The sequence below is a fragment of the Pantherophis guttatus genome, chromosome 1, assembly GCF_059756535.1.
Source record: "Pantherophis guttatus breed Tessera chromosome 1, ASM5975653v1, whole genome shotgun sequence".
NCBI lineage: Eukaryota > Metazoa > Chordata > Lepidosauria > Squamata > Colubridae > Pantherophis > Pantherophis guttatus.
The window spans coordinates 74132422-74204510 of NC_142063.1; the positions used below are offsets into that span (position 1 = coordinate 74132422).

At 39.7% G+C, this 72089-nt stretch overlaps 1 protein-coding gene and 1 long non-coding RNA gene across 6 annotated transcripts; one reads left to right on the forward strand and one right to left on the reverse strand.

Moving 5' to 3' along the window:
- Nucleotides 1-825: 825 nt before the first annotated feature.
- TMEM229B (transmembrane protein 229B) lies at nt 826-48624 on the reverse strand. 5 transcript variants are annotated; one of them, XM_034417624.3, is made up of 3 exons: nt 46821-46867; nt 16910-16958; nt 826-4598 (listed from the first exon to the last, which is right to left on the reverse strand). In XM_034417624.3, exons 2-3 carry the CDS (start codon nt 16937-16939, stop codon nt 4068-4070), a joined length of 561 nt encoding a protein of 186 aa, XP_034273515.1. In that variant the 5' UTR covers nt 16940-16958; nt 46821-46867; the 3' UTR covers nt 826-4067. The 5 variants fall into 5 exon arrangements, with proteins under 5 accessions (XP_034273515.1, XP_034273513.1, XP_034273512.1 ...); XM_034417622.3 differs by lacking the exon at nt 46821-46867 and adding an exon at nt 43094-43179; XM_034417621.3 differs by lacking the exon at nt 46821-46867 and adding an exon at nt 48367-48624 and having other exon boundaries at nt 3929-4598.
- On the forward strand, nt 32608-35430 carry LOC117665572 (uncharacterized). Its single transcript, XR_004591406.1, has 3 exons — nt 32608-32744; nt 33142-33261; nt 35246-35430. It is a non-coding gene; the product is annotated as an uncharacterized LOC117665572 (long non-coding RNA).
- Nucleotides 48625-72089: the final 23465 nt, after the last annotated feature.

Here is a 72089-nt window from a genome sequence, read left to right on the forward strand (position 1 = left end):
CTGAATCATCTTCATGCTGATATATTCAGAAAAAACTTTTCCTATTTACAGTAAAAGTTATCTAAACGAAAAGTTAACTAAAAGTTAAGTCATGCTGGAACAACAAAATGTCTCCAAAATAGAATATCTCTAATTCAGAGCTACGGTATAAGAAGCTCCTGAAATCTTGGGTGGATCAAAAATTGTACTTTTTAATGTGATCAATGGGAAAGTTATTAAATTCAAGTTGCCATAGTCACTGTGTTCAAATATTTTAACTTAATTTTAATTAAATATAAATCTAATCTACCAACCAGATTCACTTTTTTTGAACACAGCATCTGGAACATCTGTCAGAGACTCACTGTGAGCTTTAGATTAGGAAACACTCTCGGGTTATGACATGGTAGAAGCATTTTTCACACTGCTAGAAGCCCCCGTGAGCGTGGGTCCAGGCCCAATACGTTTTAGACAAAATGTGCCTTTTTTATATGGTGCCCAATGCCAAACTAAAACAAGATGATGGAGCTTTTGTGTTTATTCCAGTTTTTTTAGAGCCTTCCGTGCTGACCAGGAATTTATAGGAGTTAAATTCAGGACATCTGAATGAAGCTCATTTGAGAAGATTGATCTGACAGGACGGGAGGAGGACAAGACAGCTGTCTAACAAAATATGGATACTAAATATCCAAGACTGTTGGGTTCTCTATCCTTTTAAAAGATGAATTGCTTTTGAATTTGGGGTGTGCATAAGAAAGTTCATCACCTACAGACATTCTCTGTCCATCTCAATTTTTCAGCGTTTAAATCACAAGCCATTTTATAAGTGACAGAGGGAAAAACGAACAAACCACAAGTTTTTTTTATTGCTGGTGAATTTAAACAGGCAATTTTAATTTATGGAGGAGGATACACATACAAGCAAAAATTTAAGTGAGTTATTTCATTATTATGCATTTCAGATGCCAGTGCATCCTCCACTGCCTTTTGGCGACTATTATCAATAATATAATAATTCAGTAATAAAACATAAGTAATTTGGTTCTTTTCCCACCACCCTCACAGCCATTTGAATTGAGGAAAAAAAAGAAAAGAAGCATAAATAGAATAAAAGTGAAAAATCTCCGGCTGACACTAAATTGATTTTCTCCAGGCCAGAAATGAGATTTGCACAGTCTGGCTAATAGGATAACCTGGAGAGAATTTGGCATTGAATGAAAGGAAATTTACCCAATCAATGAATTATCTGATGGATGTTGAATATTCCCTGACCTGGTACCTCCAGACATGCTGCCTGGGGATTTGTCCAATGCATCTCAAACACACCAGGTTCAAGAATATTTCTGCACCAACAATATTAATAATTATAGCTCAGCCTAGTTTCTGGCATACAGATTTTCTGTGTTTGTGCATGGATACACTTGTGCACAAAGAAAATGACATCAAGTAAGTTTTAGAAGGTGCTGATGTAACAGAGGAAAATGCAACACGTTTGCAGAATGTCATAATTATTGACCCACTATGAAACATCAGGTCATTTAGAATCAAATTATAGTCTCCAATCCCTAAAGAATACGGAATTGTATTACAGCATTGTCAAATGCAGGGAAATGGTATTACCAGCACAAAAATCCAACTCCTTTGTAGTCAGTAATTTTACCATCTTTAACCTTCATTTAGTGCACTTGTAATGCAAGAGTCAGACATGATGAATGGATAACATCATCCTCATCAACTTACTAACCCCTGTAGCATGATTTCATGGAGTTCAAGTGAACCAAGAATACATATCTTCAAGTAATGGCAAGACTGAAGGTCTTTTCCAAGGCGTCACAGATGATGATTACCAGAAAGTGCAAATGTAGCCCATTTCCTGAAATATGATTTACTCCTCCATCTTATTTTTTAGTATAGATCATCATATATATATCATATATAGCCATCATTGCAGGGCTAATAACAGAGGTTTCTCCTCTTCATGGTCCCTCCTTTTCCTGAAACATAGTTTGGATCAGAAGCTATTAAAAATTAAAAAAGCAAGAATTATAAGAAGGTGTATATAAATTACAAAGTTTAATCCTGTTAAATGTGTCAGGAGAATAAATACAATAGGGTAGACCTGGGAATACTTCCACTGCTAATATTCCTGCTCATCCACTACCAGCAATGGATATCAGGTCTGTGGGGAAATGTAAAGAAATAAAATAATCACTCTCTGAAAATGCCAATCAAGTTAATATTACCTTCGTTCTTAATCAGGACCACACAACTTTTACTCAGAGTAGCGGTTTCCCCATTTTGTTGCTCCTAGAACAGAACTCAACCTTTCCAAATCTATTGCAATCAGGCGGGTTATGAGTAGAAATCCCAGAGATCCCTGGCAGTGGAAACTGGGGGCAGAGAGTTCTTCAAACGGTGGTCCTAACCTATCAGGCAAGGAGATCCTCAATGCAATAACTGCCAGGTAGTTAAAAATTAACAGTTGTTTACCAAATAACAAGACAGTCTTATTTTAAATAAAAGAAGTGTTGCCATCACAAAAGTACAAGGCCATTCCATTGCTGGTGCAATTCCGTCTCAGTGCATTCCATTCTATGCAAATGATATCTGGACTTCTTTCTGGTCCAAGAAGTCCAGCGATAGCATATCTTCTTCTTAAAGCTATTGGATGTATTTAGTTCAAGTGACTCCCTTCCCTTTTTTTATTTCTCTTTCATTCTATGAACCTAAAGATCAGATTCTTTTGATGGCTGCCGAAAGAATCCGTTCTTGTTCGTTGCCATTTCGTCTTTAACCGCCCCTGCCTACCACATATTTCTCTTGGGACATTCACTTTGGTCCCAGACTTCAGAATATCTGCAGCCCTTTTGTGTTATTTTTCCACTCACTTGGACCATCTTGAAGGCTGATCCTTCAAAGTTCCTCCCCAGGCAACAGTGAGATACCATCAACAGTTGCTCATAAATAGCTTTATGAAGAGATACTGCCGCACTGCTAATTCTGCCATTTGTACATTGAGAACACCAGCGCTGAGAAGATCAATACAAAAAAGATTGACCACAGGCCTTTCAAGAGTCTGTCCTGCAGGATTCCAACTCCCAATGAATCCAGGCATCAAACAAAGATTTCAATGTGATGTCAGTAGTCCATATTTATAGACCCTTGGATTTCTGAGACTAGAAAATTCCCCACGGAGGAAGCCAGAGAATATTTGGATGTGTAAACAGTCACAATGAAAGTTAGCAAGAATCAGCTCTGAAGGAGCCCTCCTGTTGAGTTCCACCAGAAAGTGTGAAGAGGAGGAGGAGGTAGGGATGACTTTTAGCCATTTTTTTCCAACTTTTGCCTACATATCTATAATGCAGGTTGTACAGCAATGATTGATTTTATCCAGCAAAATAGTTTTTTATTTAAAAAATAGGTACATGAGAGTGGGAAACAAACTCTCTAGTGAGCATCAGAATGGATGATTCAAAAAGTAATATTTTTATAGAAATTCAGCAGGATGTCCAGCACCATAATACTATACACTGTGGTGCAACTTAAAAAAAGCCTTAAGGAAAGCACACAACAGGGCAAGTTCTATCTCCATAGTAGTCTGCCATTTTGTTGGGCTTTTTCAATAGGAACTGATTTTTCCTTGACTCTGCAGCATCTCAGGTCCCATGGGAGGTATTGGTTGCAAGCAAGCACCTGAATGGAATATAAGCCAATCACTAAGTCAATCACTGTGCCTATCTACTAATGTTATTTGAACAATTTGAGCCAGCCTTTTGTTTTTTTCTAACCCAGATATAATAAAGTACTGATCACAGACTGTTTTCTGAGTAAGTTATAAGTCAAACTATCTAGTCAACAGGTAGTTGACAATGATACTTGCAGTTTTTTTAAAAAAAGAAACCAAGAGAGAGAAAGAGAATAAAATTCATAGAAAACCTACTGATTCCACTTTTTCATGCACACCTCCAAACCAAGGAGGTTTGTTTATCATAAAGGAAACAGGGGTTTTGCTGTTGAGGCCATCATCCCATGTCTCTAATGAAGGGGCAGGAGAGATTGCTTAGTCTTAGTGTAGTCTAAAGTACAATTCAGTTAGTTTTCACATGACCATTGGCCAAGGTTGCAACAGATGTGGGTACACCTGGTTCAGCATTCTCATCAAAACGCAAACGCAGGGTGTTCCTGATGACTAGCTGTTCCATGATAAATGCTGCACAGAACCATGGGATGGCATACTCCAGGGTTATGAGGCCCATGAAGTTCAAGTCAAACTGCGAATAGTCCCATGGGCAGGCATTAAACTGGCGCAGAATGAAGCCAGTTGTGAACTCCCAAAGATACGTCCATAGGGTGTAAATCAGGCAGCGCACTAGTATGTTACACTTATCCTTCAGGTACAGATACATCTTTTCTACAATGAGGATGGATGTCCCATAGATGAAGAGTGCCCAAACACTGGTGACACCTGGGAACTTCCAGTTGAAGTTGACCACAAATTCCCAAGCAGCTGTGAACATCACCTCGCAGAAGTAGCCATGAATGGCATATAGGTACCAACGAGAGAAAGCAGTCAAAGGTTCTGCAGCTGCCATCCTTCCACACAGTCCCCAGCAGGAACTCTGCAAGGAAATATACACACACAGAGAGAAAGTCATTAATCTTACCAAAGCCAGATCTTGATGTATACAATATGTATCATTGCAATAGGTAGCCAAAATGTATCCAGAGCCTAAAACTGCTGGATAAAGTATAGAATAAAAATTGAAGGCAACCAGCAACAATTAGAAAATGGGAGAAGTACCTGCTTTGGGTTTAAATTTAGAAATGAAATACACTTGAGGTCTAAAAACTCAAAAGGACTTCTGAGTAGTCACTACAGGTACCGGTGCCTCCCTAGTAGGTAGACAACCCTAGAAAAATGTATGTTTTAAGTTAAGGAAGCACTAACACTCACACATGCCTGCTCCAGTTCCATAGCCAAATGTTTAATTTACATTTAGAACCAAAATATAATTGAATGCATTGCCAGTCTGTATGCAGTTCAGAGACTTTTATCCTCTGTGCAGGATACAGAATAACAGTTTTTGGGCTCATACAACACATAAGCCAAAACCAAACAAGCCATTTTAAGGTTTAGCATATTAATTAATCAGACTGCTTAGCCAAGAGATTTGTACAGCTTTAATCCAAATAGAAAGCTTAATGGAGGACTGGAAATGAAAGAAAGACAGGTAAAATACCAAAGAATAGAAAAGTAGTGAAAATGACATAAGTATCATACATGTTTTAAACGGTAAGAGAGGGCAACAAAAAATAATGGGTCAGCACAGATATATAATTTGGCTAGATAAATGAGGTCCATTTTTGCTCACCTTTTGCCCTTAAATACTCCTATTTCCTCTCTCATTTTTCAAATTCTTATTCCAATGCAATGTTTAAATTGATTTAATATCAAAAATGAGGAAGAATTTGCAGCAAATGAGACTGAAAAAACAAAACATAGTACAGGTAGGCCTCGACGTACAACCACAACTGAGCCTGACATGTCTGTTGCTAAGTGAGACATTTGTTAAGTGAGCTTTGCTCCATTTTACAACCTTCCTTGACACAGTTGTTAAGTGAATCACTGCAGATGTTAAGTTAGAAACCCAGTTGTTAAGTGAATCTGGCTTCCCCACTGATTTTGCTTGTCAGAAGGTCGCTAAAGGTGCTCACATGACCCCGGGACACCGCAACCTTCATAAATATGAGTCAGTTGACACGCGTCTGAATTTCAGTCATGTGACCATGGGGATGCTGCAACAGTTGTTAAGTGTGAAAAGTCATTAAGTCACTTTTTTCAGTACCATTGTATCTTTGAATGGTTATTAAACGAACTGTTGTAAGTCGAGGACTACCTGTAAACACTTGGCTTAAGTGATACTGTCTGCCTTGTAGATGGCCTGGTGGAAACATAGAATCTCAATGATAAAATGGATTTCAAGCAATTTCGATCAAATTAAATCCCACCCATCTATGCCTATGTTCATCAGCCACTATCCTCAACGTCAGCCCACAATCATATGCACATATATAGATACAGTGCAAAGATTCGTTTCAGGTCAAATATACTTTGTCCTGAGCATGTTCTTGCTCAAATCAAGATTTGTATTAACTCCAAAATAAAAATATCTAGAGAACCCTTCAGTAACACCGAAATACATGATGCTCTGCTATTGATGGAGCAACGGAGATAATCAGAGGGCTGGAAGCTAGGACACAAAGAACAATTTCAGGAATTGTGCATGTCTAGTCTAATGAAGAGAAGGACTGGGGGTGACATGGTAGCAGCCTTCCAATGTTTGAGGGGCTGTCACAGAGAAGAGGAGGTCAACCTGTTCTTCAAAGCACCTGAGGGCGGAGCGGGAAGTAATGGATGGAGACTAATCAGGGAGAGAAGCAATCTAGAACTAAGGAGAAATTTCCTGACGTGAGAAGAGTGGAGGCTTGCCTCCAGAAGCTGTGGGTGCTCCATCACTGGAGGCTTTTAAGAAGGGGTTAGACAACCATTTGTCTGAAATGGGATAGGGATTCCTGCTTGAGCAAGGTTGGACTAGAAGACCTCCAAGCAGTGGTGAAATCTGAACCGGTTTACTACTGGTTCGCTGGCTGCACATGCGCAGTGCGCACCACGCACCAAATACGAGGTACGCACGCGTAGTGCACGCCAAAAGGAGGCATGCGGTAAGTAGAACAGTGCGCGAGGGGGGGTGATCAGCTGTGGCCCGCAAACTTTTTTTTACCTTTTAAAAGCATTTGTTTCACAACCTCTTCAGCCTTTTAAAAATGCTTTTAAAAGGCTCTGACGATCCCATCTGAGTTGCCTGATCATCAGAGGCTTTTTTTTTCTTTTAAAAGCATTTTCAGAGCCTTTTAAAAGCATTTTTTTAACAACCTCTTTGGCAAAGAGGTTGTAGAAAAAATGCTTTTAAAAGTAAAAAAAAAAGCCTTTGATGATCACGCGGCTCAGCTGGGCATGAGGGGGCAGGGATTTTTGCTACCGGTTCTCCGAACCACTCGCCGCCATCACTACCAGATCGGGTGATCCGGTCTGAACCGGGAGCATTTCACCCCTGCCTCCAAGGTTCCTTCCAATTCTGTTATTCTGTTCTGTTCTGATGGTTGAAGTGGCGGTGTCTGTAACTGTTGATGCCAACAAGGAAAAGGAAGCATATGGGGGTAGAAGACATTCTACACAGTATAGTGAAAAATGCCATATTGTCAATGGCAGCTGGGGTGGTCTTCCTCGTTCCAACCCAGCCCTCTAGCTACTGCATCAAACCAACTAACTCCATCTGTGGGAGCCAAGCACTATCCCACCATCAATGACCTGCTGTGGCTTTTCATCAGGCTACAGAGCAGAGAGAGAGAGCTAGGAGGCAAGGCCATAGCATCAACATTGCTGAGGGACCAATGTTGTGGGCTTCTCCTCTACCTGGACTTTTTCCATCCCAGTGACTTTATTAGGATTTTGTAGTAGTTGCTGGGTCCAGGTTTACTGTTTACCTCTCTCGCACTTCTTTTTTCTTTTTTTTTCCATCTCTCAGATTATAAATTTCAGAGTGAGGATTTTTTTTTTTTAATTCATTCTGGAAAACCACTCGGAAAGCTTTTACAGCAAAGAACAGGGCTGAAATGTTTTGCCCAAATAGACTTGTGTTTTATGTCAGACGCTTCTGTGAGAGAAAACAGGGTTTCCATCCCCCAGGGAAACCTGTCCTTCCAGGAAGATGAGACATAGCAGGACTGGCTGCTGGGAAGAAAGAAGACAAACGGAGCCAGGAAGACAAGCTTAATGACCTGCTGAATCAAAATATTCACTTTTGTATTTATTTTTGTCAGTTGTGCTAGGACCTCTTCATTTTACAATCAGGGGAAGAACATTTGTTACATCTATGGGGCATGCTTACATAGAAAGGCAATGATAGTACCTACTTGGTATCAAAGGGTTCTCCATGTCAGATTAAGACAATGCTGTTGACATTCTGCCTTTGCCTGTTCTATAGTAGTAATAAAAAACAAAAAATCAACCCCCACAAAGAGACATTTTCAGGCCAGAAATACAACTTTAGGCCTCCTGAATGTGGCACATTATCCCCTGCTCCCTAGGCTGGATCTTACTCAGCCTTTTTGAGTGTTGTGAAGTTGTCATTGATGAAGTCATAAAAGAATTTTGCTGACTTGGGAATAAAATAAAGAGCATATTTAAAAAGTAAGAGTGCAGGAGGCGGTGTTTATATCTTCATGCCCAGCTGTGCCAAAAGGTATAAGTTCTTGGTGACTTTTATGACATTCAGGACAAGCCACGGCATGTTGCTCTACACCAGTAAGATTCTTTTTTTCCTCTGTTCCAGAGGTGGGTTTCAGCAGGTTCTGACCAGTTCTGGAGAACTGGTAGCAGAAATTTTGAGTAGTTCAGAGAACTGTTTTTAATGTTTGTATTGTATGTTTTTATCTGGCTGTACACCGCCCTGAGTCCCTCAGGAGAAGGTGCGGTATATAAATTCAAAATAAAATAAAAAATAAAATAAATAAATAAACTGGTAATTACCACCTCTGACTAGCCCCACTCCCATCTATTCTCTGCCTCCCAAGTCCCAGCTGATCGGGAGGAAATGGGGATTTTGCAGTAACCTTCTCCTGGAGTGGGGAGGGAATGGAGATTTTACAATATACTTCCCCTGGAGTGGGGTGGGAATGGAGATTTTACAGTATCCTTCTCCTGGAGTGGGGTGGGAATGGAGATTTTGCAGTATCCTTCCCCTGCCATGCCCACCAAGCCACACCCACCAAGCCACACCCACCAAGCCCTGCCACGCCCAAGCCACACCCGTAGAACCGGTAGTAAAAAAAAAATTGAAACCCACAACTGCTCTGTTCAACAGGCAGCTGCACAAATTTTGCAAAACTCTTCTTGAAAATATGCATGTTCAGCTGGAACAAATTATGTGTATAATACAAAAAAACAAAAACAAAATATGAACCAAAATAGAGATGGGAAAAATACCAAAGGCTATGCTAATTGGAATTATGGGATTAGATAGCCCAACACATCTAGAGAGTTCCATGTGAAAGAAGGATGTTATAGAATATGTTCAAAATGTTTTTCTACTTATCAAAACTCCACAGCAATATGTAGTTTAAAACAAGATTACCGTAATAGAATAACATCTCTGAAGCAAAATTAAAAAGGCATGGAACCTTCTTTGTAACTAGTGTTAAAGCAAGACTAATGCCATAAACAGCACAGCAAAATATTGCTGATTCTATTGCTTATTAAACATTCAGTCAATTGGTGCCAACCCAACCTCTTGCACAAGGCTTTCCACCTAGCACCTGCTACAAAAGTGAGGCAGAAGTAACCATGTCCCACAGGCAAATCAACTTATACTTTTTGTGTGATGGGATATATCACTGGTCCTTTGATGAAAAATGCAAATTGCTGAGGGAGGCACTTTATGTCCTAACTATATATATAAGAGCCATCTGGATGTAGTAGTTAAGATACCGAGCTAGAAACTGGGAGACCGTGAATTCTAGCCCCATCCTAGGCACTAAGCCAGCTGGGTGACCTTGACCCTGTCACACTCTCTCAGTCCTAGGAAGCAGATAGTGGCCAGCCACTTAGGAAATCTTGCCAAGAAAATGGCAGGAGTACTCCAGGCAGTTACCAGGAGTCAGCAATGACTCAAAGGCATAAAAAGAAAAAAAAACACTCAGTATCTGTGTGTGTGTGTGTGTATGCGCGTGCGTGCGCACGCGCGCCTGTTAAAGTAATCTAAGTAAGAGTCATGGTGGCGCAGTGGTTAGAACGCAGTACTGCAGGCTACTTATGCTGACTGCCAGCTGCCTGCAATTTGGCAGATTGAATCTCACCAGGCTCAAGGTTGACTCAGCTTTCCATCCTTCCAAGGTTGGTAAAATGAGGACCCAAATTGTAGGAGGCAATATGCTGACTCTGTAAACCTCTTAGAGAGGGCTGTAAAAGCACTGTGAAGCTGTATATAAGTCGAAGTGCTATTGCCATCGCTATTACTAATTAATGTACAAATCACTATGGCTGGATCCATTGCGTTAAGGGAAAGGACACAACTGGAGTATTAGCCATTTGGTCCTCCAAAAACAGAACTTGCAGAAACAATATCTTGATGCACCCAGTAAGTCTAAACCTCATTCAGTAGTGACCTATTCATATTAATAAACTCCTTTCTCATTCTCCTGCCAACAGAGCACCTGATTAAGCAAATACTACATTTTAATATATGTACAAAGACAAATATAAATTCATATTTGACCCAGAAACTATGAGATCCCAAGCTACTTCATATCTGAAGGTAATCTGAGATGCAAAATCTCCCAATGAAATTAATTGGAGGAAATTTAATGTTCAGTTCTGGGTCCAGCTTCGCTAGTTCAGGCAGGGAGACTGCTAGGGAAAGAATCGATAGTACATCAAAGGTATCTAACTATTCTATCACCAAATTCAAATTTGTTTTAAGTTTGTAAATGAGTTAAATTTATCAATGCAACTCAACTAGTTTACCAACAGGATTTGTTCTGCTCTGGTAGTAGGAAACTCGGAATAGTATAAACACAAGAGAATGTGTATGTAGATTTATCTGTACACCAAGTTAACCTTTCTCTTTAATTAGGATGCTTTTCTGCTCATTAGGGTTCTCCTCTCTAGTAGCGTCTTGCATCGCCTTTACCTTCCCCCCCTCCCCCATTCAATCATGCCCGAGAGACTGCCTGAAAAAAATCCTTGCAGGTTTCTTGACAAGGTTCTTCATAGAGGTGAGAGAAAGTGACTCTCCCAAGGTTCAGTTGGCTACATGCCTAAGGTGGGACTAGAACTCACTGTCTCCTGCTTTCTAGCCCAATTCCTTAATCACTACACAAACTGGCTAGTCATCTTCAAATCTTCCATTTCTCAGTGAAGTAGCAATAGCAATAGCACTTAGACTTATATACCGCTTCATAGTGCTTTACAGCTCTCTCTAAGCAGTTTGCAGAGTCAGCATATTTCCCCCAACAATCTGGGTCCTCATATTACCGACCTCGGAAGGATGGAAGGCTGAGTCAACCTTGAGCCTAGTGAGATTCGATCTGCCAAACTGCTGGCAGCCGGTGATCAGCAGAAGTAGCCTGCAGTACTGCATTCTAACCACTGCACCACTGTGAAGTAAGTCAAGAAACAATCTTCTCCATTCTTGGTCCCATCCCAGCCCCCTCTCCACACTTTAAATAAGTAACCAGGCCACTAGGTACTGCTTGCTTTGACTGAGGTCACTGCCCTTTTTTATTAGCACTTCCTGGAGATCATTTGGGCATGCCAAGATCCTACCTGGCCTACCGTCTCCTTTCCCTTATCTCACATTTCTAATCCCACCTAGAAAAGGCTGAGTGTTGAACATGTGGATGGGCAGAAGGCAACCTCTCATCTTTTATCAACTTCAGATTGAAGATTAGAGGATTTTCTCTCTTTAGAGAGACTTACTGAATGCTTGGCAAAGAAAAATAGGTCATTTCTGTGGGAGAAACGTTGCTTTCTATCCCTTTTTACTTAAAAAAAGATCTACCTGGGGATGGGTTTGAGGGACAGGCTTTCTTGTCGGGGATAGGCATGGCTGGCGAGGGAATTCTAGGCGTTGAAGCCCACACATCTTCAAACTGCCAAGATTTAGAAATGCTAGTTTATTGATATAGCTGCAAGGGTAGGAGGGAAGCGGGGGGGGGGACTCAGATTTAGATAGGCCACGGAGTGATAGAGGAAAAGCTGTAGAGTTCTTAGAATATATCTAGAGTGCTTCTCTAACAATAAGAATTGTTTGGATGTCTATTTGAGCCATTACTCTGCTTGCAACTTAGTTCATAGCTGTGCCTTCGATGGAGTTCCTAAGGGAGATGGCCTGATAGCTCCCTCCCTGAAACACTTTTCCTAGATAACTTCTGGCCTGCTGTGAAATAGGGAGAAGACTCTGGCTTTTGCCTCAGCGGAGTCTCCCAGCTCTGTTTTATGACTTTTTCCATCTAGTCTAACAAAGGCACATAGCACAAAAGAAAAAAAAGAAAGAAAGCTTTTTTCCTTACTGTTTGTAAAATGAGATTTGGACAAGAGTGACATATAATTATCACTTTCCACAAATCATTTGCAGTATTGTCATTCAGCTTACATGATATAATTAAGATGCAATCCAGACCCCACATAAATCGTAGCATGCAACTCCCCTACCAGTTTAATACAGCTATGCACTAGACATTAGTCTAGTGCATAGGTTTCTAATCAATTTGAAACTGACCCAATAACTCTGCTTTATTTGAACTGTAAAGATCAAGTTTGAGAAAACCTAGTGAGCTGTTTCCAGTTTGGAGTTTATTTTAAATTAGGATCTTTAAAGTAATATCTACAGACCTCAGTAGGTCCACAGACTTTTCCCTTTTCCACATTCCTTGTCCCATAACCTTTTTTTTCCCCAAGACCATTTCTTTTTCTTTTTAAAGAAGAACAAAGTTGCAATGCATAAGCATTCTCATTATTTCAAAGAATGCCCAATATGTATTTTACAGACATTGTTGGAAAATAAAAAATGATGGATAGCATCAATCCACCATTTTGTTTGAGAAGGTTTGTCCCCTTCAAAACTAAGTTGAGAATACAAAAATCATCTTGGAGTTGATGAGATGTATCCTCACCAATTTGCCTTCTGGTAAATGAGCAGGTTTTCTGATTACCTAATTTCTAATTTCTCTAGAATTACATGTTCTCAACAGTTCAAATATGCCCATAACGATTAAAAAGGTTAGACCCATATTACACCCATTTGATCTAGCTTTCAGCCTTTCCTTTTCTTTCTTTAAATTATCTGCCCTACATTAACCTTTTGTTTTAAGCTGTCAGTCAGACAGTCCCTGTCAAACTGCCAATCCATGCTGCATAAGAGGATATATAGGATAAAAACAAATAAAAGAAGATCAAATCAGTCAAATGATTAAGCGAAGTCAAGACAGCATCAATGTCCAAGTTTCACTGTCATCAGCCGATTACAATTTTGCTGGGTTTCTCCCATTCAGTGAACCATATGGCTGTTTTGTTTTGTTTGAAGTTTACTAAAGAAAGAAGACTGGAAAATAATAAGTTGTAACTCAAACATAAGGTTAGCAAATTCAATAACAGCGGAAGTAACTGATTATATAATGTAATGTGAAAATGACCTTGCAGGATGAGGAGAAGCTGCCTAGGGAATAATCACAGGATGTAAGTCACCCAAAGTCACCCTATGTGGGTTGGGCAGTCATATAAATGTATTTTATAAATAAACAACCAATTAAAAAAAAAGTGGGAAGGGCCCACAATTTAGTAATGCACATAAAAAGGAACTTAGAAAGGATTTGCTCTAATTTATCAGGAAATAAAAGAAATAGTGGGAGATCTGTACTATCAGACTTGAAAGCTGCTGATAATATGGCCTTTCAATAAAGTGGAATTAACTCATCTTGTCATGTTTCCTGTCTGGTCGACTTGGGAGGCTGGCAGATTGTAAGAGACAAAAAAAATAAAAAACCCCATATACATGGAGAAATCTAGTATTTGGACAGTTAAACCCAGAACTTTCTTGTTAATCAAAACTATTGGAGTGCATTTCAGAAAAGAAACAGCGAAGAAATGACCATTTTAAAACTAATTAATATTAACATCACAGAAACTTTACCACTATGTACTTTAAGATAAAGATCAATTTCTTTGTATTGGCAGACATACCAAATACCTTGGCTAAATAACATAGCCAAGATATTTGTCTGCCAAATCATATGGGCCAAGACGCTTGGCAGAACAGCTCTTTTACCAAACTGTTTCTCTGCCCTGCTATCAAAATCTACAAAGGGTGCTTATTCCTATAAGGCATGGCCTCCAAGCTTTTGGACACCAGGGACCGATTCCATGGAGAACGATGTTTCCACAGACTGGAGGGACGTGGTTTTCCATGCTGCCTGCACCCTGCAGATGGGGCTTCGCTTGTTTGCACGGCCTGGTTGCTGGCATGCTGTGAACAGGTGTCAGTCCATGGACTGGGGAAATGGAGACCTCTGCTGTGAGGTATCCTTTCACTGCGTGTATACCTTATCTGGGGATGTGAGAGAGGATCTTGTCCGGAGGCTCCAGCTAGTCCAGAATGCAGCCGCGCGGGTAGTTACGGGGGTTTCTCGATACTCCCATGTAACACCTCTCCTGCGTGAGCTGCACTGGCTGCCGGTGGCATTCTGGATTCATTTCAAAGTGCTGGTACTTACCTATAAAGCCCTTCATGGCTTAGGCCCGGGGTACTTGTAGGACCATCTCCTGCCGCTCTCCCATCATCCCATGCGCTCTCACAGAGTGGGCCTCCTCAGGGTGCTGTCGGCCAAACAATGTCGGCTGATGGCCCCCAGGAGGAGAGCGTTCTCTGTGGGAGCCCCGACCCTCTGGAATGGATTGCCCACCGAGCTCAGGACAGCCCCCGACCTCCTTTCCTTCCGTCGCGAGCTGAAGACGTGGCTCTTTCGTCAACTCAACTGATCCGTTTTCGGTGTACATTGTTATAATTTTAAATTGTTTTAATTGGGCTGTTGATTTTAATTTTATTGTGATTTGTATTGGAAATTGTCATTTTTGTAAGCCGTCCTGAGTCCCTCGGGAGAAAGGCGGCATATAAATTGCAATAATAAATAAATAAATCTTCTCATCCTTTGGGTCTAATTGAAGACTTTCTTCATGCTGGCACCTAGGCTGGTACCAAAAGTGGTTTCATTCAAGGTGAGGCCTGAAAAGTTCTGAAGTCTTAGTTAATGTAGCTTGAACTTTTTATATGGTTCCCCCCCGCCTTCAGTTAGGCATGAGGGTAGATACTGTTTTTCTGTGTCCATTAGTGAATGACTTCATATGACCATCATGGGTGTGGTTCTCAACGAGCCAACAGACTTTATTTATTTATTTATTTATTTATTTATTTGTTTACTTACTTACTTACTTACTTACTTACTTACTTACTTACTTACTTACTTATTTATTTATTTATTGGTTCAATTTATATGCCGCCCTTCTCCGGAGACTCAGGGCGGTTTACAATGCGTTAAGCAATAGCCTTCATACTTTTTGTATATACCTGCTTAGTAGGGCTTTCGCCCCCCCCAAGCGGTGTTCTTTTTTATACAAAGTCAGCTCATTGCCCCCACAATCCGGGTCCTCATTTTACCTACCTCAAAAGAATGGAAGGCTGAGTCAACCTTGAGCCTGGTGAGATTCGAACTTGCAGTAATTGCAGTGTTACTTAACAGTACTTTAATCTGCTGCGCCACCAAGGCTCTTCCTCAATATTGTATATATCCCTTAGCAAAATCAGTTCTCATGAGAAAGAAATGCAATATCACATACAGATAGATTTCCCCCAACCTTTCCCTTTCCTAAAGATTAAAAAAAAACTAGTTTTGTCTCTTTTAAAATGAGCTATAGGTTTCTGGAAAGACGCCTGGAAACAAATGGGGTGTGCCATCTCATACGTGGCTGGCATCTCCAGGAATCTATAGGAAAGTTCAGATAAATAGAAAAGCAGGAGGGAGGGAGACATTTATTAAATGAATATTTTATTTCTGTAGAAATAGTTAGCACATCTAATGACGAATTTATATTGAGTTTGTAATCTGCTTTTGTAGTAAATCTAAGATTCATTAACCCTGTCTAAAACTTATGAAAGTATTTTTAAGGTTAGCCTTTTTTTTTTTTTATTTGATTTATATGCCGCCCTTCTCCGGAGATTCAGGGCGGCTTACAATGTGCTAAGCAATAGCAATAAATCATATTATAGCATGGATCTATTTTTTTATTTTTTTTTGAGTCAGTGTTTGAGACCTAGTGACTGGCTGAACAGATCCCTGGAGTTTTCTTGGCAATATTTCAGAGTAACTGCCTACCTCTTTACTGGGACTATGGAATGGATAAATCCTATTTGTAGCAGTTGTCTACCAATTTGTGGTCTATTCGGAGTATTTTGCATAATTGCATTTTCTTTTTTAATCAGTGTGTTCTTCCCATATAATCTGAACAGTTGTGTGATTTCTCTTCTTCAAAATTGTATATTTGCATTTCAAAATGTAAAGAATTACGTTTACATTTTCTTTTTCTGTTTTTAAAAAATAACATTTGATTTCATGTACTTCTTGTGATATTGAAAGAGGTGGCCATAAAGAGAAGAATTCCTCTAGCCACACATCTTGTTGCTGTTCGGCTAGGAGGCGGACTATTAATTATTTCACTTTTTGTTTTATCTTTCACCAGATATGAAAGCAGTGGTGAAATCCAATTTTTTTTACTACCAGTTCTGTGGGCGTGGCTTGTTGGGTGTGGTGTGGATTGTTGGGTGTGGCTTATTGGGTGTGGCTTGTTAGGCATGGCAGGGGAAGGATACTGTAAAATCTTCATTCTCACCCCACTCCAGGGGAAGGATATTGCAAAATGTCCATTCCCTCCCCTCCTGGGGGAAGGATATTGCAAAATCTCCATTCCCACCCCACTTTGGGGCCAGCCAGAGGTGGTATTTGCCGGTTCTCCGAACTACTCAAAATTTCCTCTACCGGTTCTCCGAACTGCTCAAAATTTCCGCTACCGGTTCTCCAGAACCTGTCAGAACCTGCTGGATTTCACCCCTGTATGAAAACCCTCTTTCTTGGAAACATTGGTGGCTAATGGAAGGCAACAGTAGGGTGCCTCCTGTAAGCAGAAGCTACCTACTGGTAGATACTACTCCAAAGCAGGAGACAGGATCAGAATATAAAGAAAAGAAAACATATTTAAAAAAATGACCTTTTGGTATATCACATGTCACACAAATAATTATTTCATTAGCAATTCGCAGCTCACCTGCCTAAATTCCTCCACATTCATGGGCATGTCTGGCCACGAACAATTCCTAAAAAATAAAATTAAAAAGTGAAGTAAGATTCTGGGAAAAGTAAATACGGTAATTATCTAAAGGCTCGTATCAAAATGAGCTGTAAACAAACCTCTTGGGAGCATTCAGGACACACCAAGGAACTGGATCAACTTAAAACTGCTGCCAGCACAAAAATTAGCTCTTTCACAATCTGTGGATTGTACTGTATGTCTTAAAAGGCCACTTAGTGTTCCTTGTTTAGTACAAGCTTTTGACTTTAATAGCTGGGAGCACACTAAGAGACAATGTGACTTATCTCTTCCCGTGTAAAGTTAATGGGATTTCAAGCTCACCTTTTACAAGCACCCACAGGTAGGATGTTTATTCCAGCGTCAAACAACTGTCTTAAATTAGTTAGGTTCCCAGATGTGGATTGGGAAAACCTTTTATTTATATTTAATATATATACATTTAAATTTATAATATAAAGTGTGAAAAAGAAAAGTAAAGAAATCAAAGAGAAAGCTAATGGTGTGAGAAAGTGGGGAAACGTAGAAGAAAATTAAAAAAGGAAAAAAGTTACAGAGAAGAAGCTTCCAATTTTCTTTTTATAAGTACAATTAAAAATTACCTCTTACTCCATGGTTACAACCTAACTCTCTTTTTTTCTATAAACTTTCCCTTCTAATCATTAAAACCATAAAACATAGCTTCACTTTTTCTGACTCAAGCAAAAGTCTGTAAGGGGTTTCCATTCAACAATAAAAATAGATATTGGCTTTTCTCTGATCAAAGAAGTCAATTTAGCCATCTCAACAACTTTTATTGTCTTCACCAACCATTCTTCCATTGTGGGTACTTTCCATCTTTGTGAATATAATAATCTTGCTTAAGTTATCATGCACAAAACCAAAATTCCATAACTTTTTTTACAACTGTTTGCCTATCGATCCCAAAATTAATGGTATGTTAGTCTTCGAAATTCTCCGAAAGCAGTGCATGTATTTGAATCCAGAATTTTCTAACATTTTACATATCCACAAAATATACTCTGGTGACATATGGGCACTCCTCAACATCCAACCATAATGGAGTCTGCTCATTATGATATGTTGTAATGGTCATAAAAAGGGTTGGCCAATTTTACGAGCCTTTTTGTGGCGAAGATTTAGTAAACGTGGTGGCCATAAAGTGGCTGCAGCAGTCATTACAAGAACACCATGGTCATTAAATGAGCCATGTGTACACTATGGGCGTGGTTTAGCTGAAATTAAGTGCCAGTTTTTGGCAAAATGGATGTAAAGTGCAGTCACATGACCGCAGGGTGCCGCAAACAGCCATAAATGTGACCATGTTGCTGAGTGTCTGAAGTTTGGTCACATGACTGGGGAGGTGGGGGGGACAATCATCAGTACTTTGAATCTAGGTCACAATTACCCTTTTTGGGGTCAGTCATAACTCTGAACTGTTGCTAAACATCGAGGACTACCTGTATACCAACGGTGTATCCGTTTATATCTCTTTAAGATTAGAGCACAGTGTAAATTTCAATCCTTTCAGCCACATATTTTTCCACTGTTCCATCTGTATCCTCTATTATAACCAAAAACTTTAGCCCATTTTATTATCCATTCTTTCACTTGTTTTTCTTCTATTTCAATTTTTAGTGACAGTTTATGCATTTTAGCAACTGCACGTTCATCATTTGTACACAATTCTATTTGAAATTCGGTTGTACAGTGTTCAAAATCGCACATTCTTTTATCGGTTTTAATTTTTTATAATAATTGTAAATAGGGAACCATTGGCAACTATATCTCTCTGCTACCAGTTCTTCTCTTAATTTTATTTTACATTCCCCTTGACAAAATGTTAGTATCCTAGTAAGTTGTGACAACAACTGTGGACAAAAAGAGCTCCATTAATATGGTTGCAAGAGAGATCAATCGAGGGAGAGTGCTCCGAACAAACCAAGAATTCTTACATAGCTGGATCTATTACTTTTGGCGATTTGGTCAGTAGCTCAATAGCAGTTAGTAAAATTTGGTAAGGTTAGTTGAGCTATTATTATCTCCAACCCATGACACAGTTGCAATTTGTTGAATGCATGTTAGTCCAGGGCCTACTGACCAATTCCTGCTTTCTCTTTCCTCCTGCCTTTTTGAGAAAATCTACCTGGTCATTCATATATATATATATATATATATATATATATATATATATTGTGTGTGTGTGTGTGTGTGCGGTGTGGGTGGGTGTGTATCAGATACATTTCTGATTTGGTTCCATTTAAAAAATAAAACCACATGCATCAACCGTGATTGATGGTGTCCAGAAGGGATGGTGCCGATCCTCTGAAACTGCAGACCACATCATTTTTCAGTAGCATCTATGTCTCTCATAATTACAAGATATAAAAAGTAACAAGAGCAAATCCTCTTAGTAGACTTCTTTGTGAAATGTGACCTTGACTTTGATCGTAGCTTTTGAATCTTATTGTAGACTGGCTCTCTGCTAGATAATTTGACATGTGATATGGCATTTTAAGAGTAGGGCACATTTAACACCACTAACTCTCCAAATGAAACATACATTGTTGGAGTGGATTTAATTTAACGATGTTCTTAATCAAATTATTTCTGCATTTACCATATATAAGAAGAAGGAGCAATAGATACAACTGCAGTCATACTATGAAATACAATTGTGTTATGTTAAATATAATTAAACTTGCATTGCCAGGCTGAAGTGACTGATGATCAGTTCTGATGGATACTTCTCTGTGCCTACTCCAAGACAATGCCCTTCAACGTTATTCTGAATTAATTTTAAACGGCTCTACGGCTGGTCTTACTTAATTCATTTCAGTGAGTTTTGAACGCAACTCTTATGTGCAGGGAGAATATATACTAATAATGCCCAGTTGATTACTAGTAACCTCCTGTTGCTCCTTAGAACAAACTACAAGTAAGGGGAAAGTCTATGAGTGCAGTTTTCCAATGTCTTCTTATGCTTCAGAAATTAAAATAAAGTGCAAAAAAATAATTTGAATTAGTCTTAAAGCAGGAAGGGAGTAGTTTTCAAGCTTGGGAGTCTCCTCCCTCCAGAGCCTAACAGTAACTGCTTTCTACACATAATCCGAATTGTAGAAAATGGAACAAAAACTAGATATTTGCAATTCTAATCCAGCATCTCTTTCTCCTTTCATTTCATTAAAACAACATTGAACATTCCAATTGCAGAATTACTGTTTCTGGGGTGGTTTGGCTTTAAAATGTTTTATGGATAGATGGAATGGCTTTTGCCTTTGTTTTTTAAGGACACAGTCAATTCCAGCTTATTCCAAGGGCTTTGTATATTACCTAGGAAATAGGTTAGCCATAGCTAGACTACATTTGCTGCCAAAACCAATATTTGGAAGACATCTGCATTCCTGCACTGGTGGAATTATACCATAGCTTGTGTCTACTTCATTTCTGGAGATGTGTTGTTATTATTTATTCAATTTACATCCCATCTTTTCATCAAGTGAGCACAAAAGATGACTAACAATTAAAGGAATAAAATCTTATTAAAAGACTTAAAATTATTAAGAAATTCAAATGGAATGTACTGTCAAATGGCTCACATTTTCAGTAGCTAATGTCACAGTAAGAATGGGTTAGCTTCAGAACTATGAATGTTAGAATACAAGATGTTCCATATAGTGAAATGTAAAACAACTGCCTTAATTCCTCTTAAGTTCATCTTCTTCCCTTTGTTGAAAGAATCAGATTTGCTTTCAACTCAAAACTAGATTGACTAGATTTTTTTTTTAATTTAGAAAATCTTTTAAAAATACTATCATTGTAATACCTTATAAAATCAAGATATGCTGTTTGAAACGGTGTTCATATGATTCTTCGAATTTACATTTTCTCTCTGAGCAATCAGTATATTAGAAATTAGGAACGGAATAAATGTTTATTAGTGTTCTCAATGTTATTTGTCTATGCATTGTTTATTAGCTAATTCACATTTTATTGGATAATAAAATTAAAAATTCTTTATTCGTTTTTTTATGCTAGCTAAAAACTAGGAAAATTAGCACACTAAAACTGCATTTCATAATAAAATGCTAACCGCATATAGCTTTTAGTCAACAGACAGCAAAATCCAGTTGCATTTGATTATTGAATATATTTTTAAAATGTTTATAAAAGTCTGATTACTCTTCTGCTATTTTTGGAATTGCTAAAAGGAAGATAATGACTAAAAGAATGAGGAAGACCATAGCTCAGTGCCTTATGCTTTGCATGCAAAAGGTCCCAGTTCAATCCCTGGTATTTCCAGAATTAGAAAACCCTTTTGGCAGAAAATCTGCAAAGTTGTTGACTATTACCAGAACTTTATGCATTACATCAATACTTGGGGTAAGGCAATAATAATCTTTGGATGATAATTTGATGCTGCAAATTATTCATGTACTAGACAAGCAAGGACATTTCAGAAAAGTACCTCTTAGTGAAAGAGACTGCGAATGGGCTATTTTTCCTACCAATTGCCATATTTCCTCAGGGACCACAAGGGTGGAGTCAGAATTAAAAACGATCAAAACACCAATTTCCTTTGACACCCCAGCTACAAGAAAGGGATATGCAAGACTCACCAGAGGTTTGAACTTGTACAGAAGGCTGGAATAAAACTGAGGATCACATGAAATTATGCGAGGACTACAAAATCCCCACTTCTGGAATCAATATATGCATATATTACACATTCATTCATTTGTTCATTAATTTCAATACTTGTATTGAATATGGCCAATCAGAAGCGCAGCTCTTAGGATTGCACATCTAGGGAGCCACCCAGAGTTCAATTTGAAGGTGGGCAGCTACGCAAATGTTTTAAATCTAATAAAAATGAACAAAAGGAATAAACTCTAAGTGGTTCACAACAGGTATATGAACCCAAACATAATAAAACAATGAAAGAAAAAAACCCTGCACACAATATAAAAGCAGAAGCAAAAATCTGGTAGCACAACCTACCTTTTTCAATGCAACCTTCACCCTATCTTCCAGCTTTGATTTTACCTTATTCCAGTGCTTGAGAGAAGAACCGGTTCTTTAAGGCTTTAGATGTGACTTAGGGAACCTAGGTATTTTAACAATTTAATGATTTCGTTTAAAAAGGAATTTATAAATTTAATGCATTCAAAGTAACTCTAGCAATTTGCTGTACTGCTAGGTTTGCTTCAGATATATAAGCTGCTTCAGATATGAATAAGCCAATCAGATACATAAGTTGCTTCAAATATAAGCCAATCCATGAAACTGGTTTATTTTTATTTATTTGGTTCCTGCAAATTCGGCAAAGATTTGTGTGAAACTGCTGTTAATATTTACTGAATCAAGGAGATGGAATAATCCCAAAGTCCACTCTACTTAAAGATCAAAAAATCATGTGCACTGATTTTTTTTTTTTACATCATAGGCCCCTTTTCTAGACCAAAAAATAGTAATTCTTGATTTGATTCTAAGAGAGAATATGGTAATTTTGCAATTTAAAAAAAAAAAAAGAAAAAAGAAATTGTCTTTCAAGACAATGAATCAAAATGGGGGGGAAAAAAATAATCTCAGAAGGACAGCTTAAATAAGTTTCAGACTAATACCTGGAAATTCCTATGCAAGTGAACAAATGTTCTGGAGTGCTTTTCATGGAATCATTTTCCTATATAAAGTTTTATGTTATCTCTATGATCAAGGTTCAGTTATAAATTAGGGTGTAGTTCCAGGATCTCTCACATATGAACTCAGCCCTAGAATCAGTTTGCACACTTTTATCCATTTCATAAGCAAATAGGTATAACCTGGCCTATTAAAGAGTAGGGCTTTTAGGACTGGAACATAATGATAGTAAGAGATGGTCCTTGCATCAGTATTGAAGACAGATGTATCACAAATATCTCCTCTAATATAGTTTGTGAAAATACTGTAATGGGAGAATAATTCTATCATGCTGTACTTTGGTACATGTTCTACAGAAACAATACCTCTTTGTTGGCTTGTTTAATAACCTGCTTTTCCATCAAAAGCGCAGGCAACATTCATAGTACTTACTCCTCCAATAGACTAGACTAAGTCTAGTTAGACTAATACCTAACCCAAAGTTTCCATGGTTCAGAATAAATTTACACTGGTTCTTCCCTTGTGTAATATCTTAGCCAATAGATTAGTGAATATGAAGCAAATCTAGTTAATCTATGCAGATTGCGTTTATGAGTCAACTAGGTAGGCAATTTAAAACAGCAATATTTTGGTTAATTTTTTTTTTGCTTTTTCAAGTAAGGGAGAGGAAGCTTGTCTTTTGTGAAGGTGGGGTAGTCTCAATCCAATTTGGAAATGAATCTAGACTTCTCATCAGTATGATTTAGAAGATGTGCTATAGTGAGAGTAATCATGGGTCAGTTTCATCATTGAGAGATAAAATCTCTCCTGAAGTCAATGTATTGTCTGCCAATAAATTTCTGAGCCCAAATCAATTACATTCATGAGTTACTCATAAGGCATATTATATATATATATATATATATAATATAAAGTTTTATGAGAGTAACATGGAGTACATTACGAAGTATTTTATCAGAAGAAAATCTGCCCATCCAATTAAATCAGCTCTTGGAGACTTGCTGAGGTGGTAGCAATCAGTCTCCTCTGGATCAAAATGACCCCAGTAAAGGGTTAAATCCAAGACTATTTGAGAGAAGCCCCATTATTTCCATAGAGGCCATGAACTTCTGATCCTTCCTAGATCTAAGTCATGAGGACTGAAGTCATTCAACAGCAGGACATAAAAGAATGCCAACAATCTGGTGATAAGGTCCAATAATTTAGATAGGAACCTTACCAGGAAGCATGGTGGACTGTGTTCAAGAAGAATTCCCAGTTTACCACGTCAGCCCAATTTAATACACAGTTACAGGCTGTCATCTCAGGGCCAGTTTAATCCTCTATCAGTGTACTCTATCAATCAACTTAAAACAGATAGCTAGGCAGTTCCTTGTTCAGCTTTATTACTGGGCTATAAACTTTCTGATAACAGCTGATAATCAAATGAATAATGAGACAGAGCACTATGATTTGCCTTGAAATCTGAGTCATCAGCAGGAGAAAAGCAGAATAGGAGACTGCTTGCAAAAGTCCAGGGTTCAAGCACTACAGAACTCCATATGTCTGCCGAAATGTCAAGTTGAAGGTCCAGATGCAAGGCAAGAAGCAAGAGAGACATAAATACAGATCTGAAGTTAGAGAGTTGTTTCCAGTAGAGGAACAAAGACCTGAGGATTTCTCTATGTAGTTCAAGATGCTGTGTTGCCTATTAAGAAGTATTGCTTTTCCATCTTTTCAGTGAGGCATGCTGAATACTTTTGCTCAGCCCTTCATAGCTGATGGTTTGGGCTAGGCCTAGGATTTATTTATTTATTTTATTTATTGATTCAATTTATATGCCGCCCTTCTCCGGAGACTCAGGGCGGCTTACAATGTGTTAAGCGATAGCCTTCATACTTTTGTATATACCTGCTTAGTAGGGCTTTCGACCCCCACTAAGCGGTGTTCTTTTTTTATACAAAGTCAGCTTATTGCCCCCACAATCCAGGTACTCATTTTACCTACCTCGAAAGGATGGAAGGCTGAGTCAACCTTGAGCCTGGTGAGATTCGAACTTGCAGTAATTACAGGCAGCTGGTTCTACTTTAACAGCACTTAGTCAGCTGCACCACCAAGGATGCTCTGCTAGAGGACCAGACCCATGCTTATTAGAATCAGATTTCTCAGGCTCAATGTCTCCTGGAGTGGCTGCTGGTTTGCCTTCTGACTCTTCAGGTTATTCCTCTCTCCGGTCTATGTCTTCAGCCTCTAACTCACAAAATTCAGACAAGACCGTAACAGCAAGATGATGTCTTTCAAAATCATTATTCTCTCTCCCCCTTGGACTTGAAATTGAGGTTGCTAAAGGAAGTAAAACTCATTGGAGGACAATCTCCACGTGGGTAACATCACTACCATCATCCAGCCAGGTCTAGATGAAACCTGATATATACTAGGTCCATTTGCTTATCTACAATCAAGTCATGAGTGACTGAGGGCTTTTTAGCAATAGCATTTAGACTTAGATACCACCCAATACAGCTTTACAGCACTCTCTGGGTGGTTTACAATGTCAACATATTGCATCCAATGATCTGGGTCTTCATTTTACTGATCTTGGAAGGATGGAAGGCTTGAGTCAACCTTGAGCTCTGAACTCCAGGATGTGGGCAGAGTTTGCATTCTAACCACTGTGGGCGCTTTTAGAAATAGCCTTGATGTTTATAATCAGCAACTCAAGGAGAGTTACCGATGATTCAGCGGTTACCAATACCCAAGCTGGGACAGCTAGGCCAGAAGTGGAAATACACTTCTAGCACATTTAGAGTCCCTTTTTTTGTATCTAGCTTTTTCCCTCTTATAATCCATATCCCTCTGAATACTGTTATATAAATTTGCAAATAATATAATAGATGCAAGATTTCTGATAATGCAATGAACATTCAGGAATATATTTTCAAACAATTCTACAATTAACAAAAATATAGTACTAAATCCAACCTACATTTGAACTAATGCAACATCCTAACAGAGGTAGTATGATGACCTCTCCAGATGTCAGTTTGGAGGAGTATGAACCAGTTCCCAGCATGTCAGGAGGGGAGTTGGTCAATGGCTCTGAGCAGCCACCTGAGAGGGATTTAGCTGAAGCACAGCTGCAACAGGACAGCCCTGAGGCTTCAGGTAAGGAAAGCACACAGCTGCAGACGATCAGTAATGAGGAACTGCCTTCTGCATCTGATCCATGAACATGTACAGCATAGAAAAGGCAGGAGCAGAGAAGGTCAGACTGATTACTTGTGAGGAGGCAGCCTTGTCCCTCTTGATGGGCTGCACCAGAAGCTGGCTATTTAGTACAGCAGATAGATGGTGGCAATGCTGGGAACAATGTGTTCATTTCCTACCTGTCTGTTTCCTGGTTGCTGTGATCCCTACTTTAAACTGACTTGGATTGTGCCTTGCAAACTCTGGAGTTTTCCTGTCTTGTGAACCCTCTTGTGCTATAGATTTAATTTTGCCTAGTGGGTTTACCTTGTTTGGGAAACTTTCAAGTGCCCTGTGGACTAGCATTGGTCTGCTTTTGGCTGAACTTCATTGGGAAAGTTCTGGGTTTTTGGTGAAGGGAATTGCTGGGGAATATTAATAAACCCACTAAACCACTGTTGTGTGTGAGAGAGAGCGGGACAGCACAGATTCACCTATGATTCAGCTGTAAATTTTTATCTAGAAACGGAAACCTCTTAGAATATAGTAGCAAAGACCTAAGGATATAGTTTGGATATATAAGTTACTTATGTTGAAGATAGAACAAGCTCTGATAATAAAGATCATCCACTGAAGAATCAAACAATTAGGATCTCCATTTACACACACCTCCTTCTTCTCTCCTTAGGTGGAGACATTTCCTGCTCATTTCTCTACATTTGATGTGGAGGTTACCTGGGCTCTTCTTTGCTAACTATTGTTTCTAGTCTCTTCCCCCGAGCCCCAGCCTTGCAAGCTTTAGCCCTCGCACACCCCAATACAGAGCTAATTCAGAAACAGGAAACAGAAATCAAAGAGAGAAATTGGGTTCTCGGGTAGCCTTCTATACTCTGAAGGTATATAAGTAACATCAGCCAGTTTAGAACCAAGACAGTCTAAATGTCTACAAAGTTAAAAGTACCAATTCACATTTTGTTATTTTGATTCTACCCAAGATTTCCGGATCTATGGATTTGCCATCTTACAATTTACTTGTGATATCCCCATCCCCATCCCTCTCTGTCCAATCAGTGCCTAAACAGAGCATATGAGAATGTTGCTCGTGCTTGTTGTTTTTCTTGATATATCACCAAACAGAAGCAAAAGAGAGCAGATGGGCCAATAAAAAACAGAGCATCTGCCTTCCTGCTTTAGAGACCTGGATCACTTCCCAACATTTTCCCTCAGTTAAGTAGTAAAGCCTCTGTGCCCTCTTCTCCTCCATATATAGATAGATGTGGACTTCATAATCCCTCAAGACTGTGTGCAATCATACTTGGTTCAGTTATATTCTTATAGTTTCAGCAATTCCATGAGTCAGCCCCAGACCATTTATATTGGGAACAAAAAGGAGACAATTTTCCTCTGCCATGCATAGGAATGAGCCCTACCCAAAGTAAATTTCCACATCTGAAATAATTATATGCGTCCATATGTTTCATTCAAGCAGTAAAATTAACCTATGAAAATGTAATTCCAAGATCTTTATAGCACTGTGGATTTTCCCATACACCTCCTTTTCCGGGGCCATTAATCCAACATTAATTGGATAAAAATGTTACATTGATTGACCAAATGACCAAAGCTGCAACATATAGGGGAAACCATTATAAGATGCTCCATAGGTGGCATCTAGTGCCAGCTAGACTTGCGAAGATGTTTCCCAACGCTTCAGCAACTTGTTGGAAGTGTGGTAAGGAGATCGGTACTTTCTATCATATGTGGTGGACCTGCTCAATGACAAAAAGGTTCTGGTCTAGAATTCGAATCTGGTTACGAGAGATAATTGATGTGGAATTAAATTTATCCCCTGAAATTTTTCTTCTGGGAATAATCAGTAATGGATTGACTAAGGAAAAAATTCAATTTATTATACATATTACGACAGCGGCCAGATTAGTCTATGCGAAATTTTGGAAAGAAAAAACCATACCACTGGAGGAAATTTTAATAAATAAAATTTTAGAATGCGCAGAAATGTCAAAACTAACGAATGAGCTAAACAACGACGAGGAGTTTAAACACCGAGTAATATGGGGAAAGTAGTATGAATGGTTAAATAATAGGATAAAATTATGATGTCAGGGTATGCTTATTACTGTGCTTATTACTTGCAATTTAAGTGTGTAGTATATCTGTTATATATCTTGTAAATATGTACAAACACTGCACTGCTGATCTTAGTAGAGATCTGTTGTTATTCTTTTTTAATTACAAAACCAATAAAGTATATTTAAAAAAATGTTACATTGATATAAAGTGCAGTAAGAAGAAAAAGGGTTGGACTCAAAGGCTGGTTCTTTGGAATGTAATCTTCCTAATACAGAGAAATTCACAACTAGCACTCATACTTCAGGGTTGATCAGCAACTTGATGCCTTTCTTGTTTGCTTACTCGTAAATGATGTAAAAGAGTATTTTTGGGTATTGCTGCTGCTTCACAGGAGTAACACCCCATTTGCATTTGCTGCAGCACCAAGCATGGGCAGGTCATTAGTGCGAGTTTGCTTACAACAGAACTGATTGAAGCCTCAGGAATCACCAACTCGTCTGTAAGATGCTTGGTGACAGATATGTGAACCAGTTGTCTGGAAGTACTTGCCACAGTTTTATCAAGGTCCTTAGCCAACCCTGGTGTTAAATTTCCATCTCAGTGCATTTGCAAAGACAGCAGAAGTGCCAGCAAGTCTTTACAGAAGAAAACAATATTTGGGAGAAGAAGAAAAAAGGGGTGTGTGTGTAGATATTTAGCTTCTTTGAAAATGAAAAAGTCGCTCTATATTAACTCACAGAAACTGATAATTTCTAATTGGTTCTAATATATGCCATTAAAATTCAAAGTGACAGTTTTCAGCTGTTCTCTTCCAACCAAGAGTTGTTCTTTTTTTATTCTTCCTGCTTATTATCTTTTGCAGCTTAATATTAACCTGCCATTTTTGTTCCTGATGCAAAAGACCGAAGGAAGATGAAGCCGTAAACTGTCCATTACTAAACTGATGGCACATGGCAAAATGAAGGGGAAATTGAATGTGCCATTAAAATAGCCATCTAAATATTCCCAATCATAGAAAACAAAAAAGATATAGACGCTTAGAGTGTAATTTTCTTCCTTTATTCCCTGTTGGACATCCCTTGTAGTGGTTCCAGGACAGATCATCAGGGAGATGAACTTGTCACTGAGAGACAATAATGACTTCATGGTACATAATCAATCAATCGACTTTGTGATTCTAATAATGTGATTCTAATAATGATTTTCTGTCACACTGTTTATCTGTCATGGTCCACTATGTTTTCTTTGGGGCCAATCCACACTTCTAGGTCCAGTTTTTCTTCTGGGCTTATACTTCCTTTCCCTTATAGTTTTCCCAGATGCACCATCCCATTTCGTTAAGCACCTCTTGACACCCTTAGCCAATACCCTTTCCAAGCATGCTAAGGATTTCAGAGACTTCAACTCTGATAATTTAATCACAATATTAGCACCTTTACAAATCTATTGCCTTTTAAGATTTAAGAAAGATCTTGGAGATCTGTTATTTGAAGATACAGGTAGTCTTCGACTTACAACAGTTCACTTAGTGACCATTCAAAGTTACAACAGCACTGAAAAAAGTGACTTATGATTTTTCACACTTATGACCATTACAGCATCCCCTCAGTCACGTGATTTACATTCAGACACTTGGCAACTGACTCACATTTATGACTGTTGCAGTGTCCCAAAGTCATGTGATTCCCTCTTGCAACCTTCTGATGAGCAAAATCAATGTGAAAACCAATTAACAACCGTGTGTTACTAATTTAACAACTGCAGTGATTCATTTAACAAATGTGGCAAGAAAAGTTGTAAAATGGGGCAAAACTCACTTAACAAATGTCTCACTTAGCCACATAAATTGTGGATGTAAGTTGATTTCGGCAGGGGTGAAATCTAAAATTTGTTACTACCGGTTCTGTGGGTGTGGCTTGGTGGGGTGGGGTGGGGTGGGTAATGTGACTGGGTAGGCGTGGCCATTTTTTTTTTTTTACTTTTAAAACCATTTTTTCTACAAGCTCTTCGGAGAAGAGGTTGTAAAAAAATGCTTTCAAAAGGCTCTAATGATCCCAGCTGAGTTGCCTGATCGGCAGAGGCTCTTTTTCTTTTAAATGCCTAGTCCGATCAGGCAACTCAGCTTGGATCGTCAGAGGCATTTAAAAGAAAAAGAGGCTTTTTTTTCTCTTAAATGCCTCTGACGATCAGGCAACTCAGTTTGGATCGTCAGAGGCATTTAAAAGGAAAAAAGCCTCTGAAGAGGTTGTAGAAAAAATGCTTTTAAAAGCCTTTGAGGATCCCAGCTGAGCCGCACGATCATCAGAGGCTTATTTTTTTTACTTTTAAAAGCATTTTTTCGGCCAAAGAGGTTGTAGAAAAAATGCTTTTAAAAGTTAAAAAAAAAAGCCTCTGATGATTGTGCGGCTCAGCTGGGTATTGGCGGGGGCAGGGATTTTTGCTACCAGTTCTCCGAACCACCTGCCTCCATCACTACCGGATTGGGTGATCCGGTCCGAACCGGGAGCATTTCACCCCTGGTTTCTATGTAGTTATTAGCCTTTCTCCTAGCCAAGGTAAGAACCAAAAACAATTTGCTAAAGATGTGTGGGACTTCATACGGAGCATGTTAAGCTTCTTCTTTTGCTTCCTTTACTCAGTTCTCTTGCTGGTTCTTATTTTCTTCAGATTCATTGACTTTTCAAGCAAGGCACCAATTCACTGCCCTCTATGTATTTTGACTTCTATTTTTGCAATTCCCTAAAAATAGCTTAGGCTGCTGCCAGTTCTCTGTCAATGGCTTTGTTTACACTAAAACCTATCTAGGGGTGAAATGCTCCCGGTTCGGACTGGATCGCCCAATCCGGTAGTGATGGAGGCGGGTGGTTCGGAGAACCGGTAGCAAAAATCCCTGCCCCCCCCCCACATGCCCAGCTGAGCCGCACAATCATTAGAGGCTTTTTTTTTTTACTTATAAAAGCATTTTTTCTATTTAATTATTTTATTTTATTAGATTTTTATACCGCCCTTCTCCTACTGGACTCAGGGCGGTGAACAGCCAAGAATAAAAACATCACATGCAAAATTTAAGATTAATTTTAAAAGAATCAAACAAGTTTTGGCCCAATATAAAATTTAAAACACCCCAACTAAAATCAATTTATAATTAAAATATCTAAAAATATCTAAGGGGGGGGGGTCAAGCCAGCCCAGAGGTTTTTCTACAACCTCTTCGGCCGAAAAAATGCTTTTAAAAGTTTTTTTAAAAAGCCTCTGATGATCGCGCGGCTCAGCTGGGATTGTCAAAGGCTTTTAAAAGAAAAAAAACCCCCTTTTTTCTTTTAAATGCCTCTTGACGATCCAAGCTGAGTTGCCTGATCGTCAGAGGCATTTAAAAGAAAAAAAAGTCTCTGCTGATCAGGCAACTCAGCTGGGATCGTCAGAGCCTTTTGAAAGCATTTTTTTACAACCTCTGTAAAAAAATGGATTTAAAAGTAAAAAAAAAAAAATTGGCCACGCCCAACAAGTCACATTACCCCCCCACACCAAGCCACGCCCACAGAACCGGTAGTAACAAATTTTAGATTTCACCACTGCTCTAAGCACTGAACACCTTGTACTTCTGGGAACTCCAGGTAGGTTGCAATTCTGAAATATGACAGCGCTAGAGAATAATGGGTTCCTGGTAGCTTCTTCTCAAATCTTTGGCAGTTAAGGTACGTCTTTTTTTCTCAGCACGTTTCTTGCGACCCTGTTGACTATTGCAACAAAATGTTTGATGGTTCTGTGATCATGTCCCAATATCTTAGCAATTTCAAGAGTGCTGCATCCCTCTGAAAGACTTTTTACAATTTTTGACTTTTCAGAGTCAGTTAAATTGCTAAGTGAGTTTTATGACTTTTCACACCACATTTGTTAAGTGAATCACCGCAGTTCTTAAATTAGTAACTTAGTTGTTAAATGAAACTGGTTTCCCCATTGACTTTGCTTGTCAGAAGATCGCAAAAGGGGATCACATGACCCTGGGACATTGTAACTGTCATAAATGTGAATCACTTGTCGAGCATCCAAATATAAATCATGTGACCATGGGGGATGCTGCAGCAGTCGTAAGTATGAAAAATGGTCATGTCACTTTTTTCAATGCCGTTGTAACTTAAAATAGTCATTAAATGAAGTGTTGTAAGTTCGAGGACTATCTGTATCTTTTTTCTTTCAATTGTTCTTTCTTTTTTCCCCCTTCTTTTCTGTACTTTTTATTCTTTTAGATTTTTGTTCATATTTGTCTTTATCTTTTTAATTATAATGTTTAATGTACATTTATTATAAAAAAGAATATAAGAGCAATGTCTAAAAGCTGGCAGCTATAGTTAAGATGATCTCATTGAAATTATTTTTTCATAGAATACGCCTAGGAAACACAGAAAATTAACAGAACGGAACAGAATGGAACAGAACAACAGAGTTGGAAGGGACCTTGGAGGTCTTCTAGTCCAACCCCCTGCTTAGGCAGGAAACCCTACACCACTTCAGACAAAGTTCCATTTCAGGGAAGGGAAGGGAGGGAAAGGGAAAAATCTCTTTATTGTATCTATTTCAGTTGTGGATCTCAGATTTCCAATTAAAAATACAAAGTGGATACCCATCACTCCAAACTGCAATTTTTCTGAGTATTCAATAGTCTATTGTTTTTTTTTTTTAAAAAATAACTGACTCATCCTAGGATTAAATAGTTTCTTTGAATTCTTCTACAGAGCACTTTCTGTGATACAAATTGTTGTTTGAACAGAGGTGAAAGAAGTGTTATCACCTGTGCAAACCATCTGGATAAAGGCTTCACTATAAATCAATAGCTGGCAATGAGCAAACAAAGAAGGAGGAAGAAGGAAGAATATTCAACAGAGACACTGCTTAACAGGTGCTTAGATAGATAGCAAAGAAGAACAAAGTTCAATTTACTCTTTTTATTTTTCTTTCCAATCATGCTGGCCTGCCAAGGTACCCCACTCCTAACCTTAAAAAGTCTCCCACAGAAACAGGGAGAGAAATTCTCTCTGAAATCCTCAATTGCCAATCAAGATACAGCCAACTTCTCATGTAAGTGACTCCACATAATTCATAAGAATTTTTAAATTTATTTTTAAATTTTATATGGTTGCCTATCTCACAGAACAAGTGACTCTGGGTAGCATATTTTCATTTTGCTGAATAATACTTAAAGCATTTATGCTTCTTGAGATGAAGGCTCAGAGTCAATACCTTATTTTTTACACTGACAAAGTCTTGCTAAAAACGATGTGTTTTTTCTCTTCTAGGCCCCCAGGAAGAGCTCCTTGGCACATCTACAAGACAATTTTCCAGTTGCTGCCTTCCCAAACCTGCCACACTTCCTGGTGCAACCAGCTAAATCACCTCTTCACATGACTCATCTAGAGGTGAGCCAACTTTAATGGTTGCTCTTGTTGTCAAACTTCTTTGACTACCACTATTAACTTGACAATTGAGGGCTCATCCTTCAATCTCTTAAATCACAATCATAGCAGCTGCTGAGTCTATATGGTGATCAGAGTCTGTACAGCTTTAATCCCTAAGGTTTAGGAAATAAATCCGCCTGTATTTCAGTAGCTAAAGTCATGGGAGGCAGAGTTTGTGGGAGATGAATTATTCATGTTCCCATTCAGCTGCCAAAGTATCTATGTTCTTCAGGCTTTAATTTAACAATAATAGCAGGCATCTAATTTTCCTTTTATGGTTCTTGAGGGCACCTGATGAAAACTTGCTTCACTCAATTCAACAACAGACAATTGAGCTCACAAGAGGGCTCTTACTCAGATCTCTCTCTCCCCCAATGAAATTACGTTGGGGAACTGGGAGGAGGCCGCTCATCATACTGATATGATGGAGAGAAGAATGGGAATGTTGTATACTTTGGCCATGTGTTTTTCCAAAATTTAATATTGTTTCGATGAATCAAACCATGGTTAAATCTTGTACTGCAACAAGATTAGTTATATCCTGTTATCAGTAGTGGGTTCCACTTACCTTCGCTACCAGTTCAGAATCGGAAGTGCACATGCGTAGAACCTTCTGCGCACGCGCAGAGCGTCCGTGATGACATCCGGGTGGGTGGGCGGAACCTCCCACCACCGCCACTACCGGTTTGCCCAAACTGGGGCAAACTGATAGAAACCCACTACTGCCTGTTATCCACCCAAATGGCAACTCTCCCTTATTTTTATTTAGAACCAAATCAAATCATTATTACCATCATAAACAAGCATAATTTTTCTTTTAAACAAGACAAATAGTATTTTCATTTACTCCAACATTTCTACTGCACCAATATGAATTATCATTGAGGCAGCGTTTATGATAATTAAAGTATTGATAATAACAATCTCAATCCCAAAAGCAAATACACTGAAATAACAGAAACCCAACTTTGTGCCTAACCACTATACCTTGTTAGCATCTGGAAAGTGATTGCTCTCCCAAGTAAGGTATATGAAGTGAAGCAAAGTTCCCAGAGATGCTTAAAACAGAGAAGGCACGTCAAAGTATTCCGAATGTCAATATTTTAATGAAGAGGTAGGCAACCCACAATTAATTCACTACATGCAAGCCCCTTGCCCAGCTCCCAAATTCAGTGTCAAATTTATTTTCAGCAATGAACTTTCCAAACAATTCTGCTTAGAACGGGAATGTCAAGCTTTGATTCTATTTTATACATCTATTTTATCTTAAAACAAGTCCCAAACCACAGAAAAGCACCCAGTGTTTTTTTCCTGTCCTTCATAGTGGTGCCCCCACATTATTAGTGGCTGCTTCAATTCTTTTTTTATTATAGTATACAAAAATATTGTCCATCCCTGATTTAGGGCTTAAAGGCACTTTGAATTAAGCCCAGGAATGAATTGGAGAATGGCCAGGTTGCTAAACAATCAGAACGAGGTCATCCAATTTGCTGGTCCCAGGCAGAATTCCAACAGCCATATGATCACCCAGAGGCAGCTCCATTAATGAAGCTATAGGTCCACGTGCCAGATAGGCATATGCAGCAATCCTCCTTGAACTGCAGCTCTAAACTTTTCACCCACAGGCCCCAATCTGACCTGCGGAAAACAAAATGAGCTTACAAACAAGCAGTTCTGCAGCACTGAACTTCTCTGATTTGGAGGTCGGTCAGACATATGTTAAGTTTGCTCACTCTATTATAATGAGGTTAAACTTGAAGGTCTTGGAGGCCTCACCTGTGTTTTGAAAGAAAGACGGATGCCTTGACTGTGTTCAAATGTTTTTTTTAAAAATGGGGAAGGCATTGTCTGAATTTGTGAAGTTGCAGTTCTTGTATCTCTAAAATAAAATGACATATTAACACTTGCTGAAAAATGACTGATTCCAGAAATATGTATTTTGAAGGTACACCAAAGAAACAACACAGCATGCAAAAAACAATGTTCAAGAAGTTCTATCAGCTCCCGTCTTTTGGAGAAGAAAATTTGATGCCACAATATGACCAAGCACCATCTATTCTTTATTTATTATTAGAAAACTCATCAAACATTTACGGTACACAGATGATCAAAGGTCTGAACAGTCAGAAGCTTTTCATTTTTATAGTAATCATATTATTATTAATAATCATAATAATAATCATAATAATAATCATAATAATAATTTTATTTATATACCGCCCTTCTCCCGAAGGACTTGAGGTGGTGTACAGCCAGAATTAAAACATAAATATGCAATATCATAGTTAAAATTAATTAAAATCATTAAATAGTTTTGGTCGAATTTTAAAACCAAAATTAAAACCCAATTTAAAATCATTCAGTTAGACAGCCCCATCTGTTGGAACAGTAGGGTCTTGAGGGCACAGCGAAAGACCCAGAGATCAGAGATATTACGAATATCCGGGGGCAATTCATTCCAAAGGGCAGGAGCTCCGACAGAGAAGGCTCTCCTCCTGGGTGTCACCAGCCGACATAACTTGGCCAACGGTACCCTGAGGAGTCCCTCTCTGTGGGAGCAAACTGGTCGGTGGGAGGCTGTTGGTGGCAGAAGGCGGTCCTGTAGATATCCTGGTCCTATGCCATGGAGCGCTTTAAAGGTGGTGACCAACACCTTAAATTGCACTTGGAAGACCACTGGGAGCCGGTGCAGCTCGCACAGGAGAGGTGTTACATGGGCGTAACGAGCCCATAACCACCCGCGTGGCCGCATTCTGGACCAGTTGGAGCCTCCGAGTGCTCTTCAAGGGGAGCCCCATGTAGAGAGCATTACAATAGTCTAGATGGGAGGTGACGAGTGCGTGAGTGACCGTGCGCAAGGTGTCCCGGTCCAGAAAGGGACGCAACTGGCGGATCAGGCGAACCTGATAAAAAGCCCCCCTGGCTACGGCCGTCATATGCTCTTCTAAAGATAGCCGTGAGTCCAGATTGCGGGCCCTCTCTGTGGGGGGCAAAGATTCACCCCCAATAGTCAGCGATGGCACCAGCTGACTATACCGGGATGCCGGGAGCCACAGCCACAGCCACTCAGTCTTGGAAGGTTGAGCCTATTTCTCCCCATCCAGACCCGCATGGCCTCCAGGCAGCGGGACATCACATCAAGGGCATCATTGGGGTAGTTTGGGGATTAATTATTAATTACAATTGTAATTAATAAGCTAAAAACTACAAAATAAAAAAACCTAAAAGAATAAAAAGAAAAAAGTGCAAAAAAAGGAAAAACAGAAAAAGAAAAAAGAATATAGTTAGGAAGAAGAAAAGAATGTGATGTTGCTTATTGTGGGGTGTTTTTTTTTAATGTTCCTCTTTGCACTCACACTTATGAATGATGTCCTTTAAGACAGCCTTGCTTGAGAAATTTCCAAACCTGAGGAGGAATTTTAGTATGAAGAATGCCTTTGTTCTTTCAGGTGTCAGTCCTGCTATCTCCTTGGTTTCCAAAACAGTGCAGTAGCCTTGAGAACCAAGAAGGCCTACTAGGGTCTGCAGTTTGAATCCTAAAATCAGAATCATAGATTTGAAAGGAGCCATAATCCTGGAGGCGCAGTGGTTAGAATGCAGTATTGCAGGCAAACTCTGCCCACAACTGGAGTCTGACCCTGACGGGACTCAAGGTTGACTCAGCCTTCCATCCTTCCAAGGTTGGTAAAATGAGGACCCAGGTTTCTGGGGGCAAAATGTTGACATTTGTAAACCATTCAGAGAATGCTAGAAAGTACTATGGAGTGGCATATAAGTCTACGTGCTATTGCTACTGCTATTAAATTTACAACCTTGAGTTCAATTCTCTGATCAATGCAAGAATCCAAAACATCCCAGAGGGGTAGCTATCTAGCTTCTTGTACACATCCAGTGAAGAAAAACTTCCTGCTACTTTCTGGATAATGGGGTTTGCTGTCAAACTGCTATTTATATTAAGAAGCTTTTTTCTAACATTCATTCAGGATTCCCAATCCCGTAACTTGTGCAATTTCCAGTTACTAGGATCAGTTTTCTTTGAAAATTTAATCCACAATGATAGAAACTATTGTATGTATGCTGTTTCAAAGTCACTGAATGAGCAAAATAGGGCACTGGACCTCTTATGAATAAGGGGGGGGGGGAAAGGATCTAGTTGTATAAAAACTATCACATCATCTCTATCACATTTTAAAGCAGAACATTTAATTCACTGGTTAAACTCACAGTGATCCAATAGGAATTAAGGTCAGGACGTAGTTGCTTAGCAATTTAGCAGATTAACATTTTCCAACTGTTACCTACTCAGTAGAAGGCAATGGGTGATTTACTGGGACACTTCAATTCTGTTCCAGGTTCTCCTACTGTTTTATGGTTTTATTCTAAGCAGGGAATTGGACCTGCTACTTTATATACCCTTCAACTTAATGGGATTTACTGTACTTCTGAGATAAAATGTCTAGGTCAACACTGGGCGTATCCAACCCATGGCCCATGGACTGCATGTGGCCGAGGCAAGCCAAAAGGTTGGGATACCCATGGACTACACTATTAGTCAGTCTCATTTTATTAGCCAAGTCAGCAGATGAATGGGTCTGAACTTTAAATATGTTTTAAATCAACCGTCATTACATTTTCAAGAAAATTAAACGTGTTTGTTGCTTTTCTATTTCATTCCACAAAGCGGTTTGCACAAAACTGCAGAACAGGCACAATACTGCTGCATCAATAAGAAAGGCAATGCCTTGAGATACAATGCACTGTATTTTAAGTTAACTATCAGTACTACTGAGAGCAGAAAAAGTTTTTCTTAAAGAAACACAGTACTCATCTCACTTATTAGCTGAACCTTTTGTTTCTGGCTTCTTAACAGGCTGCATTGCTCAAATCCCTTGCAGATTATATAGATTATATAATTATTAGCTAAACATTTCTCTTCATTGGTATGAAAATGTGCATGAGACACTTGATTCTGGTCAAAGATACTAGGTTGCATGGAACAAGTATCAGACTGAAGTTAAAGAACCCCTTCTTAATTCTCAGCTAATATCACCAGTTTCTCAAGTTTTATGCCATATATAGAGAATAAGGTGCGATACTGAATGTGTTTAACAAATGAGGTTCTTTACTCAAATGTGTTTCTCATACAGAACCTGAAGACAAAATTGCACATGGAGAGGATTTATTAGGAAGAGTTTCCAATTACTGCAGTAGATCAGTTAATTCGATAGCAGTAGTCGCAGCACAACGTCATCCTGTTCCTTTCTTTCCTACTAAATTTATTTTAAGAATAGTTTGCTAAGATGTGTTTCAAAAGAACTTTAATTTACAGCTGTTACAAACAAGCACTCAGTGTGAAAAACAGAATATGTTTTTCAAGTTATTTCATTCATACTGTGATTGCAGCGTGCAGAAGAGGTAAGTGCAGAAGAGTATTCTATCAGAATGGTGTATAGTATATACAGTCTACCTTCTGTTCAGTACTCAGAGAAATAGAAATGCAGGTATTATATTACATCACCCCACCCCACCCCCAAGGTTTGATGTGACTTTTCTATATACCCTTGGAAGGAAATGTCTCTATTTTTACACTGTGTGTATTCTGCGCAGTGTTTTCCATTATATTGATCATCAATAAAACTGCCTCCTGGCAGTTAGAAAAGTGGTAAGAGCTGGAAAAGCTACAAAATATAGTTTAAATGGCCTGACTTTGAAGATCTATGCTTTGATGGATAAATATATCTCTTATGGTAACACAAATCTGATTTTAGAAGTTGAATTATGAAGGGACAGGACTATATTATGTAACACAAAGCCAATATAACATGAGGAGCATTTGGCATATGTTCAACCTGTCTTCCAAGGTCAGGTTGGAAGGTTTTAGATTCTGGAGGATCCAGGATAGAACCATGAACTCCTAAGCGTCCTCAGAGTCCACTTTGAAATAAGACAACTCGATGTCCCCCAAGACCGTAAGTCTGGGGAACTCCACTGCCAACCTTGAAATGAAGTCAAAGAGTTCAGACAGGTTAGCTCTTTCATCAACAATTAAATCACAATTGAAAGAAGCCTTATTACAGATTGACCTGGCAATTAGAAGCAGCAGCCAAAAGACTAGACTTCTGAAGATCTGCTGACTGAGAAGAGAGCTGGATACTGAGGAGCTAGAACTTGAAATTGATATAAGACATCAGTCCCGTATTCCCCAAGAACGGCCTGCTCCCTGTCTTCTACCATATCTCCTTGTATCTGTCACCATCATAATATTTCAGCCCATTCCCATCCCCTCAAAGGTAGCACAATCTCCCAATATAGCCTCTTCAATTCCCAAGGCCAAGAACCTCTCATCGTCCTGAACTCCATCCATCCCAGGAAGGGGAATCCGGACATGTTGACATGTCATTAGCTCTCATCGCCATTAGGTGGCCACCTCCACACTCCACCCACATCCACACTTCCATACACAGGACCTTTCTCCTGCTACTGATCAAGGACTCCCTTTCCATTCACCTCAACCCCACCCATCCCGTCCTTTGAGTCTCACCCAGACAGGAGAATCAGTCTCCATAGGAAACCCACTGTCCATCGACATAGGCAGCTATCTGGTTGTTAGAATCCATGCCAAGTGGTCAACAATTTCTGCATCAATTTCTTCCTCTCTGGCAGAAGAAAAGGCAAAATGGCCTTTGTGGGGAGGGAGGGTGCACAGTAGCCTGCCACTCTATTGTTATCCCCAGCCCTTGTAGGAGCTGGGAAGGAGCCATGGTGGCACAGTGGTTAGAATACTGTATTGCAGGCTGACTCTGCCCGCTGCCAAGATCCTGACGAGCTCAAGGTTGACTCAGCCTTCCATCCTTCTCAGGTTGGTTAAATGAGGACTCGGATTATTGGGAGCAATATGCTGACTCTGTAAATCATCCAGAAAATGCTGTAAAGCACAATGAAGATATATATACCCATGTTTTCCCAAAAATAAGACCCTGTGTTATATTTTTTGAACCCCAAAATAAACACTTGGCCTTGTTTTTGGAGAGGTCTTATTATTTTGGGGCACGTGAAGCAAGACGGGGCTCCTCTTGCTTCACGTGCTTTCCAGCTCTGCATTTAAATATTTTCAGGGAGGGCTTATTTTCAGGCTTATTTTAGCGCATGTGCTTAAAAGCCCGATTGGGCTTACTATCAGGAGATGTCTTATTTTCAGGGAAATAGGGTAAATCTAAGTGCTATTGCTATTGTTAAATGCTATAAAACCTTGAGGACAGTTTCTCTGTGGCCTCTGTTCTCTCTGTCATCTTTCCAGAACATCCTATATACCAGCTGCATGCCCGAGCCAGGGAAAACTACAACTCTCCCCCTCAGGACAGAATCCTTGGAGGGCTGAGATTCTGAGTTCCTTTGGGGAGGTTCTGCAGGCCCCACAGCTTGGAACACCCAGGGAAAGAGACTAAATGCCTGCCTGGTCACAGTGAAGCACCTGTTACCTTCACACTAGCCACCTCCCCAAGCACACAGGACTTTGATTCTAGAGATAATTATGCATTATATCATTGCCCTTTAAGATAATAATAGGTTTATGCTTTTTTCCATCTTCGTGGTCTTTTTTTTCCCCAGAGTTTCTGTTGAATCTGTAATTTGATGGCAATTACAGTGCCGTTTATTTTAGATCTGTTTATTTGGATTTTGTTTTTATTTTTCATTTCATTGTTATTTTTATGTAGTTGTAATGCTACATTTATAATGTCTGAAAGAAAATTTTATAGACTTTTTTCCCCATTTCAAGAGTGACTAAGAATTCCTCAACAGACTCCATCCCTTCCTTTTTAATCAACAAAGGAAGTAATAAATTAGAATAGGCAAACTCAGATATGGGCTCACAGATAATAAGCTACATGTTAACATGTTACAACTACAGAATTACAAATGTCTCATACCACAAGATGCCATTTGATAGAAGAAAGATGTGTTTTCTACTGGGCTAATAAAATATGATTTGCTCACCATACTGATGCATCAACTGTGTATCCTTTGGTTCATTCTCAATAAGATTCTCCATTGAGTTTGATCTGATATATCACAATTTTTCTAGAGAGCCCTTTTCTCTGCATAGCAGAATACTATCTTTCCATTTCTGCAAAGCAACATAGCTACAAGTAGTCCCTGGGCTACAACTATCTGTTCAGCAATTGTTCAAAGTTATGATGGCCCTAAACTCAAAGTTCTGACTTTGATCAGAACTTTGGGCATTTGGTGATCGGCCCACATTTACAACCAGGTGCAGCATCCCATGGTCATGATCCCCTGCTCTGCTTCAACTTCCACCAACTTCAAACTGACTCTGCTTCAACTTCCACCACCCATCTCTGCCCTTTTGACCACCCTGAACCCTACTTCTGCTTCTTGAGGGAAAAAGTGACTTGTGACCTTTCCTGACAGTTTCCCATTGATTTTTCTCATGGGAAATCAGCAGGGAAGGTCAGAACTTGTGGTCACATGGCCGTGGGATGCTACAACTGTGTAATTGCAAACTGGTTGGCAAGTGTTCAAATCACAATGACATGACTATGGGGATGCTGTAACGGCCATAACTTCCAGAACTAATTGTAAGTACCACTCATTCAGCAATGCTACAACTTCAAACAGTCGCTGAATGAATGGTCGTTAACCAAGACTACCTGTAGGATGAAATTTTAAGTAGGCTAAAATAATAGGATGAAATTTATGAGAGACCAAGTGGAACCCAGAAAAAAACAAGACAAATGGATAGGTATAGGATAACTAGCTTGGTTTATAGTACTCTGTTCTTTCTCGATCCAGAGTACAGAATGCCAAGTACAGATTTCAGTTATAAAAAAGTAGACTTAAATATTACAAAATAATTTCTGAAAGGAAGACCAGAGGACCAATGGACTACATTAGTTAGAGAGGTGATGGGCTTCATTTTAGGGGACAAGTTCAAGCAGCAGATAGGCAACCACATGTCTAAAAAGCTTCACTTTGGATTCCTGCTCTGAGTGAAGGAGAAGGGTGGGAATTTGGTGGCCTCAATAACTCTTTCCAGTTCCATAATAGGAAATGTTCTTTCCATGTTTACCTATGAAACAAAGCTGATGTGACAAAAGTCATTTGTTTAAAAAGTAGGCCAATCTTTTGTTTTGAGATTTCACCAGGAGCTTAGTTTTATAATCTGTCCTAATTAATGCTGGGCAAACATGGGGGTGGAATTAATCACACTTTCCTTGAACCAACCCAGCCAGGTTTGGTGACAAGAAAAACTTGTTCTTTCCAGAATATTACTCAATTTGAAATGAAGTTAGAATATTACTGGGAGCCAAGCTTGTACTAGCATATAGTTTTACTAGTAACTACTATTTTTTCAGGCTAGAAGTTTATTTGCTAAGCAACAGAATGAACAATAATAAACTTTCCATTTACAGAATTGTGCCAGTCCTATTAGATAGGCCAGTCTAAGAAATCAATGCCATCTAAGTCTAGAACTACTTTTATAGTTTAGTTATAGCAACAGAATCTGACAAGACTCCCTGTGCTTCCTGTGTCCCTCAGTTTAACTTTGTACAAATTAGGGACGGGCCTGTGTGAGATATTTGCTCAACATCTCAGTCAACAAATCATTTTTTTTAATGGGTTCATGTCTGAACAATGCCTTGATAGCAACACTTTTTCCAGTCCTTCCCAGCCATTCCCTATGCCCTCTTACAAGTTGTAAGGAGTGACCATTTTCCTTTATCTTGAAGGCTGAATCCCGACACCATACACTGACCTGCAAAAAATGACTTACCTCTATAGCCACAATCTACAGATTAAGGCTTTCCATACTGCTCAGTTAAAGTGCTGTCCATTCATCCTTGAGTTTGTAGGCTGTTTGCATGCAATTTTCTATCTAGCTTCTACTGTATTTGGTCCACCCATCAGTGCTTTCCTAATTATGCATGTGCAGTGCCTGATAAGGACAGCCTGGTAGAGTCCTCTAGTTTTGCTGCCTTCCCTCGCCAATATGTCAACAGCTGATGGAAAAAGATATTGACTGCATTGGGATAAAGTAGGTCTAGATGCCTTCCTGTTCTTCTCCCACTCTTCCTATGCCCCACTGTAGTTTAACTCAACAGTCAAGGGTAAAAAGATTGAATCACAAAAGGAACTGAATTATAGGCAGTATTTCTATTTGGGATTCCTTTCCTTTTTCTTCTGTCAACTTCCAGATTCTACTGTGATGTTTCAGAAGGAAACATAGAGAGGAGAAAACAAGATTACTCCTTCAGTACTGCATCATTTCAGCTTGTTACTCCAATTCACCCTTTTTCTAGGACATAGATGAAAGCACTTACGGTACTGGTGGCTGAACAGTTTTGTGTTATTAGTCACTTCTGAAGAACCACAAGCACAGCACTACTATATCCAACTATTACGCAGGAGACGGGATGACAAAAGATTGGAAGGGAGTGCTCCCATCAACCAGAAATGGACAAAAAGCACCATTCTAATCCCACCAAGTACTTATTCAGCTTCCCATTTCTGATATAAATAGAAGGTGTAGTAGCTGGGTTCACTGTTATGTCCTATCCTTTTAACCTGCTTTTCCCAACCTAGCACCTCCTATGACAGAAGCTGAAGTCCAACACATTCTCAAAGAAGAAGAAGAAGAAAGAAAAACCAACGGGAAGAGGTTTTTTTATCAAAATATTTCTTGAACCTGAAGTTGGCACCAATGATTTACATTTCTTTATGAAAGCCCTTATGGGTAAAATATCAGCTATATAGTTTTCCAATTTAAAAAGCCCCGTTCATTACAGTACAAAAAATTCCTGGTGACTGGGGGCCGAAGTCACAGTTCAAATCCATAGTTGAAACCTAAACAGGCAGTAAAGGAAAGGCTGGAATTATGTAAAACATAAGCAAGAAAAGAAGAAGTTGCACCAAGTCTCAATTTCTAAGATTTGGAAGATTTAAAGCTGTACCTATCAGGTGAGGTGTAAATACAAATGCTTCCCGTGCATAGTTGGAATACTATATTGTTTTCCAGATATACTATTTGACACAATGAAACAAGAATTTATGCACTCTCACACAGTATTTTATTCACCAAATTCGTTTTCTTGATTTGAATGAGCAGTTTAGCAGCAAAGTTTTACATTTGGCTAGAAATTAAAACTGCTGATATGCCAACTCGGAAAACGGAAATGTTAAAAGTTGATTCCCTTCTAAAAATCACTCCAGCAACTTTGTATACCATGAAACTTTGTTGACTGACAAGTCAGTGGCATATCTTTTACAAACACCATACAGTAGTTTGAAAACTGTTTCCTTTCACGGAGGATAGTTGTTTCCTTATTTTTCAAAGGGAAAAATTGTGAGTTTGCATTGAATGAAGTGCCTAATGCTACTGGATTCCATTAGAATTAGAATCCAGTAGATTCCATTGCAAGACTTGCTTTATGATCAGAGATACTTTGTCCTTTTGTTTAGGTTTGTTTTAATATGTATTTATCCACTGCTTTTTTGCAATATTTTCATGAAGGTCTATAATTTTTATTACTTTGCTCCTCCATCCAGTTTTTGTCAATAAAGGACAACAACAAAAATCCCTGACAGGCTTTTTTTTTTTTTAACTTTAAAATGCATTTACTGTGTGTCTATAAACAGACTTCCAAAGTTCTGCAATTCAGCCATTAAAAAACTCTCCTACTTCTAGGATTACATCATGTGTACTTCTAGTAGGAAGTGAGTTGTACTAACAATATGACACTTCTGAGTGTAAACATCAAAAAGTTCAAACTGTGTTATTTCTCAACTTCTACGGTTATAACCCAACACTTTAGAGCTAGTTCTAGAAATTAAGGCAGGGGCTCCCCAGTCAGAGTGAAACTAAGAATATATTAATACCTTCTGCTAAAAAGGCTTCAACTTGGTTGAATAGGCACCTACATATATTTTATACACTCCTCAGTTACTGGAGTCTAATAATTTTCTCTCCAAATTCCCCTGTCTCAAACATACATTTTTAATCACCCATTCTATTTGTTCTTTCTATCATACATAATAACCAGTCCTTTTATTATTTAAAAAAGCAAGAACCCAATGTCAATATTACTTTCTTCTTTTTCAGTGTAGAAAAATATTGCCTTATGGCATGCAAATTTCTAAAGTTAAGGATTTTTTTTCTAGATTTCAAGCAACATAGATCACCAATAGTTTTTCCAAAGAAGCACAGTATACCACAATATAAGATCAAAATTGTTCTTGCGTAGATGACTAAATACAACCAGGGTTCTGTTTAGAATCATGGACAAAAAAACAAATAATGAAAAGAAAAAGAACAGAATATGGTCATAACTACCCTGTTTCCCCCAAAATAAGACATCCCCTGATAATAAGCCCAATCGAACTTTTGAGCGCATGGCAATAAGGCCAAGCACTTATTTCAGGGTTCAAAAAAATATAAGACAGGGTCTTATTTTTGGGGAAACACGGTACTTGATCCAGTATTTCATAAATTTCATATTATTTTTAAAAAATACTTTCTGCATTTCCTAGCTATAACAAACAGACTTCAATATGTGTGGTCTATGCCTATTTAAGCCTCATAAGTTGGGTGTTCAGTTGCAATCTCTCTCTCTCCATGAGAAACAGGAACAGAATCGATTATGCTTCAAATAAGAAAATATGAAGGCTTAATTAAGTTTCTTCTTTTTGCGTAAATAAAATTTTCTGAAGAAAATTAAGTTATCATTCTGTAGTAATTTATTGTGTTTAAGTTTTTCAGTTTACTTGGAAAACTTGTTCTTGGAACTGGACATTTATTAAGGACATTGGTTCACAACAATGCAACAATTTCATTGGGTTAGAAGGTTACTTCAACTGGAAGGACATTCAGTCTCTCTCCCAAGGTTCTGTTTATTCCCTAGTGGTTGAGATTATCATCACTATTTTAAAACCTTGGCTGTTTCAATCAATACAGTCCAACGGGTTTCAGCACAAGATTCTTGGTCACGGAATAAAATACCGTACATTTTTCTGTGAGATGCTGATACACATTTAGTGATGTTTTCCCCTTTAGAATTAATTAATTGGCAAAAACAGGAAAAATAACACTTCTCCATTTCACTTAATTTTAGTTCGCAAAGGTATTTTTCAGTTTAAACTTTTAAAAGGAAGATATACTTTTGTTTTACTGATCACAGCAAATGAGGAAAAACTTTCTGGCTTTTGGTATGGTATGAAAATAATACTGCTAATGATAAAAAGAATACATCTTACAGAGGCTGTGTCATATTTTATTTAATGATTTCCACAATGATCAGCACTGCATATTTTAACATCCCCTAAACACTATATTCAATGCAATGATCCTGTTGATTACATAAATAAATATTGTTACTGATTACATAAATACACATTGTTACAATGTTGTGCAATGTTAGATCAAACCTATCATCTTACACATCACGATATACCCACACCAAATGCACTTAATTTATATCACCCCTGGGGTAAAAGTTTCTACTCACGGGATGTACAAAAAGCTCTGTCTTCAGCAGCCTCCTTATAACTGGCACCCAAGATATGTGACACTACCATTCATATAATCTCTGGAGAGTTTACCAAAGCATGCTGGTTATGGAGTGCTGGGCATAATCCAACACTTTGGGAGGATCATGTTGGAAGAGTTTTCCCTCAACATGCAAGGACTCATAGATGTTTCTGAACAATCTAATAAATCTTGTTGTAGGAGTTAGGAAGAAGGGCCATGACTGATTTCGTAGAACAGACTCCATGTTCTGTAACACCAAAAATCTATTAAAAGTATAATGGCATGTTGGAGACCACTAACTGAATTATGTTGGGGGACATGTGTCTTCATAGATAGGAGACAGCCAAGGAACTCCTTAACTGTCAAAGTGGGCAGACGAGATAGGAGACATACACCATGTGAGCTGTGAGCTATATACTGAGGAAATAAACCTTGCAAAAGCTTGTAAGTTTTAAGAGAGAACAATACTTAGATTTCCTTGAGAGTCACCTCCTATCTTCTCTTCTAGCCTCCGCTTCCTATTTACAAAATGAGAATAACCATTTGCCAGCCTATCTCACAGGACTGACATGAAAATCAATGAGCCCAATGCTTTTTTTTAAAAAAAAAAAAAAGTTTTATAAACATGTTTTTTTTAAAAAAAAAAAATCACGCTTGGGGCAAGAAGAGTAGGATCAGAAGTAACAATTTTGAGATCTGGAAGGCACATCCTCCCTATTTGGGGCTCTTCAGAATTTGGGCAGCTGAAGTCGAATACATGACAGTGAAAACAGAGAGGCAGACAATCTGAGGAAGCCCGAGGATTTAGCAACTGGAATACACTCCCACAGCAGCGGGAGGTGACCACGCCGCCTGGGAAGGATGCGAGACAACTGGAGGGCACCGCGTGTTCAAGTAGACCCTTTTAGAGGAGGGAGAGCGGCAAGAAATCCCCGGGCGTGACGCGAAGCTCGCAAGTAGCTACGCCAGCGTCCGAGCAAGAGGATTCCCCGCTTCCCCCGATACACACGGCCGAGCGCAGAGGACACGCTGTATGTGGGGGGGGGGGGGGTGTCTCCCGCGGGAGTCCAAAAAGAGAGAGAGAGAGAGCGCGCGCCAAGAAGCCTCGAGCCGAACTCCTCCGAGCCCGCTCCAGGCCAAGCCCACCACACAGGATGCAGCAGCTCAGCATCCTTCCCAGGCCGTCGGGGGCGTGGCGGATCGGAAGCCGGGAACCCAGGCAGGAAGATGGGAGGCTGGGGGAGCGCTTAAGGAGCAGGATCCGGCTAAAGAAGGGCAGCCGAGGAAAACCGCCCGTTTGCCTTCCGCTTCTCTTAAGCACCTCCTCGCTTTGTTACGGGCTGAGCTCTCTTCCTCTCGCGCGGATCCCCGCGGAATTGCCCCGGGGCTGCGAGTTGCAGCGGGTCAAAAGCGGAAGCCCGAGCGCGCTCATCGCGGTCGCCCTGGTCCTCCGCCTCCGAGCATCTGCGCCCCGCGCCCGTTGCAGGGAGGAGGAGGGAGGAGGCCTCTGCGGATGCACCTACCCGGGTGACGCTGGGCAGCGGGACGCAAGGAGGGCCGGCCGGCCGGCGCAGGTGCCTGCTCACCGCAGCGCCGCGGCTGGGATCCGCTCAGCAGCGCTTCATCCGCCTCAGCTCCATGGACGGATCCGAGCCGGCAGCTGTTCCTTTTGTAGCCGCTCTTGCCGCGGCCGAAGATCAACTGTGCCAATGAAGAGGACCCATAGCGTGGATGCGGTTGCAATGCAAACTGCACATGCTCCTTCCTGACAGCCGGCCGCCGCCTCCCCCGCCCGCAGCCCTTCGATCGCTTAACCCTTTCGCTGCTGCGCCCTGGAGGCGCAGGCTGGGCGGAGGGGAAGTCAAAAGGGCGGGAGGGAAGACCAGGCCGACTTCCTCAACTCGGTTCCGCCGTCCCTGCGCTGCCGCAGACGCCCATCCCCGACGTTGGCTTCCCTCTCCGGCCGCCTGCGCTGGGCTGAGGAGCCGTAGCAAGGGAAGAGTTACTCCGTCCAGGTCCTTGGTTGGCTGCGTTCCCTTCCTGGTTTGAATAATTTACCTCCTGGCAATTTGCAGGCAGCCCGCAGTTGGCCCAGGCCCCGGGTCCCCTGTGGCTCCTTGAGGCCGAGAGATGGGTTTGTTGGATGGCTTTGTCGCTCAGGGCTGAACTGTGGAAGCCCTTGGTGCTCCTTTGAGCTGGGCTATATGCTTACAGACCTCTCATTACCCGGTTAGGTAACGCCACCAGTGTTAGTGAATGTGGGGTTTGCTTCCTGCTTAGATATATATTAGCATGGGCTGCGATTGTTGACAGGTTTGTGGGGTTTTTTCCCCCCTTGGTAGCTCCTTGATTTCAAAATCAACATTGCAAGAATATCCCTTGATGGAAGATCAAAAGTCACGGTTAAGGCTAGATCCAAGGTGGCTGCAGGAGATAAAGTGGAAGAGAAGCAGATCTTCCTTCTCCATCTGGCCTAGTTTTGCAGCTGGAATAGATCCGATCGCTCATTCCCTGCACCTGTTATGGGGGCGGGAGATGAGAAGTCCCTTCTGGATCCCTGAGCCACCAAGAGAAGAGGTGCAAAGTTATTTGGTTTCTCCTTTAAGAATGTTAGGAATGTTTATTTATTCAATTTCTATAGCTACCATCTCAGTCAATGACTCTGAAAAGATTACAGGTCTAATATTGTGTCTCTGGCAGAATCAGCACCCCAGTAGCTTCTATGCAGCAGGGATTGCATAGGCTAAATACAAGCCCCCTCAACCAGGCCACCAGAATGGCAAATGTTCAGGGCGGCAGCAAAGAGCTTCAGCATCAATCTATGATGATATGTGGGAAAGACCTTAGAAGAGATGCTGTCTAGGGCAGCAGTCACCAACTGGTGGTCCGTGGACCACTGGTGGTCCGCAAGAAAATTTAGGTGGTCCGCAGAAAAATTATTTGCATTTTTAATATTGCAACTATTCTCCAACTATGGCCCCTGGGCCGGATACGTGCAATGAACGCTTGTGTTACTGCAGAGAGTCTCCCCCTTCAGGGTCTTTTTGTGCAGGTTGGAGGGGGGCAGAAATTCCAACTTGGGGTCTGTTTCAGCCTCCTGGCGCGGGGCTTTGTGTGAAGGCTGGAAGGAAGCACCACTGGTGGCGAAGAGCCGGAGGGCCTTATTCCAGTGGGACGGTATCGTGGCCTGAAATTGGCTGACCATCTCAGCCTGCTCAGCCTCCAGCGCCAGTACCTGGCCTTGCACTCCTGCGGGTCTTGTCAAGCCTATGCTTGTAGTCCTCAGTGAGGTGCTTCTGCTGAGCCTCCTTCTCGGTCAGATCCAATTTGAACTGAGCCAGCTGTTTTGCCAACTCTTTTTCATGGTGGCTGCTTAGCTCCAACAAGTGCTTCCAGTTGGGGTCCTAACCTGCTTCCTGTTGGAGCCCGGGCAGGCAGGCAAGGAGGGGCTGAGAGGGAAGGGGCGAGTAGAGGCTGTCGAGACGCCCCTCGACGTGAGTGACATCAAGTTGGTCATGCCCACCCAGTCACATGACCACCTAGCCACACCCACCCAGCCGGTCATTAAGCAGATCATATTAGTGGTCCACGGGATTTAAAATTATGAATTTAGTGGTCCCTGAGGTCTGAAAGGTTGGTGACCCCTGATCTAGGGAATAGTCAGATGGGAAACAACATAGTCTGTAGCTTGAAAATTGATAGGTCAAGAGCAGGGGTGAAATGTAAAATTTGTTACTACCAGTTCTGTGGGCGTGGCTTAGTGGGAGGTAATGTGACGGTGGGCATGGCCAACTTTTTTTTTTTTTTAAACTTTTCAAAGCATTTTTTCTAATGCTTTGAAAAGCCTCTGCCAATCAGGCAACTCAGCTGGGATCGTCAGAGAGGCTTTTTAAAAAATGCCTCTCTGCTGATCAGGCAACTCAGCTGGGATCGTCAGAGACTTTTCAAAGCATTTTTTTACCACCTCTTTGGCCAAGAGATTGCAGAAAAAAATGCTTTGAAAAGCCTCTGACAATCCCAGCTGAGCCACGTGATCATCAGAGGCTTTTTTTTTTACTTTTAAAAGCATTTTTTTGTCGGAAGAGGTTGTAGAAAAAATGCTTTGAAAAGTTTTTAAAAAGCCTCTGATGATCGTGTGGCTCAGCTGGGCATGTGGGGGGGGGCAGGGATTTTTGCTACTGGTTCCCCGAACCACCTGCCGCCATCGCTACTGGATCGGGTGATCCAGTCCGAACCGGGAGCATTTCACCCCTGGTCAAGAGGCTCAGAAAGTTCCCTCCCTAGTTTCCCAGGCTGTAAGGGAAAAGGCAGTACTATCAGACTTGTAAGATTCTGATGATGTAGCTTCACAATAATGTAAAATTAGTTGATTTGAACACATTTCCTGTCTGGTCTATTTGGAAAGGCTAACTCCACCCCTGGGCTAAGACTGGGCCCACCGAAGTGGATGATGTCCATTGCTTGTTATATACATTTTTTATATGTATGAGAGAGAGAACCAGTGTGCAGGGTTAGGAGCAGGGAGAACCTTGCATAGAGCATAGAGAGAATGGGTGACATTGTGGGATAAATTTATTTTAGAAGTGCTTTGACTTCAGATAAGGGCCAAGGAGAAATTTGGCTTCTTTTGCACTTCTGTTCATTTTTTATGACTAATGGGTGGACTGTACTCTAATTTATTCCCGGGAGAGTTTTTTAACATTGAAATGGAAATTGCTGCGTTGATGCCATATAACCTTGTCAAGTCCTGACCTTTTTTGAATACTTTTTGAATGCTGGTTACAATGTTCTAGTTCCTGATGTTTAGTTTTGGCCAATAGATGCCTGGAAACAGGGCACAAAAAAGGTGTGAATCTGGGTTTCAGAGTACCCATCCCTTCTATAAACAATTGTACTCTTTCAAAATTCAATATATTTCATTTAACATATAATGAAACTGTTTCTCAGATTAATTCCTTTCTGGGATTATATCTACTGTTAATTTGTTTGATTTGGGAATGGGTTCTACAAGACCAGTCTTGAAAGTTTATACTGCAATGAAAGGGGGTGCACAGGAATTTAAGCATATTTAAGGAAAAATATGAAATAAAGTTCTGTTTTGTAAATGAGATTGTTCTCCCTCAGCTACTTTTTTTTCTAATGATTTATTTTGAAAAATTTCTACAGCCATTACGAGATACATGTTTAAGGTAAAAACCAAGAAAGATTAAAAATCTATGAATGAAAAATTTCTGTCTGAAAAAAAATTGGCCTTTTAATACTTATTATTCTGCTATAAAAATTAAAGTCTTTGAATAACATTCAATCTATTTGCTGAAGTAATAAAAAAGAAAATCAGTCAAATATTTCCCCCTACATTTATGTATCTTATTAAGCCATGCTTGTATACATAACTTTCACGATACCCAAATGTCTTCCTGCTTTTGTTTCTCTTGTGTATGGCATCCTGTCAGGAGGAGTTCTGTGAATCAAGCTGGGTGTTTCCAGTGAAGAAAACTTCAACTTCTTTTATTTTACAGCTCCTGTTGACTGATAGCCCAAAAGGCCTTTGTCTAAATGCATCTATTGTACACAAAGAGAAATGGGTGAGACTTTTGTGACCTGTAATTCTGGTTAGGAGTGTATGAGCTTCTAATTGAAATATGAGGAAATATGAATCTCCTCTTCACAGAATATCTTTCAGCACGAGTAGCTCATCTGTTGGCACCTGTTAGCTTGTTGCCTTCCAAAGGAACAAATGTTATGGATAAAATACCACTGTAGCAGGACCATCTGAGTTTTCCTTTCTGAAGATCTAAGTGTCTTAAGTTGTGAAGTCTATTTCTGTATGTTGAGAATATGAATCTTAAAAACAAACATGTAAAAATAGGACCAAGAATTGTCATATGTTTCTTTAAAAAAAGGTCCCCCAACATGTTTCTTTAGAGAAAGCATAGTGAGGATGACACATTTTCAAATAATTCAAAATCTACATTTTAAATTTGCAGTAAAACCTTGGTATGTCTACTGGAAATTATTCTAAGATAGTGTACAAGGTTGTGGTTAAAAAATAGTTACCAAGAAGAAATAATAGCTTTTTTCCCTCCTCCTCCCCCAATTAATTTTATAATTGGAGGGTGATCTTATATTACCTTATAATACAGTAATTGAGGCAGATAAATTGGGTAGTGGTGTGGGGGAACTATCACAAATCAGAATCATCTTCCTAAGTACAGTAACTTGTGTTCTGAGGGCCTGAAGACTGAAGGATATTCAAGAATTTTTGTTGAACATTTTGCCCCTCCCATTTCTTTTCAAATAATTTTCAGTTGAAGATAGGACCTTCAAAACTAACAATTGTCATGGTTCCTGACTGCAGTGGTGCTATTCTAGATCTCTAGAATATTTAATAAAAAGATTATTAATGAACAGTTACTATTGGAAATAGTTGCCCTCAGTTATGGAGGGACATTGAACTAAGAACTAGAGCAGGGGTGTCAAACTGGATTTCTTTGAGGGCCAGATCAACATTGTAGTTCTTCGCGGGCTGGCCAGGGGAGGTGGGAGGGAGAGATGGAACGGACACCTCCTGCAGCACCCTGCTGGCCAAAATGGGGTGAGGGTGGGGCCGCATCTGGTCCCTCCCAAGCCCCATTGTGGCTGCCATTGTGGGCTGGTCCTTCACTATTTCTAGGCCAGCCCTGTGGGCCAGATTTAAACACCCCTCAGGCTGGATGCAGCCCGCGGGCCTTGAGTTTGACACCCCTGGACTAGAGCTTTGTACATTCTTCTTCAGGGTCTCTGAGAAGTCTATGCAACTGACTTTTAAAATGACAAATCTGCAAGCAGGGGCATTCTCTAGGGCATTCAAATACTTTTTTTATCTTATGAAACTTGCACAAAATATGTTTACTCAAGGTTTTGTTGACATTTTATTCTCCCTCCTGAAAGGCAATGGGATCAGGTTTCAGTACTATATATCCAGTCATCCAGTTTAGGTTGTGCTTAATAAGAAGAAATTGTGATGGAATGACAGACAATAATTTCAAGACAATTGCAACATTAGCTTCCCTGCAAGCAACTGCTTCTCACTTTGACAAGATTTGCTGAACATTTAAGGGTCCTAGAAAGAAGATATTTCGCATTGTATCTATTATTTAATGGATAGTTGAGCGGGTTTCAAAAGTTGCTTGTGATGCAAAGTCCGTAAAATGTAAAATTCATAATTTGCATGTGTAAATTATGGAGCAAACTCCGTCTATTATTCAGATATAGGCTATCTTATTCTAAAAATTAGTACGTCCATTTTGTTACATATAGTTTGTGATCATTGTAAAATTACTTTCCCCCCCCTCCAAAAAGTAAAGGTTATCTGTTTTGGAAAAAATGCTATTTGACTTGCTACACAAAACAAGGGATTTTATCCACTAACAGGAAGCACAATAAGGTCAGTGATTTATAGAAAATAATTTAGGCTCAAAGGGAAAAGAATTCTTAAAATATGCAATAATCAATTTATATGGGGATACAAGAACAAAAATAGCTTCTGACACTATCTGTCTATCTATCTATCTATCTATCTATCTATCTATCTATCTATCTATGTTCCAACATGCAAATTTTAGTCTTAACTGAATTCTGTCTGTCAGAATAATAATTAAATAGAAGTGAAATTTATTTTCAGGGAAGCTACCAAATGACACAGTTTCTCATATTGCCATCTTAAGCACACATCCTAGTTCTATTAGTCAGCCAACCATAGATAGAAAATCACTATACAGGTAATCCTTGTTTAGTGCCCACAACTGGGACCAACAATTTAATCCAGGGGTGGGGAAAGATGGACCCTTTATAACTTGTGGACATGGCTGACTCAGGAATTCTGGGAGTTGAAGTTCACAAATCATAAAAGGGCCATCGTTCCCTACCCCTGGCTTAATCATTAAGTGAAGTAGTGGCTATGACTGTGCCAATGATCTTACTTCCACTTTTCTTTGCTTTACACACTTAACACACATTTGTGTGTAAATGTGAGGATTGAACTCAAAATTACTTTTTAATCACTGTCATAATTGAAACGATCACTAAATGAATCAATTGTTAAACGAGGACTACCTGTATGTATTCCTAATGTTCTAAGAAGCAATATTAACCAGTAAATGTTGATATTATGTTGAATATATTTTGGATGTCCAAATATCAACTGATATTCTCTTGTAAGTTGTAAATTATTATTATTCAAAAAATTATCAATACATGGTACTATTTGCTGAACTTCTAACATTTGCTATAATATTTTCATCATCTTTTGGCACAAACTATAGACAAAAGAAATGCCATCTAGAATAGAGACAATTTCTGGGTGGGGAGAGGGTTGATGGATAAATTCAAATGTCAACAACATACTGAAATTTGTGTATGGGTGTGGCATCAGAAAATATCACTTTACCAAAAATAAATTCAAGTTGCTTCCTCTTACCATTCTACCCTAGAGGATGCTTTATATACCCCAATTTACAATATTTTATTTTTGTCTAGTAGAAGGTATACCAAATGAAGCAGTCAGCTATAGCCCCTTGTCCTTTTTATTTTCTAAGGCTTAGAGAACCTCCTTGGAGCTCAGAAACATCCTTGGAAATAAAGTAACTCTAAAGGCAAACCCTTAGCCGTGCAGGAGTTCACTTTCCTTTATTTCCCATGCCCACTTTTTTTTAAAGTTACTTTAAAAGAGAGAGGGCAAGGAGCTTGGCAGATGTCAAGAGAGATTTGTCTGAACATAGTACATGAAGCAAAAGCCTGTTGAGTATAGTAGTTGAGGCATCAGGCTAGAATCAAGGAGACTGTGAGTTCTAGTTCCAATTTAGGCACAAAGCCAGCTGGGTGATCTTAAGCCAGTCACTTTCTCTCAGCAAGGGCAAACCACTTCTGAAAAATCTTGTCACGAAAACTTCAGGGACTTGTCCAGACGGTCTCAGAGAATTGGAACAATTGAAGGGGGTGGGGGGAAATAGGAGGAGAGTTACAATGTATATTATTAGTAGCTAAACATCAGAAAGAGTTCCAGAGCACTTTGTAAGACTGACATTTAATTATGAGACACAACCTTTTGTGAACAGCATCTAATAAGGTAACCTGCAGTTCATTAAAGTTGTTATGTAATGAAAATTGTTATGCTTGACAAGTGTTAACCAGATTCAAGAAGGCAGAGGCAAAGTTGGTAAAGAAAGGCAAGATCCTTTAGCAAATAAAAAAGACAGTAAACAATATCTCAGTCCTGCAAATGGTGGGGGTATGAGAGACCCAAAAAAATCGGGCTCAATTTTATATGGTATAATTGGGACAGAGGAAAACAGGCAGGTTTTCAGGTTTCTGCTCTTGATACCTTACAATAATAAAATATGACTTCTCATTGCAGCATCTGTTGCACCTGACCTACCTAGAAAGACAGACAATGTTGATATTCATGATCATCATTAGCTATCACTGATCGTGGAGCACTCCTGATTATTAAAGGTACCATAAGGGTCCTTCCTTTCTCTGCTCTGGTAAACACAAATGAAGCAGACCAGCAAAATTTATAATAAGGCACCTCTGATCATTCCAGACTTTTTACAGGATTCACAAATCTCTTGAAATAGGTCATTTTCACATATCCATCATGCCTGAAGGGGGATCTATGTAGCATAATCAAAGGCAGTAAAACTAAACTATGATATATATGTTCTATTTCCTAAATTCTGTTCCAGTTCTCAAATTTGTGCCTCATGCATCAGTTGCTGAAATATATGGTTACGGTTTTCACAATACGAAACCTGTTCTGTGAAGAAATACATCATATGCAGCTTGCTTGACTGAATATTGGCCAGAGATTCCAAGAGAAGTGCTCTTTCTACAAAACAGACTGTCTTTGGATTTAGCTTTCATTTCCCTTAATTTTAAATAATTCCTTATTTAAGTAGTCTGCAGGTTGAATCTGCCGACTCAGAATATTGTCATTGGGGCCGTTCAGCTTTGGAAAATGATAGCAATCTATAAGTATTGATCTATACTTTAAATACTGCATAACCTTCATGTGCATTCATCCGTTGAACAGGAAGGGATTGGCATTCTGCATATGAAATATATTGTTAAAAAATGAGAGATAATTAGGGTAGGATTTCAAGTTACTTAGAACTACACTTTTGGTATGTAAGAGAGGCATCCAGCAATGGCAGGGGATAAATATGAACTGCTTAATATTGCATACCCTTTCCTTGGTAAGCAGGAGAGCTTTGATATTTATTTTATTTTATTTATTAGTTTGTCAAACATGTACAAGATAGCAGGTATGAATATGAACATGGACATGAACAAGGGAAATGAATACAAATAAATGGGGACAGTAGGACAGGGATGGTAGGCACGCTGGTGCGCTTATGCACGCCCCCTTTACAGACCTCTTAGGAATGGGGGGAGGTCCACGGTAGACAGTTTAACGTTGAAGCTGTGAAGGTTTGAGGATGTAACAATGGAGCTGGATAGAGCATTCCAGGCGTTGACCACTGTTGCTGAAGTCGTATTTTCTGCAATCGAGTTTGGAATGGTCTACCTTGAGTTTGTATCGATTGTTTGCCCATGTATTATTGAGGTTGAAGCTAAAGTAGTCGTTGACAGGTAAGACGTTGTAGCAGACAATTTTGTGTACTATGCTTAGATCAAACCGCACATGGCGCAGTTCCAGATTGTCACAGCCCAAAATTTCAAGCCTGGTGGCATAAGGGATTCTATTGTGAGTATCAGTTTCCATGGGAAGAGGACGTTATTATTCTTTCAGTTCTGTATTTCAGTTCTTAGAAATAATGTTCTGACAATATGACTGGATAAATACACCTACAAAGTATTTATCTTGTCGCACTAAATAAATTGAGCGATAATACCAGCAAGGCAGTGGTGGGTTCCTCCTGGTTCGCCCCGGTTTGGGTGAACTGGTAGCGGCAGCAGCGGGAGGCTCCGCCGGCCCGCCCAGACATCATCAAAAACGCTCTGCGAATGCGCAGAAGCGCTGTGCACTACCGATAGCGAACCGGTAGCACTGGGATTTGAAACCCACTACTGCAGCAAGGATGAAAACATATTTTTCTCTTAATTCATGAGCTGGAAAGCAGCTGTTCATAACTTTCTAATTTGAATATATAATTTATAGATTGCAAGTTGTATGTTGATTCACAGCAACAACAGTTTGGAACAAAATCTAACCTCTTGTGAGCTGTTGAAGAGGTGATGTTTGTTCCAAATGCCAAGATTGCTTTGTAGACATATGGCAGATAGTGCAGAGCAATTTCTGTTGTGTTTACACACCAATACCAGTATTTCATGTTGTAAAAGAAGTAGGAAATACCTTGAATGTTTATGTCCATTTTATAGCTTAGGTAACCCCTGCTATTTCAGTTTGGCATGTGTGTGTGTGTGTGTGTGTGTGTGTAAACTATGCATTTCTCTCTACAAAAAAATAGATTGCAACATTAGCTTCTGTGCTCATATCTCTGCATCATTTCTGATATGTTGTTGGAAAGATGTGGGAGGAAATTATAAATTAGCTGCCCATTCTTCCTTGGATGTTTTGGAGTAGAAGAGTTGACTTCTTAGCAAACTATTGATCTTTTATTTCTTATTTTAAATTTCTTAAATATAATTGTTTGCATTCAATTTGTAATTATCTCTTCTTTTTACTTTGCTGTTTCAAACATCACTTTGTTTTTGAAAACAGAATAGGTTTCCATTTTTAATAGAGTTGTTAGAAGAGAGGTGGGGGGGAAGGAAAAGCCCCTAAGTGACAGCATTATCTTCCTTATAGAAGTCAATATTTGTGAGGTAAGTAATGTAAAACAGGCACTGGAAGATGAGAGAGAGGAAATTAACAGGAATAATATTTCCATCAAGAAATTGGTCTGTCCTTTGAATCATTCCTCTGCTAAGATATCAGGATGCTAGGAAACTTTGAAAATTGAGATTTTAATTCCATTCATATACCAAGCATTTGAAATCATATTTTGCTACTTTGAGTTGAAATCTCAGTGCTAGAGGAGAACCAGTGTCAAGATATGACTATTTTAACCTCTGAGAGGCTCCTAGGCATTTTTTATTCCACCCGACACCTCTGTGTTGCTTAAACCATTAACATGACAAATCCTGTTGAAATAATTAAGAACCAAACAAATCAAATTTTCCCAATCCCCCCCCCCTCCGCCTTTCCACTACCATCTAAATCAGGAGTGTCAAACTTGCAACAACATGTTGTGGTCATGTGATGTATCGCAACTTTTTTTCCCTTCACTAAACCGGGTGGGCGAGGCCATCGTGTGACACATCTGGCCCGTGGGTCACGAGTTTGATACCCCTGATCTAAATTAAACAATAACCTGAAGTTCATTGCTGTGAATTGGTGACTTGTAATCAAAAGGTCTCTGAAATAAAATCACTGAGTTGGGCAAGAATGGATGATACAAATAATAAATCTAAAACAATATAAGATAGTTGAATACATTCCTGGGATAACATTGTGTGAAATGGTAGAATGACTGATTTTTTTTTCATAAAAAAAAGTATATGCAATACTTTTATTCATTCCTCTGTGATTCTAATCTAGTTTATCCTCACAATTGTCTATAAAATTGGATCAAGTCCTGCTAAGTTCAGTAGAACTTAACAGTAGAGAGGTCTGAAGCCTTATTCAACTATTAAATGCAGTTTTCAGCTTCCTATTCCATCAGTAAGATTCTGAATGCACTTATTTAAATCAGTAACATGTTTTTTTTAAAAAAAACGTTTTCATTTGATTTGTTGTTAGTTGCGAAGTTGTGTCCAACCCATCGCGACCCCATGGACAACGTTCCTCCAGGCCTTCCTGTCCTCTACCATCCTCTGGAGTCCATTTAAGCTCACTCCTACTGCTTCAGTGACTCCATCCAGCCACCTCGTTTTCTGTTGTCCTATTCTTCTTTTGCCCTCAATCTTTCCCAGCATTAGGTTCTTCTCCAGTGAGTCCTTCCTTCTCATTAGGTGACCAAAGTATTTGAGTTTCATCTTCAGGATCTGGCCTTCTAAAGAGCAGTCAGGGTTGATCTCCTCTAGGACTGACCGGTTTGATTGCCTTGCAGTCCAAGGGACTCGCAGGAGTCTTCTCCAGCACCATAGTTCAAAGGCCTCAATTCTTTGGCGCTCAGTCTTCCTTATGGACCAACTTTCACAGCCATACATTGCAACGGGGAAAACCATAGCCTTGACTATTCACAATTTTGTTGGCAGGGTGATGTCTCTGCTTTTCATTTGATAGTGAGGAAGTTTTCACATTTGAAAACAAATAAACAACCATGATATAAGTAATGAAGGAGGGATGTTGACAAACAGTCCTAATTCATAACTTGAATGAAGAACTAACTGAAGAACAGTACAGCAAGGAATCAAGGCATAGCTTTTTACAGTCAGTTACACAAGCATAAGTCCTGGGTAAATTTCATCCTTGTCTCCTGCTGGCTCAACCACATTAATACAAAGGAACTTGGTGCAGATATCTCCAGGACTTTGGCCTACATGTATTTCTGTAAATGTAATATGTTCCTGAAAATTCTGGAGATCTAAATCATGAAGTACTAGTACACGAGGGTAGATATAATATAGTTGCTATTACAGAAACTTGGTGGGATGGAACTCATGACTGGAACGTACTGAATGAAGGATACAAACTGTACAAAAGAAACAGACCTTACAAAAGAGAAGGGGGGATTGCATTATATGTTAGAGATCACTTCTTCTCCACAGAGATGCATAACACTAAGGATGAAAGCCTGTTAGAATGCTTATGGGTCAACATAAAAGGAAAAAACAATATTGTCTTAGGTGTATACTATAGGCCACCCAACCAAGCAGAAGAAATAGATGAACTTTTTGCCAAACAGTTAACAAATGTATGTAAAAATACACCACAGTAGTAATGAGTGACTTTAACTAACTAACCTGATATCAAATGGGAGACACTCTGCAGCGTGTGGGAGATCAAACAGATTCCTGACCAACCTAGCTGACAACTTTGTCACCCACAAGATAGAGGAGGCAACTAGAGGGACAGCTATACTGGATCTTATTCTTACTAACAGAGAAGAAGTGATAGAGGGGATTGAAGTTGCAGGAACTTTGGGGGAGAGTTACCATGTCATATTAGAATTCAATATAAAACAGAGACAAGCAAAAGAACATAATTAAACAAGAGTCTTAGATTTTAAAAGAGCTGATTTTGACTTAACTCAGAGAATGCTTGGGAAAGATCCCATAGATTAAAATATTAAAGGGGAAGTCAACTCAAGAAGCTTGGGAAACTCTGAAAAATATTATTCTAAAAACTCAGTCCAACTCAATACCATTGAAAAAGAAAAACAAGATAGCCCCCCCAAAATACAGTATGGATGCATAAAGAACTTTCTGACTAACTGAAAGAAATAAAGGATAAATACAAAAAATGGAAAGGGCGACAAACAGGGCCGGATTTTCCTATAGGCTAACTAGGCTTCAGCCTAGGGCCTCAAGATCAAGAGGGGCCTACACAGTGGTGGGATTCTGGGGGTTCTAGGGGGTTCTGCTGAACCCTTTGTTAAATTGCTGGCTCGCCCCGCCCCTTCGCACTATTATTTATTTCCAATAAATGGGGCGGGCAAGCCAGCAATTTAACAAACGGTTCGGTGTTTTTTTGTAATTTATTGACCCCTGAACCGTTTGTTAAATTGCTGGCTCGCCCGCCCCTCGCCTCCCACCCGCGCGGTGCCAGCCTACCGTAGCCAGGGGTAGGCAATTGTGGCTCTTTTACAGCTTGGCTGTCTCAGGAATTCTGGGAGTTGAAGGCCACAGGTTGTAAAAGAGCCACAATTGCCCACCCCTTCCCTAGCCTGAGTTCCGCTGCCTGGGATCCACGTGGACTGCCACGTGCTTCCCCACCGGCTCCGGACGCAAGAGAGCAGGATGGAGAAAGCAGCTTCCACGCCTTCACTCACCCTCACTCTCTGCTCTGTTGGATCGCCGGCTGTTCGCTTACCCCACCCACTCCCCATCTATTGCTGCCTCCGCAGTCCCAGCTGATGGCTAGAGGAAAAAAAAACTTCAAATTCTTGCCGCGGGGCTTCAAAGGGCCGCCCTAGAGCCAGTGGTGCAGCCGAACCCTTTGTTAAATTGCTGGCTTGCCTCGCCCCTCCGCACCACTATTTATTGCCAATAAATAGTGGTGGGCGAGGGGCGGGGGAGCCAGCAATTTAACAAAGGGTTCGGTAGTTTTTTTGAAATTTTATTGGCCCACGGAGCTTCAGCATAGGCTAATTAGCCCTTGCTTAGATCGGCTCCCGACCCCCAGCTAATTTGCTCTCAGCTGTTTTGCTCAGAGCTCTGCTGCTTGCTTGGAAAGAGTGCAGATTTTTTTTCCCCTAGTTATACTGAAAAACGAAAGAGAAAGTAAAGCAGGCTGTTGGCTTTGCACATTTGAAAATTAGGCAGGCAGATTTCTTTTTCCTCACCAAAAAAGGTAGGTGCAAACAACATGAAATTTAGGGAAAAAGAGGAGATTTTAAAACACAAAAGAAAAAAAGCTCTATTTAACTAGGGAATTGTAATAATTGAGATACTATTAATTGTATATTGTGTTGAAAGCAGAAATGGTTAAGTTGTGGTTTGGAGGAATATATGGGGGAAATTATTTGGTTTATTATTATTGGTAAATATAATTAATTGATTTGTAAGAAATTGGATTGCATGGAAATAATTGGAATATTCATGTTCATATTGATTAATATACAAAAAAGATAGTTATATAACTAATTGATTTATATTAAAATGTTGAATTTGTATTAAACAACTGTATTACATAATTACATAATTAACCAATGTGAGGATGGATATAAAAATAGATGATAATGGGAAAGGGTATAATATAGAATAGAAGGGGAAAATTGAATTTGATTAAGATTAGAGATGAGGATGAAGGGTAATATTGGTTTTTTACAAAAATAGATGAGGAATAAATATGGCAAAAAGGAAATATAGAAATTGTAAATTTAATTGAAATGACTAAACACTGTTTAAATTTATGAACCGGCCAAATACTCTGTTCAAAGAAAATACATTGTATGTTTGTATGTCTGTTTCTAATTATTGCTATTTATTCATATTTGTTCTCTTTTATTCTTTAAAGTTTAACAATTCATTCTTTATCTTAATATCTTTATATTTGTTTGGGGTTGGCTTTCTTCCCTTTCATCTTTTTTATTGTACAGCAATCTTTCTCCTCAAACCTACCACCTCTCTCTTTTCTTTCCTTCTTACTTTTTCTTCCTCCCCCTCTTCTTCTCTTCCCTACTTCCTCTTCCTTTCTCCTTCTCCTCCTCCCTTCCTCCCTCTCTTACCCTCCCTCCTACTCTAATTTCCCTTCCCTTCCTTCATCCCTCTCTAATGCTGTATCCTTTTATGCATATGGACTACTCAGAGGGCTGAAAAAGTTATTTCTGACTGGTCCTCGCACTTTTGACCAGTCCTCGAACTTACGACTGTCCTCACATTTTACGTTTTTGCCCTATCTTGTCACCATGGTGAAGAGAAGCAGTTGTGAAATGAGTGACATGGTTGTTAAGAATGCTACAATGGGCATAAATGATGACCAGTCATAAGTGCGAAGACCGGTCAAAAGTGCGAAGACCTGTCAGAAATGACTTTTTTCAGCCCTCTGGGTAGTCCTTTTGTGCATATGGACTACTCAGAGGGCTGAAAAAGTTATTTTTGACTGGTCCTCACACTTTTGACCAGTCCTCGAACTTACGACTGTCCTCACATTTTATGTTTTTGCCCTATCTTGTCACCATGGTGAAGAGAAGCAGTTGTGAAATGAGTGACATGGTTGTTAAGAAAGCTGCACGGGCATAAATGTGAGGATGGTTATAAGTGTGAGGACCGGTCAAAAGTGCGAGGCCCAGTCAGAAATGACTTTTTTCAGCCCTCTGAAAAAAGTCTATGCACATAGCCACGCCCACCCGGTCACATGACGAGCTACCCACGCCTACACAGTCACATGACCAGCTAGCCACGCCCACCCAGTCACATGATTGCCAAGCCACACCCCAACTAAGCCACGCCCACAGTCCTGTTGTTAAAAAAATTGAATCCCACCACGGTGAAAGGGCCTCATAAGTGGAATAGCCTAGGGCCTCTTTTCATCTAAATCCGGCCCTGGCGACAAATAACTAAAGCAGAATACCAATAAATTGCCTGAACCTGCAAAGATGAAGTTAAGAAAGCTAAAGCTCAAAATAAATTAAGACTTACAACAAATGTCAAAAATAATCAAACAAGCTTCTTTCAACACATAAAAACAAGAAAAAAGTCAAAGAAACAATCGGTCCATCAATGGGAGAAGATGGCAAGGAATTAACAGACAGTAGAGAGAAAGCAGAACTGCTTAATTCATTCTTTGCATCTGTCTTCACACAAAAAGAAAATACAAACCAACTTACCAAAAACAAAATTGTAAAAGACAGGCTAGGAATGCAAATTAAAATAAGCAAAAATAAGGTAAGATAATACTTGTCAGCTCTAGATGGATTTAAATCTCCAGGTCCTGATGGATTACATTCCAGAGTTTTGAAAGAAGTGGCAGACATGATCTCAGAACCTTTGAACCACATCTTACAAAGTTCTTGGAGCACAGCGGAACTACCTGAGAACTGGAAAAGAGCTGTTATGGTCCCTATCTTAAAAAAAGGGGGGGGGGAAACAGATCCAGGAAATTTCAAACCAATCAGCCTGACTTCAATACCTGGAAAGATCTTGGAAAAGATAATCAAGCAACAACCCTACAAACACCTAGAAACAAATAAAATTATAACCTAGAAACAAATAAAATGATAACAAGTAGTCAATATGGATTCATCAAAATAGATCATGTCAAACAAATCTTATTCCATTCTTTGACAAAGTGACTAAATTAGTAGATTGGCGAAATGCCATGGACATAATATACTTAGATTTTCAGTAAGGCATTTGACAAAGTAGATCATAACCCACTTCTTGTTAAGGTAGAAGAATGTGGGACAGACAGTATCACCACCAGATGGATTTGTAACTGGTTGACAAATTGTACTCAGTAGTTCTCAATGGAACTACATCCACATGCGGGGAAGTAAGTAGTGGGGTACCTCAAGGTTCAGTTTTAGGCCCAGTACTATTCAATATCTTCATAGATGAGGGAATAGAGGGGAACTCATCAAATTCGCAGATGACACTAAGCTGGCAGGAATAGCCAATGCCTTTTTTCTTAGAACTTTCATTTCATTGATCTCAAAAGGCAACATGTTTTACAGAACCTCAGGATAAATATATTCTGTTCTGTTAAAAAATGTTAACTAAATTGGAAACAATTTATTTTAAATACCACTATTATGATGCATTCCCCCTCCCACCAGAGCTGACCCACCGCAGGCATTTGTACTTGGCTGGCCATTCGCCGACGCTCCTCTCCCATTATTGGTCTGCCAGTGCTCCTTCCCTGCCCCCTCATGTCAGATCATTCATGGACAGACATTTGTCCCTGGCCAGTTGGCTGTGTGGGACATTTAACCATGCATTCCAGGAGCCAATCCATATGCTGAGGGGGGGGGGGCAGTCTTGGCTGCCAGGGATGCAAGGGACATGGTAGTTGCTTTGCCATGTGCACCTCAAGCTCGGGATCCAGTGGGAGGGGGGGAAATAACAGGATCCAGCCTAAGCAGGCTGACATTCTTCTATTTTTTTTCTTCCTATTTCCTTGCCTCTCACTTTGCAGTCTCAAATTCAAAAGGAGCAGTGCCTGGCACCTTCCATGCGAAGTAGCAAAGTGACTTTTGGCACATTCAACAGAAGGAAACAAGCGGCGCCACTTTCCCCAAGCTGTTGCAATCTGCTGAGGTGGAGAAGCCCAGGTGCTCTTCACACCACCAGATTCCTGCCATGCAAGTGCAAAGGCCAGCCACTGGTGATTTCTCAGGGATATCTGGCTCCAGGTTCCTCCTGGTGCTCAAAGTGCAGTGAGGAGGATTAGAGTTTCAGGATGAGGGAGGACGAGGGAAAATGGCCATTTTTAACCCCACCATGCAGGGGAGGTTGCAAGCAGGAGTGGCGGAATTGCTACACTTGCAATTATGGGAATTACACACTTTCCTCAGCAGGAGAGGAGCGCCAGCCAAGGGCTAGCCAAGAATGAATGCCCACAAGGGGTCAGCTCTGGTGGGGAGGGCTAGGGTGAAATCGGCATGGTAAGGCGGCCATGTTCAATTGTCCTAGACCCATTATGATGTGCCATCAAGTCAGTGTCTGCTCCTAGCAGTCACATAGTGTGTTTTTTTTTTACAAGTTCTATGTTTAAAATTCCAGGATAGAATTTTAAATATAGAACTTGTTAAAAAGAAAGAAAATACAATATTTATTTACCAGTGGTGAAATCTAAAATTTGTTACTACCGGTTCTGTGGGCATGACTTGGGGGGGTTATGTGACTGGATGGGTGTGGCCAATTTTTTTTTTTTTTTACTTTTAAAACCATTTTTTCTACAACCTCTTCGGCGAAGAGGTTGTAAAAAAATGCTTTCAAATGGCTCTGACGATCCCAGCTGAGTTGCCTGATTGGCAGAGACTTTTTTTCTTTTAAATGCCTCTGACAATCAGGCAACTCAGCTTGGATCGTCAAGAGGCATTTAAAAGAAAAAAGGGATTTTTTTTTAAAAAAAGCCTTTGATGATCCCAGCTGAGCCGTGCGATCATCAGAGACTTTTTTTTTTACTTTTAAAAACATTTTTTCGGCCAAAGAGGTTGTAGAAAAAATGCTTTTAAAAGTAAAAAAAAAAGCCTCTGATGATTGTGCGGCTCAGCTGGGCATGGGAGGGGTGCAGGGATTTTTGCTACCGGTTCTCCGAACCACCCACCTCCATCGGTACCGGATTGGGTGATCCGGTCCGAACCGGGAGCATTTCACCTCTGCTTATTTACTCATTAAAATCTGAATCAGCAGCATAGAATACAAGTAGTCCTCAAGTTACGGTAATAACTGAGACCAGAATTTCCACTGCTAAGCAAGGTGCTTATTAAGTGAGTCGCACCCAATTTTGTCATCTTTTTTTGCCATGGTTGTTAAGTGAGTAACTGCAATTGTTAAGTGAATCACATGGTCATTAAGCAAATCCAGCTTCTCCCATTGCCTTTGCTTGTCAGCAGCCAGCCAGGAAGGATGTAAATAGCAATCACATGATCCCAGGACTCTACAGTGTTGTAAACACATGCTGGTTACCAAGCACCCAAATTTTGATCACATGACTGTGTGGTTGCTGCGAAGGTCAAGTGTGAGGACCAATTATAAGAATTTTTTTTTCCTGTTAACATTGTAACTTTGAACTAAATGAATGGTTGTAAGTCAATTATCTCTATATGTTTCTGAAGCTTTTTGTGAGTGTAGAATTGTTTCAGTTACATCTCAGACTTTCAATCGTGTCTTGTCAATTATGAAATGAATGCCATTTTTTTCATCAAACCTGAAGTTCTTGTGGCATTGCTACTTGGTCATACTTCAACTTAATTTGATCAAAGGTCTTGCCCCTTTTGGGTCTTGAGATCAAGGAATTCCTCACCAGTTATTTATTTCCATGTTAAGGTATTTATTTACAAGAGTTTGTAAGCTGCCTCACTTTATATTCTAAGGAGCTTATAATACAATAGAAAAAGAATAAATCAGAATAATATACAGTAATAAGGATATAATTACACTCATCAACATCACTGCTCCTATGTAGATCACTAAACACACCTAACCACAGTCTGAGATGTAATGTTTATATTCCAAAGGCTCCATGAAAGGATATGAATTCTGGATTAGTCATGAAAGCCAGCTTGGTGACTTTGACCCAGCACTTTCTGTTAACCCAACCTTCACGGCTGCACTTGTGGGGAAAACAGAAAACAACAGTACTAGGTATGTTTGCTGCCTTGAGGAAAGAAAGAGAGACAGGTGTCAGATGGGGTTAAATGTTGCAATCCAACTGTAATTCTCTCTCAGTGGTTTGTTAAATGAGAGGCCTCTTATGTTGCAGCAGTTTTTCCTTCTCCTATTTCCAAACTCTTCTTAGTCATTTTTTCGAAGTTTTGAGTGTGGCACTCAGTGGACACTGGGTGCCAGGTTGAAGGAAATCCAGGTCATTTGCATCCCCAGAACCTATGCAACTATACATCTTCCCTCTGAAGCGCAGGATTTTGAATTTTTTTTCTGCAATGATAATATTAACTTTGTAATAATATTTCATGGTTTGATACTCTGTTTCTGAGTCATAATCATGAGCACCATGTTTCACTGTCTGTTGTGATGTGAAAAAATTCTTAACCTTCAGGTGTACTGGCTGGTAATTTCAACTTGGGAAGCTTTCATCTCTGCCCTCAGCATGTGAAGAGCACATCTTGCACACATCTGATATTGAAGAACATCAGTAATGCGACCCATACATTCCTGTGAAATGCCAATCTTAACAGTTTCCCTTTGAGTTATCTGCTGATTGTAGATCATCAATCTTTCTCATGTGAAACTTGTTGAATACTGTCAAATGTGTTCACTCTTGATCACACATATCAGCTCTTCCCAATTCACCTCCTTTATATTTTTGGGCTCTGTAATACATCAACACAGTCATCAGAAACAACCTGCATTAAGGGATGAGTATCCGTTAGAGAGATCTTTGTAACGGTCCAAAATTCAATTGTTGGAAGTTAAAACTCCACCCCTCTCCTAGAAAAATGAAATATTTTAGGATATAGTAAAAAGGCAGAATATTTCCCCTAAAGGAGAAGCAGAAACTCAGAGAAGCAGAAACTCATTTCCCCCACCTTTGTCAATGGGCCATTAAAGCCTCAGCATCCCATCTGCAACACAAGAGGACCCATCTAGCAACAAAAATTCCCCACAGGGCATTTGGGAAGATTACATCAGCCAGCAAGGCTAGCTATGACCTCTGACAGCAACCAATCAGGATACTCTTCCTGTGCCACAGGAAGTTCAAAGCCAGAGAGGGTATAAAATCCAAGGACTCTCAGCATCTCTCCCCTTTTCTGCTCAGGAACTCAAGCCATGTGATTCTGCTCAGGAACTCAAGCCATGTGATTCTTGTCCAGCATTAAACCATCTTTCCAAGCAGTCTCCATGATTCCAGTGTCTTTTTTCCCCACTTGGAACTGAACCCAGAAGGATATTTCTTCCAACACAATATTCACATTGCTTAATACACACTAACACGTACTCGCTGCAGATCTCCATTTAATGAACAATAATAATACAATCTTTTCTTACAGTAGCTTCCAGCCAGCTGAAATGATAGATGCTAAAGAACTTTTCAGATCTTCTAGTGCATCAGTAATGCCACCTGTTGGTGACTTACAGCACTAGAGGCATTCTTTTTTCATTCTGCACTTGTACATGACTCTTAACTACTATTACTTGGAGAAAATGCACTGATGCACTGAAACATCAGATACTCATTTGATCTCCTCAAAACAAATGGGCTGTTCAAAGCAGAGGATATCTGCTACACTCACCCATATCACAACCATGAAAAAATGTGTATTTCAACATGATATAAGCAACACTATGTTACAACACACACACCAATCCTAATTTCTTTATCGGTCAATTATGTTTCTTGTTTTCTAGTACACAGCAGTCTAGCCCAGGGGTGTGCAAACTTAAACACTCAAAGAGACATTTGGACCCGTTTTCCACAGAAAAGAAAACACCGGTAGCCACAAAACCCTTCCCGTGCCTGACTATTTCTTGAACGGCCACAAAACTAGCATATGTAGTTGAATTAACCTTCTGTTTTCTTCTGAAACTTTTCTTTTCTTGGATTTATCCATGGTTGGCTTACCAGGGGTTGAAAAGCTCAATAAATTGTGTGCCGGCGGGTGTTGCACATTGGTGGTTGTGACGCATATTTTGAGTGACAGGAAGCCACAGCAGAGGGGTGAAAGAGCCACATGCGGCTCCAGAGCCGCAGGTTGTTGACCCCTGGTCTAGCCAATACCCTAAAAAAATAAAATATGAATGAGTCTTGGACTGAAAAAGAACAAATGATTCATAAACATTTTCTCAAATTTTTAAGCACATGCTTGGAGATGAACAATTTTAGATATTCCTTAGTGTAAATTTACAAACAGTTTATAAGAACCCAGATTATATAGACATGCAAAGTTATGCTTTCCCCAACTCAGTAATTTATTTTTAGTTCTTGTGGAATCTGGGTGATGTGTAATTAGATATTGGTTAGGAATGTTTACCCATTGATGTCACTACTTATACATCATCACCCATATTCTGCTTCAAGTTAAGTCTTCCTGTTACCGTGGTACCAGAAGGTTCAAAGCCAAAGTATTTATTTGCTTAACTATAAGCCTTCACAAAAGCAGAAACTTTTAAGTTTCCATCTATTCTGATTAAAACATTAGAACCAGCAGATTTAAAGCATTACACATCTTGGACGTTAATCAAGATACAATTACAGTTAGAGATAATACAATGAATCTGATCTTGGTTTGAAGGTAACAAGTCTACCTCCTTTTAAGGTATGTCCCATTAAACTTCATGGGGACTTACTTCTGAGCAGGAAGGGAGGATAGATTTCTGTTCAGTTGCTAAGGCAATTGGGACACAAAAAGAAAAGCAAGTGTAGGAAGGAATGGGAGGGAAATGCTTGGCTTTTGTTTCTAGTAGAATCTGCTTTATACCGGTAAAGGTCACCTCACAGATAATGGCAGTCCCCTAAATCAAGAGTGTTCTTTAGTTCATTTAATTAGCTGACATCCAAGTAGTTCTCATTCTTCCTTCTCTGTTCTGATCTAATCTGAAGACATCCATAACCAGAGCAGCTGGAGTTGATTTTTGTTTTCTGTGATATATGATGTGTCTGACATCACCTGTCCAACATTTACCCATAGCCTGTGGACTTGAAGAACGATACAGAGAGGCCTCCGGAATGCAAAAACATACCATACCATAAGCAGCTCTATCTTAGACACACAATGACTATACAAAACTGATCTGCTTCAAAGCATGTCCTGCTTTGCCTTGACCCTTCCACTCCTATATCTCTGTCCCCCGTTTCTTATCTCCTTCATTATCAGGAAAGTCTCAAATGATACTGTCCTGATTATTTGAATGTTGGTTTTATAGTGGCTAATTGATTTTATAATAATGAATTTGCCAATCCCTCTATTCTTTCTTTCTTTCCTTTCTTTTCTTTTGCTTTAATTTATATGCCGCCCTTCTCCGGAGACTCAGGGCGGCTTACAATGCGTTAAGCAATAGCCTTCATACTTTTTTTGTATATTTATACAAAGTCAGCTTATTGCCCCCACAATCTGGGTCCTCATTTTACCTACCTTTGAAAGGATGGAAGGCTGAGTCAACCTTGAGCCTGGTGGGATTTGAACTTGCAGTAATTGCAAGCAGCAGATGTTAATAACAGTGCTTTAGTCCACTGTGCTACCAAGGCTCTCTATTGAAGGCAGAGAGGTGAAAATGAAATCCTCTTGTCACCTATTAAAGGGTTTAATTGTTAATTTGCATCTTAGCTTAAAACCAAGTTTTTAAAAGAAAAAAAAATCAAATTTATAATAAATGTCTCCATTGTGTGTGCAGAAATGGGGGGGAAGGAGTTATATAATAGGATGAAAAGTTCAGCTGTTTGAAATGACTATTATAATTTTTAAAAGGCATTAAATGAATAAATGCCATTGAAACAGAAAGAATGAAAGAGACAGTTTTGCATATTCTTAGACACCAGTTACTTGGAAAATTACCACTTTTGTACTGCTATTAAAAAAAACCCCTATGTTGTATAGTCACTCTGATTGGGGTTTAGCTTGAAGGCAAACTTTACCTTTATTTTGTTTTTTGTTTTTTTTACTTATCTGAAACTTGCTAGAGATTATTAACAAAAACCACAGCAATTTAATGATCTTTTCAATCAGTAGGTTATTTTTAGGGCAGCCAGAGATATTCACAGAAAATCACTGCTGGGGTGAGTGGGTGGGGGGGATGACTTGTTTTGCTGCCACTTAGTCATTGTATGGATTTTTACAGCCAAGATCTGATACCCTAGTTTAATCCTCCCAAAATACAATCACTGATTGGCCACAATAGCCAAATATCAATTTGTCAGAAGACAAATGACCACCTTCTCTACACACCCAACAGTTCA

What these genes read in the sequence shown, in the direction of transcription:
- TMEM229B (XM_034417624.3), bottom strand. Translation starts at nt 16,939, where the DNA reads ATGCCCATGAATGTGGAGGAATTTAGGCAG. An exon ending in ATGTGGAGGAATTTAGGCAG is followed by an intron (nt 4,599 to 16,909) that starts GTGAGCTGCGAA and finishes ATTTCCTTGCAG; the next exon opens with AGTTCCTGCTGGGGACTGTG.